General features: G+C 35.7%; 8 protein-coding genes and 3 pseudogenes across 13 annotated transcripts; 5 read left to right on the top strand and 6 right to left on the bottom strand.

The window, feature by feature from the left end:
- The window catches only part of LOC120211977, a 13847-nt pseudogene extending 11781 nt beyond the window's left edge, over positions 1–2066 (bottom strand).
- A 14711-nt stretch (positions 2067–16777) lies between these two features.
- LOC120211902 (protein WVD2-like 5) lies at positions 16778–20962 on the top strand. Of its 3 annotated transcripts, XM_039210379.1 has the most exons (11): positions 16778–17031; positions 17110–17193; positions 17297–17384; positions 17733–17978; positions 18072–18299; positions 18416–18456; positions 18671–18739; positions 18875–18971; positions 19067–19138; positions 19218–19328; positions 20093–20962. In XM_039210379.1, exons 4-11 carry the CDS (start codon positions 17739–17741, stop codon positions 20480–20482), a joined length of 1248 nt encoding a protein of 415 aa, XP_039066310.1. In that variant the 5' UTR covers positions 16778–17031; positions 17110–17193; positions 17297–17384; positions 17733–17738; the 3' UTR covers positions 20483–20962. The 3 variants fall into 3 exon arrangements, with proteins under 3 accessions (XP_039066310.1, XP_039066308.1, XP_039066309.1); XM_039210377.1 differs by lacking the exon at positions 17110–17193 and having other exon boundaries at positions 17300–17384; XM_039210378.1 differs by lacking the exon at positions 17110–17193 and having other exon boundaries at positions 17295–17384.
- A 1963-nt stretch (positions 20963–22925) lies between these two features.
- Positions 22926–24034, bottom strand: LOC120211976. Its single transcript, XM_039210432.1, has 2 exons — positions 23775–24034; positions 22926–22983 (listed from the first exon to the last, which is right to left on the bottom strand). The coding sequence occupies exons 1-2, from the start codon at positions 24032–24034 to the stop codon at positions 22926–22928; spliced, it is 318 nt and encodes a 105-aa protein (XP_039066363.1).
- Positions 24035–27041: 3007 nt separating this feature from the next.
- On the top strand, positions 27042–27878 carry LOC120211943. The gene has a single exon (XM_039210411.1). It carries the CDS (start codon positions 27042–27044, stop codon positions 27876–27878), a length of 837 nt encoding a protein of 278 aa, XP_039066342.1.
- Positions 27879–30011: 2133 nt separating this feature from the next.
- LOC120211974 lies at positions 30012–32087 on the top strand. The gene is made up of 2 exons (XM_039210431.1): positions 30012–30470; positions 31197–32087. The coding sequence occupies exons 1-2, from the start codon at positions 30012–30014 to the stop codon at positions 32085–32087; spliced, it is 1350 nt and encodes a 449-aa protein (XP_039066362.1).
- Positions 32088–32545: 458 nt separating this feature from the next.
- LOC120211901 lies at positions 32546–34458 on the bottom strand. Its single transcript, XM_039210376.1, has 4 exons — positions 33826–34458; positions 33505–33575; positions 32981–33395; positions 32546–32901 (listed from the first exon to the last, which is right to left on the bottom strand). Exons 1-4 carry the CDS (start codon positions 33940–33942, stop codon positions 32704–32706), a joined length of 801 nt encoding a protein of 266 aa, XP_039066307.1. The 5' UTR covers positions 33943–34458; the 3' UTR covers positions 32546–32703.
- A 2227-nt stretch (positions 34459–36685) lies between these two features.
- On the bottom strand, positions 36686–39704 carry LOC120211973 (annotated as a pseudogene).
- Positions 39705–42781: 3077 nt separating this feature from the next.
- Positions 42782–43455, bottom strand: LOC120211972 (uncharacterized mitochondrial protein AtMg00240-like). The gene is made up of 2 exons (XM_039210430.1): positions 43343–43455; positions 42782–43238 (listed from the first exon to the last, which is right to left on the bottom strand). The coding sequence occupies exons 1-2, from the start codon at positions 43453–43455 to the stop codon at positions 42782–42784; spliced, it is 570 nt and encodes a 189-aa protein (XP_039066361.1).
- Positions 43456–49983: 6528 nt separating this feature from the next.
- LOC120211897 (signal recognition particle receptor subunit alpha-like) lies at positions 49984–54001 on the top strand. 3 transcript variants are annotated; one of them, XM_039210369.1, is made up of 10 exons: positions 49984–50082; positions 50563–51542; positions 52099–52183; positions 52277–52372; positions 52484–52636; positions 52717–52824; positions 52966–53085; positions 53281–53406; positions 53604–53687; positions 53784–53909. In XM_039210369.1, the coding sequence occupies exons 2-10, from the start codon at positions 50584–50586 to the stop codon at positions 53907–53909; spliced, it is 1857 nt and encodes a 618-aa protein (XP_039066300.1). In that variant the 5' UTR covers positions 49984–50082; positions 50563–50583. The 3 variants fall into 3 exon arrangements, with proteins under 3 accessions (XP_039066300.1, XP_039066301.1, XP_039066299.1); XM_039210370.1 differs by lacking the exon at positions 49984–50082 and adding an exon at positions 50090–50120; XM_039210368.1 differs by lacking the exon at positions 49984–50082 and having other exon boundaries at positions 50584–51542; positions 53784–54001.
- Positions 54002–58093: 4092 nt separating this feature from the next.
- LOC120211899 lies at positions 58094–61000 on the top strand (annotated as a pseudogene).
- Positions 61001–62780: 1780 nt separating this feature from the next.
- LOC120211898 (probable WRKY transcription factor 32) lies at positions 62781–66409 on the bottom strand. Of its 2 annotated transcripts, XM_039210372.1 has the most exons (6): positions 66066–66409; positions 65935–65984; positions 64716–64947; positions 64133–64661; positions 63852–64010; positions 62781–63335 (listed from the first exon to the last, which is right to left on the bottom strand). In XM_039210372.1, exons 1-6 carry the CDS (start codon positions 66286–66288, stop codon positions 62978–62980), a joined length of 1551 nt encoding a protein of 516 aa, XP_039066303.1. In that variant the 5' UTR covers positions 66289–66409; the 3' UTR covers positions 62781–62977. The 2 variants fall into 2 exon arrangements, with proteins under 2 accessions (XP_039066303.1, XP_039066302.1); XM_039210371.1 differs by having other exon boundaries at positions 64133–64947.
- Positions 66410–70033: the final 3624 nt, after the last annotated feature.

Raw genomic sequence — 70033 nt, 5'->3', positions numbered from 1 at the left:
TTTTCATAAATACTTGTAACAAAATTTAAATCATCATTATAAGTGGTTGTTTGACATTGTAGGACCGAGAGCATGTTGGTGTTGCTAGTAGGCAACAACAAAAGTTTACGCACACGGCTGGATCGAAGAGCTTTGCTTGTATAGCTCATGAGGAGGTATTATAGATTATTGAAATAGTTTTTTTGTATTCCATGTACATACTAACTCATAGTAATTACATTATGGTACATTGTAGGAAAATACATCCGGTTCTAAAGTTGGTCGAATCCAACTCTTCGACATGACACATACGAAGAAGGATGGCACTCCTATGACTGCTGACGCTGCAGAAATTATGGTACGTTTATTGGGTAGATGTTTTAAATTTACCTGACTTTATTTATATTTGTACCATGACATTTTTTATTTTAATTCATTATTCACTTTATTATTAGGAAAAATTGAGGCAGAAAAGGGCAGAGTATCATGCTACTGCTTCGAGTCAAGGTATTGTTAATGATGATGACATTGAAAACCAAGCTATTAATGACGTTTTGGGTCCTGAAAGATATGGTCGGGTGCGCTGTCAAGGATCATTCGTTACTCCCAGCAAATATTTTGGATCCAGTTCATCACAGTACATGTCATCACAGTCTCGATCTTCCCAATTAGAAGTTGGTCGTTTAAAAGAAAAGTTGGCTGAGATGGATCAACAAATGGCTAACTTGAAAGCGGAAAATGAAGCAAGGGAAACAGAGAGAGCAGCAGCGGAAGCAGCTAGAGCAGCAGCGGAAGCAGAGAGAGAAGCAGCGGCAGCACAGAGAGAGGCAGCGGCAGAACAGAGAGAAGTAATGTATCAGCAGAGATGTAAAGAATTTGAAAAACGACTCAATGATATGATGCTGATGATACAAAAAACGCAACCTCAGAATCCACCATCGTAGCCTCATTTATGTTATGAGCATTATGTTAATGTTACTGAACCGTGTTTAACTTAACCTATATTACGTTAATGAAAACTTTTATTTATTATATTGGATTTGATGTTATTGCTGTTTTGTTTGTTAGATAATGGAACAGGTTGAAAAAACAGATTTGGGGTATTAAGTATAATTTTTAGAATTGTTAAATTCTGTGTTATTTAGCGGCGTTTGTAACAAAGTGCTGCAATATACCATACATTTAGCGGCGTTTTCAAAAACGCCGCAAAATCTCAATACATATTCTGCGGCGTTTTTAGGAAAACGCCGGTAAAAATAAAAATTTACTGCGGCGTTTTGGAAGAAAACGCCGCTAAACATCAACGACTATTGCGGCGTTTGTCTGCCAAATGCCGTTAAATATCAAAACCTATTGCGGCGTTTTAATGATAAACGCCGCTAAATATCAATACCTTTTGCGGCGTTTGTTGAACAATCGCCGCTATATGTTGTAACCTATTGCGGCGTTTTTTGTTGAAAAACGCCGCAAACTTTAGCGGCGCTATTTTTAGCGGCGCTTTTAGCGGCGTTTTTTTTTACGCCGTATGTGTTTTTAGCGGCGTTTAAAAACGCCACTAGAAATTAAAAAAAAAATGCCGCAATAAGCCACTTTTGCTGTAGTGATTCTACGAAGGTTAAATTATAAATTTATCCTTAAATTATTTTAGATTTACAAAAAAAGTCTATAATTAAAATTTTATATGAAGTTCAGGGGTTAAAAAAATTACCCTTTCATTAAACCTTTTTTATATTTTTAATTTTGTAAAAAAAATTATATAAATATTATGAATTTAATTTTTTAAAGAAAATATATAAATATTTTACAATTTGTAATATTATACAAATATATATAATAAATACAATTTGGTCAAATATACATTTCAATAATCTTTTATTCCTTTAACCAGACACGGTAATCTTACATTCCTGCTAAACCAACAAAACACAAAATACAACATTCCCAGTATTTCTATTCTCTGATAATCTTTTATTCTCACTGATAATCTTACATTCCCTGAACCAAACGCACCTAACTGTCTCCACCCTTGCCTCAAAGTTGAGGAGTGACACACTCATCCAATCTGCAAGCTCCTCTCGTGTTACCATCCTTGATAGGTCCAAGCACTCCGCTCTCGTGATTAATGAGAATGATGACCCTAATGTTGTAAATGACAACAGAATCCCTGCATGCCCCATGCAAATGACTACTGCGATTATCCCTCCCGATCGAATGGAGCTCTAATATGGTCCCCTTCCTTTTATTTTCCATGGATTTTAAAATCATATGTCGGAATGTACAGGGTTGCGGCCACCCCCGTTTTTGCTTGACTGTCAGACAGTATATTCGAAAATTTCAACCTGACATGGTTGTTCTTATGGAGACTCGAATCAGCGATAATAAAGCTGACTCCTTCATTGCTCACATGGGTTTTCCGCACTCGCGTCGCAGGCTTCTCTGGCGGGATTTGGTTATGCTGGTATGACACAATAACTGTGGATATTCTGGTGAACCACTTTCAATTCATCCACTGTAAAATCTCTCAGACTTCTGCAGAGATTTCAAATCTTGCGACTTTTGTTTATGCTAGCCCTATGGCTTCCAAGAGGAACAGTCTCTGGCCTTATTTGAACTCTTTGGCTGCTTCCATCGCCTCTCCTTGGATTCTCATGGGCGATTTCAACGCTACTATTTCCTCTTCTGACCGTCTTAACAGTAGTGCGCGACCGTGTAAGAGCTTTCAAGATTTTGTTTTTTCTAATGATCTCTGTGACATGGGTTTCCAGGGTCCTGATTCCTGAATTTACATGGAGTAAGGGTGCCTCCTATGCACACATTGACCGGGTGTTGTGCAACACTATATGGGATAATACCCACTCTAACACTGCTATTCATCACCTCTACCGCATGAGATCCGATCATCGATTGTTGCTTTTTATACAGGCAAACGCCCTTCTGAACGCCGCTCATCTCAGTTTCGATTTTTTTCCAGCTGGACCACGCATTAAGACTTTAGCCGCATGGTCAGAGATAATTGGAATTATTCTGCTCTCTTTCAGGTTGTATTGCCCAATTCTGTACTGCTGCAGCTTCATGGAACTCGACTTTCAGTTACATTGGCTGTAAAATATGGATTATTCAGGAGAGGCTCCGACGAATTCATAATTCCCTCAATCGTCGGCATTCTCGTTTCCTCTCCAATCTCGAAGCTGGCCTTCTTATTGATCTTGAACGTCTCCTCGACCTTGAGGAAACTCTCTAGACGCAGCGATCTCGTCTGGATTGGGTTCATCGAGGGGACAGAAACACCAAATATTTTCACCAAAAAATAATCCAACGAAAGCAACGTAACCGAATCTCCACCCTTAAAATTTCTTCTGGAGAATGGTACTATGATGAAGATGATCTTCGTGAAGAGGCTATTTGCTACTATAGATCGATCTTTGCTAATAGTGAAACAGTCTATGGTTACTTTCCTTTCAGGGGCTGTTTTTGAAAGCTCCTGGTCATTATGGCCTCCATGCGGAGTTCTATAAAAAATAGTGGTCTATTATTGCTCATTTAGTCTGTGATATGATCCGAAAAGTTATTGAGGGTGGTGTAACTGAAGACGATTTAAACAGAACTATTATGGTTCTCATCCCCAAGATCAATGCTCCATCGACCTTCTCGGACTTTCGACCGATTAGCCTCTGTACGGTTATATATGAGCTCATTACGAAAATCATTGTCAGACGCCTTAAAGATGTTATGACCCTCTTAATGAGCCCAAACCAAACCAGTTTCATTACTGGTCGTTCCATAATGGAGAATATAGTTATTAACCAAGAGGTCATCCACTCAATGAGACTGTTAAAGAGCAAGCGAGGTTGGATTGCGATCAAAGTCGGCCTCGAAAAAGCCTTTGACAGACTTCGATGGGACTTCATTCATGATACTCTTAAGGAAGTTGGTCTTCCTCGCAACATTATCCGGATCATCATGCATTGCCTCACCTCTTCTTTTGTTCGAATCCAATAGAATGACACTGCTTCCACTCCATTCCGGCCTGAACGTGGTGTCTGTCAAGGGGACACTCTCTCATTGTATTTTTTTTGTTCTAACTATGGAACGCCTGGGACATAGCATACAACATTATGTAAACTCGAAGCTTTGGAAGGGGTTCAGCTTAGCCCTTAGTGGAACTCAGATTTCTCATCTCTTTTTTACGGACGATTTAATGCTCTATGCTAAAGTAGACCTCTCCCATGCAGCTGTCATTGAAAATGTTCTCAAGAAGTTTGGGTATTACTCGGGGCATAAAGTCATATTAGCAGAATTAAGAAGCGTGTGATGCATGACTTGCCTTGCTGGCATAAGCTGTTAGCATAAGCTACTAAATGGTAGTTAGTTTGTTAAATGAGCAGTTAGCTTGTTAAGAGCAGTTATGTGCTGCTGAACTGTGTATAAATCAACCTTATTGCTTTGTAATCAAACAATGCATTCTTTCTCAATTTGTTCATAATTCTTCACCCATCTTCTAACATGGTATCAATCGCCATTGATCTTGGGGCTCTATGATTGATTTCCGCTGCAATTCTTGATGGAGTTTACAGCGAACTCGAAGGCGTTTACTCACAAGAAAGTAAACGTGGTGCTCGACGAGATGAATTTTCTTCTATGGAAGCAGCAGATTCTGCTTACCATTAGAAGTCATCGTTTGGAGAGGTTACTTACAGGTGCAGCAGTTACTCCACCAGAAACTCTGGTTGATGGTGATGGCACGGTTCGTGTCAATGATGAGTATGAAGAATTTTTGGCTCAAGATAGTGCCCTCGCATCATGGTTGTTGTCCACAATCAGTCCCCATCTTCTTCCCCAATTCGTAGGTGCTGAAACGGCAGCAGCTATTTGGAATACGGTACTCCACTTCTTTGCCAATCGATCAACGACAGCAGTCATGAGTCTCCATTATAAACTCCAGTCGCTGAAGAAAGGTGGTGACAACATGCGTACGTACCTCACACGGGTGAAGGAGGTATGTGATGCGTTGGCATCTTGTGGCAGTTCTGTCCCACAAGTTGAACAGATTGCGAGCATTCTCAAAGGGCTTCCTAGAGAATATCAACCCTTTATGGCGATCATCACATCCATGAGGGAAACCTTGTCGTTAGACAGCATCTCTACAATGCTAATTGATGCAGAAACGCAACTAGCAAGCTTTGAGGATCAGCTGGATTCCTTACCTATGAGTGCAAATGTTGCACAGGGCGATGCTCGAAATACCTCACTGATGGGCAACAATTCTGATCAGAGGTCTGGCCATTCCTTTCATAATCGAGCTGGTGGAAGAGGTTGTGGCAGATCTAGGATTCAGTGCCAACTGTGTGGCAAAGTGGGACACCTAGTCGATCGTTGCTGGCATAGGTATGATAAGGATTTCTCGTGTGTTACTTCTGGAAATCAAGGGCAGTTTCAATCAGATTATAAAATCAATTCCTCTTCTGGAAATTTTACAATTCCTTCTACCAATGATGGCTGTGAGTGTTGTGTCAAACGTAAGAGTGGATCTTCCACAGGTGACCAACCACAAGCTCATACAGCCTCCATACAATCTGAATGTTGGGTGGTCGATACGGGAGCCACACATCACGTTACCTCAGATGCCAATACCCTGTTAAATGCTTCTGAGTATCGTGGTCCAGGTAAACTTTTAATTGGAAATGGTATGCCTCTTGATGTTGTTTCGATTGGTGATGCTCGTGTAAATATCAATTCAAGAGTACTTGTTTTGCATGACTTATTGCATGTTCCACAAATAACCAAGAATTTGCTCTCGGTTTCCAAGCTTGCTAGGGACAACGGCATTTTTATTGAGTTTCATACCAATCGATGTTGTATTCATGATGAAGCCACTGGGAAGTTGTTACTTCAAGGTGAAGAAAGTGATGGCCTATACTTTTTCGATATGAATAATAAATCCTCAGCAGTCCATGTTGCTCAAGCAAATACCTGTGTTGGATTGACTGCATTGGATGAACTTTGGCATCGATGTCTTGGTCATCCAGCTGCTGAGACTTTAGCAAATCTAGCTTCTGAACTAGGATTCAAATTCAAGTCTAATGTAAATAAAGAATGTGTTGCTTGTCATTTGGGAAAAAGTCATAAACTGCCTTTCAATGAATCAAATTCAGTGGTTTCTTCTGCATTTGAACTTGTGTACTCGGATTTATGGGGGCCACCACATGTATCTTCCAATGGCTTTAGATTTTACATTTCATTTGTCGATGCTTTTACTCGCCATACTTGGGTTTACTTGTTGAAACACAAGGATGAAGCATATACAACGTTTCAATTATTTCAGAAGCTAGTAACTAATCAATTTGGCAACTCGATCAAAGCATTACAAACAGATTGGGGTGGTGAATTCAGAAGCATTTCATTACTGCTAGCCCGTGATGGGATTGTCCACAGACTAACATGCCCACACACCTCTGAACAGAACGGTGTGGTGGAGAGAAAACACCGTCACATTGTTGAACTTGCCTTAGTTTTATTAGCCCAAGCTTCATTACCTATTAAGTATTGGTCGTATGCAGTGGTTTCTGCAGTGTATTTAATTAATCGCCTACCTACCAAGGTGCTACAAGGTGTGTCACCATTCGAGAAACTGTTTGAAAGAAAACCTGAATATTCCATGATGAAGGTTTTTGGTTGCCAATGCTTCCCTCATCTGCGTATGTTTCAAAGACATAAACTGGCCTTTAGGTCTCAAGAATGCACGTACTTGGGAGTTAGCCCTCAACACAAAGGGTTCCAATGCTTGGCACCCGATGGACGAGTTTATATTTCTCGTCATGTTACATTTAATGAGTTTATTTTTCCTTTTGTAGGGAAAGAAAACTGCACCTCGGCGAAATCTGCAGTCAGCACCAGCTCGAACTCGCAGCCACTTCAAATTGTTGCAACAACTAAAGCCTTCTGCCAGCAATTACCAAGTCAGTTACCAAATACCACCACCGTGCATGAAGAAGATGGTAATGCAGAAGTACATAATGAAGCCGAGTCACCAAATATCATCACCGTGCATGAAGAAGTGAGTAATGCAGCAATTCATAATGAAGACGAGATGATTAATAATGTAATTCAGCATACTCCGGATAGTTCTTCACAACATTCCTCTGAGAGTGTTACTGGTGATATTGTTGATATGGGTACTAAAGTTAGTAACATCCCAGATGATGGAATGCAAGACAGTGCTCTTGAGCCCGATATTGACGTCCCACCCAGTCCTGAGGCTGTTAACAATTTACCTCAAACTCGTGTTCATGACATGATGACACGTAGCCGATGTGGGATCTTCAAACCTAAAGTATTTTCATCTACACTGGATGATGATACCCCTACAACAATCAATGCTGCTCTTCAGTCTCCACAATGGTCTGCAGCAGTCCACGATGAGTACAATGCATTGATTAATAATGATACTTGGACACTAGTCAGTCTCCCCAAAGATAGAGTGGCTGTTGGGTGCAAATGGCTTTTCCGGATTAAGCACAACTCTGATGGATCGGTTAACAGATACAAAGCACGACTAGTTGCCAAAGGGTTCTCACAAATTCCAGGCTATGACTTCAAGGACACTTTTAGTCCTGTGGTACGTTTTACAACATTCTACATCATATTGTCTATAGCGGTGTCGAATGGGTGGGAGCTTCGACATGTAGACATCAACAATGCTTTTCTCAATGGAGATTTAAGCGAGGAGGTGTACATGCAACAACCTCCTGGATTTGAGAAAATTGATGATCTTGGTAAACCTTTGGTATGCAAGCTAAAAAAGGCTCTCTATGGGCTTCGACAAGCTCCTCGCAACTGGCATGTCAAGCTAAAAGAAAATCTGGTTCAGATGGGATTTGCAGTGTCTCGAGCAGACTCATCTCTGTTTACAAAGCATAGTGATGAAGGCTACATCTATGTTCTTGTATACGTCGATTATATAGTGGTTACTGGCCCAGCTCCTACTGCTATACAAAATTTTGTTTCTGTTCTTCAGACTCGGTTTTCATTGAAGGATCTCGGGGATTTGAGTTTTTTTCTTGGCATTGAAGTTAAATATATGAATAATGCTGTCATGCTGAGCCAAAGGAAATACATCATAGAATTATTAGAGAAAACGGGGATGGTGAAAGCAGCAAACTGTGCTACACCAATGGTGGTGTCTCCCAAACTCTCTCATGAAGAAGGACAGCTGATCCAGAATGCCAGTGAGTACAGAAGTATAGTTGGTTCACTCTTGTATGTTTGTCATACAAGACCGGATATCTCGTTTAGTGTTGGCCAAGTTGCTCAACACATGCAAGCACCACGTGAATCTCATTTTGTTGCAGTAAAAAGAATACTGCGTTATCTAGCTTCTACTCTTAACCATGGACTTCTGTTTACTCTAGCTGCACGTGCATCAGACATAGTTGCGTTTGCTGATGCTGATTGGGGGGCCAACATCGATGATAGACGGTCCATCACAGGTTATGGAATCTTCCTTGGCAAGTGCCTTGTCTCTTGGTGCTCAAAAAAGCAACGAAAAGTCTCTCGATCCACAATGGAGGCCGAATACAAGAGCGTGGCAGATACGACAGCAGACATCACATGGATTCAAGCTCTCTTGACAGATTTAGGTATTCCACAGAGCCTTAAACCTGTTGTCTGGTGTGACAACACCAGTGCGGTGGCCATGAGTGCGAATCCAGTATATCACGCCCAGTCCAAACACGTTGATTTAGATGTCCACTTTGTGCGTGAGAAAGTTGCTGCAGGACAGTTGAATGTCAGTTATGTTCCAGCTATGTATCAAATTGCGGATGGATTCACCAAGCCATTGGCCAGGACTGCATTTGAAGAATTTCGTTCAAGAATATGCGTTTGTCTACTCTAAAGGAAGGAAGAAGCAGGGAGAATATTAGCAGAATTAAGAAGCGTGTGTTGCATGACTTGCCTTGCTGGCATAAGCTGTTAGCATAAGCTACTAAATGGTAGTTAGTTTGTTAAATGAGCAGTTAGCTTGTTAAGAGCAGTTATGTGCTGCTGAACTGTGTATAAATCAACCTTATTGCTTTGTAATCAAACAATGCATTCTTTCTCAATTTGTTCATAATTCTTCACCCATCTTCTAACAAGTCAACAAAAGGAAATCCCATGTATACTTTCCTCCGAATACCCCTACAGATGTGAAGAACTCCATTTGCTCTACTCTTGGTATCCAAGAAGTAGAGCGATTTGATAAATATCTTGGTGCCCCAGTGTTCATGGGTCAAGTAGGTGCTGCTCACTTCAATTTTATCATTGACAAATTCCATGCCAAGCTCAATGGATGGGCTGACGCACTCTTTCGTTGGCAAGAAGAATCACCTTGGGGAAGTCGGTTTTATGCGCCTTGCCGATCTATTTTATGTAGGTAGCAGCCTTCCCTCTAAAAGTTTGTGCCGAGATTGAACTCCACATAAGGCGTTTCATATGGGGCTCCTCGACAAATAACAAACTGGTTTATCTGGTTCATTCAGACGTAATTTGTCAATAAACTGATCGTGGGGGTCTCGGCATTCTTTGTCATTATGTTCAAAACACAGCTCTTCTTATGAAGTTGGGGTTCATCCTCCTCACCACGAATGGCATTTACTGGATCTCTTTGTTCAAGCAAAAATACTGTTTTATTAATGCCTATCCCAGCACGATTGCTCGACCTCATTACTCACATCTCTGGCGTAGCATTTCCAAAATCTGGCCTACTCTTACCTCCCTACTAGCGTGGTCTATTGGCAATGGATTTGTGGTATGGTTTCGAGAAGATAATTGGGTTCCTACTCTGGGTCCCCTAAGCAATCACGTTATCGCTGCTTCTTACATGCATGATATCTTGAACTTTCATAGATTTTTAACTGATTCTGGGCAATGGAGTGAAGAGGTGCTTGTGTAATGTTTCCATCCGCATGCTCTTCGGCACATTATCAACGTTCGGCCGCCTAATAGCTTAGACATTGATGATCGTCCCATTTGGCCTTGGTCTAATAACCTAAACTTCACCGTCCGATCTACCTATACCAAGCCATTTGAAGATAAATGGGACCCCTGAAAAGCTATTGGTCTCTTGTTTGGTCACTCCATGTCCCACAAAGAATCCGAACCTTCCTATGGTTAGCCTTCAAAGAAAAGCTCATGACCAATAGCGAACGAGCGAAGTGCCATCTGACTGATGATTCTACTTGCTCTCTTTGTAATGCTGCCCTAGAGATCGTCACCCACGCCCTCAGGGACTGCTCTTATGCCCGGTGCATTTGGAATTGGATTATTCCCCTTCTATGCGGAGAGAGTTCTTTACCAGCGACCTTCGTGCTTGGCTCATGTCTAATCTCACGACTCGTCAACCTTTGATCAACGGAGACCCTCCTTGGGCTGCTTATTTTTCCTGTCTCTTGGCAAATATGGAAGTCCCGAAATAGCTCTATCTTCCACAATGTTAACCTTCCAACTGGAAGTGTCATGCTGCAAAGCCTTAGCTAGGCAAGGTATTTTGATTCTTCTCCTCATAATGCAAGTAGAATTTCATATCACATGGATCAACAACTGACTTGGATCGCCCCGCCCCGAGGATGGATGTGCCTCAATACGGATGGAGCAGTTTTGACAACCAACCAAACTGGCTCAATTGGTGGTGTAATTCGTGACTGAACTAGTGTTTGGGCTACGGGTTTCTATAAAAACATTGGAGTGGCTACTGTCCTCCAAGCTGAACTCTGGGGTGTCCACGATGGCCTCCTCGTTGCTTAGGACTCCGGTATCTCCAAGCTGATAGTCTAATCTGATAGCAAGCAAGTCATTCAGCTGTTGTCTACTTATGATCAGGATCACAGCCCTCTCTCCCTGATTCAGACCATTTCTGCTATATGTAAACGTGCATGGGACGTCTCCTTCAAATGGATCCCTCTTGACTGCAATAAGGTTGTTGATTGCCTTACCAAATTGGCTCCGCCTCACTGCTTCGATCTGACTGTCTTGGACTCTCCTCCCCTGGAAGCCTCAGCGTTGTGCTTATCGGATGCTTGCTCGATGCATTCTGCCACTGTGTTTCAGTGATAACCTAACTCTCTAGGTTTCTTACAATTCAAAAAAATGTAGACATTATGTCATATCTTTTGGTTTATTCGATAAATAAAAAGATCTATTGTGATAACAATTTTTTTATTCTAATTTCTCTCATTCACAATGTCAAGATACAAAAGTCTTATGTTATTTTTAAGAGTAAAATACAAAAATGATCACTTTTGTTTGAGTTTTATAATCTTTTCCTCACTGAACTCAAAATCTATTTGGTTCATTTCGTTTTAGTTAAAATGTGATCATTGAAGATTAACGGTCGTTAAAGTACCTTTAACGGTTTGCTGACGTGGCACAATAAATATATAAAATTTAAATTACATAATTTCCATGTAGATAATACTTGGATTAAGTTTTAGTCATTTTCCTATCATATTTGTACACTTTTGCACACTAATTTTTATTTAAAAAAACACAAGTTTTGGTCACTTACGCTATCGATTTATTAAGTTCTGGTCCCTTATATTATCATTTTATTAAGTTTTGGTCACTTGGACGTTGAATGTCGTAGTTTGATGATGTGACCCGTTAGTAAAATAGTTTAATTTTTATTTTAACCCCCTACACTTTAGACAAAATATTGATTGAGTCTTTTTGTAAATTCAAATTAGTTTAGAGGCAACATTTCAATTTATTCATTTTTAATAGGTTTTCTTTCTAAGCCCATTGTTGTCCATTTTCTCGCTGCTTCTTCTTCAGACATCTCTACCCCATTGCTCTATTTTCTTTCAATGACTCAAATTGTATTTTAAGAATAATGCAAGATTTCCAACTTCCAATGATAAATAATAACACCACAAGTTCAGATAAAAATGAGAGGGTACTAGGCATCTAGAGATAAAATGAAGTTGGGTAATCTCAGTTATACAAAATAAAATTCAATTTCCAAAGATTGAGACCGCAGAATGCCAAATATAACAAGGAACAATAAGACAAATAAATGGATCCAAAAAACCCAATAATCGGATATCACTTTTTGTGCTTATTTTCCCTCGAGAAAGCGTCTCCGATGAAACATAATCAATGGATCCAAACAATCTGATAATTGGATTCGTGAATTCATCCGCTGAACTCAATCCAAAATCTATGATATTCAACGTTGATTCTTTGTTTTTGCTCAAGAACAAGTAATTTTCCAATTCTAGATTCATATGAATAATGTTCACCTTATGAATCACCGTTAATCCCTACGGCCTGCGCGACCTGTTGCGCCACCGTGTCAATCTCTGAGTACCTTATTTCCGTAACGACCCGATCGAACAACTCACCGCTGAAGTAGATCTCCAGTACTAAGTGAATGTCTGTTTGATCTTCGTAAAACGTTGTGGAAGTCGATCACGTTCAGATGCGGTAAAACATTCTCGACGGTCTTTCGCATCACATGGGTTTCTTTGATCAACAAACTGTAGGAGATGGAAGTCCAGTACTGTGTCGTCAATAGCGTCACCATCAAAGAAGCTCTGGTTTTCTCGGGTCAAGGTGATGGTGAATCTTTTCACTATTTAAATGGCGAATTCTCTCTATTTTTCACAATCTTCGTTACTTCTTTGTATACATTTTCTTAAAACTGATAACCCACCTAATTTGGCTTCAAATAATTACAACTCATAATTAGAAACAAAAAGGCTAAGAAGAGGCGCGCAATTTTGGGGTTTGGAGAAAAAATATTAAAAATGGATAAATTGAAATGATATCCCTAAACTAATTTGAATTTACAAAAAGACCCATAATCAATATTTTGTCTAAAGTTTAAGGGGTTAAAATAAAAATTAAACCATTTTACTAACGAGTCACGCCATCAAACTAACGACATTGAACGTCCAGATGATAAAAACTTAATAAAATGATAACATAAGCGACCCAACATATTATCTATGTAGAAATGATGTAATTTTAATTTTATATATTTATCGTGTCACGTCAGCAAACCGTTAAAAGTTTAACGGTTGTTACCTTCAATGACCATATCTTAATTAAAATTAAACGATGGGCTGCTTTTGTTGATAAGAAGTAACACTTCATTTAGTTAGTGTTTTGGTAGTAAGTTAGCTATTGCTCTCCGGTCACAAGATTTTCTTTGAGTTTAGAGTAATTGTGGGGTTTTGCGTGAAGTCTAAGGTTGTGTTCTACGAGATTTATCGTTGATTTCAGGATCAATGGTTCTTATGGGATCGTTCATGCTGTGTAGTGCGGGATTGTTTGTTGTTCGATGATGACATGGTGTAATGCAATGATCAGCAGCACTGGTGATCCTGGTTCCTAATGCTGTTTTCGAATTGTCACTTTCTCCTGTGGTTGCATGTTTTTAATTTTTTGTGTGTAGTTTTTTTTGTTGTGTTTAGGGGTTTGTTATGTTTGTTGCAGTGTGACTGTACTATTCTTGTATTAGTTCTCCTCCACTTCTTGGTACACTCTTTTTACTCCATTTAGAATTAGGGAGGTTTTTTTAATGAGGTCTTTGAGGTGGTGTACTCTGCATTTACTTATAATACAAAGTACCCTCTTTCAAAAAAAAAATAAAACTAAACGAAACGAAAGGGACAAAAAATTTATTTTTTGAATTTAGCGATAAAAAAATATAAAATTCAAACGAAAGTGATAATTTTTGTAGTTTACCCTATTTTTAATTTCACTGTCGATCATCAACCTTATGTAGGGCTGAGCAACGAAATCGAAAAAATCGAAAAACCGACACGAACCGAGTAAAACGGTTCGGTTCGGTTTGGCATTATACGATTCAATTTTCGGTTTTGTTTAAAGTCCTAATTCTTTTGATTCGGTTCGGTTCGGGTTTTTCATATGGAACTCATTTATTCCATATTGAACCGAATAGACAATTTTTTTTAAAAAATTATAGTTTCAAGTGATTTTTTCATTGAAAAACCAATAAACCGAACCGAATTGAAAAACCCGAACCGTTAAAAAAATCAAACCAAACCGAAAAAACCGGTTTCGGTTTTTTAACCATTCGGTTTTTTCGATTTTTTATCAATTCGGTTTCGGTTTAAATTTTGAAAAATCGTTTATTTCGGTTCGATTCAATTTTTGGTAAAAAATCGAACCAAACCGAATACACCCCTAACCTTATGTTTAATTAATTTTACAATTTGAGTTTGAATAATTTGGTGGGGGGGGGGGGGGGGGGAAGTCCCGCAGTTTCAAAGGATTAATTGTGGGCATTGGCATCGTTCTTTGTCACGCTTCAATCACCATGACACCAAGTCGGATGAAATAAAACATAATTATTTTATTTTTAAAATAAAGAAATTAATTTATAATGATTAAAAAAAACTATTGATTGTTTTTATTTATTTAAAATTATTTTTAGAAATATTTATATAAAGAGACTTTAAATTTGGATAAACTACTTCATTAGTCACCAATTCATTATTTCTATGTCATTTTAGTCACTAAACTAATCTTTTTACAAAAACATCACTAATGTTATTTTTCCCCTTACTTTGATCACTAATAAAAATTTAACTGCAATATTGATGTGATATTATTATTATTATTATTATTATTATTATTATTATTAATTTCTATGTTATTTTCTCTCTTTTTATCAATATTTCACATTTATTTTCCTTATATTTTCATCCAATCAATATGTTGGTGACATATAGGGTCTGTTTGTTTTCCTGTAATTGGTTTTTCGAAAAATGTTTTCCTCATTTTCCAGTGTTTGGTTAGCGGAAAACAGATGGTCAATGAAATTCACTTTCCTTGTCAACTGAATTTTCTTTTATATTTTCTGAAAAATGACTTACCATCTATTTTCCATAAGTTATTTTAGGAACTTTCCACTTCAAAACATAAACACTCAAAACATTATTATTTTATACATTTAATATTAATATATTATTTAGTATCATATTAAAATATTTAATATTTAAATTATATTTAATAATAGTTTTAATAATATAATATAATATTTTATTGTTATAATTATATTATTATAATATATAATATTATACTTTTGTTTTAATAATATATAATAAATTATTAGCAAAATTAATTTTATTGATTAATTTTATAAAAAATAATATTATAGAATTATTGAATATGTAAAATATACTCCGTAAAATAGAATATAATATTGTTACTTTAATATTATAATTTTAATAAGTAATTAATATAATTAGTAATATTAGTCTCATTTTAATAAATAATTAATATAATTTATAAAAATTTATTTTAATAAAATAACAATGTTAATATTTTATTTATAAAATTATAGATATACTATTTTAATAATAATATTGAAATAAATAATATTAAATAAATTATTCTGATATTTTAAAAATATTATTATTATTTTTAGTAAATAATATTATTTATTGTATTTGATGTTTATAATAAAAAATTTATCAACAAGTGGAAAATAAATTACACAACATCATTCAAACAAACGATATCCAGAAAATGTAATTCATTTTACGGAATTCATTTTCTATAATCTATAATCGGACCAATAATATTATCTATTTTCTTTATTTTACTTGATCAATACGATTAGGTCAAGTTTTTATATGTTTTTAGGCATCGTCTATTAATGTTTCATTGATTTTCAATTTTGTTTTTATTTTTCTACACTTTCAAATTTAATTTACAAGAATTCAAATAAGTCCTTTTATTCTTTATACTCTCTTAGCATAATAGCAAAATTAATCCTTAATATTTCATTAACTTTTTCAATTTCACCCTTAAACCTTTTATATAGTTTCATTCTCAAACTTTAAAAATTGAAACAAACCCTTTTTATTATTTATATCCTTCAAGCATAGTAGTAAAATTAGCCATGAAAATTTTGTCTCTTGAAATTAGATCTAATCTAACTCAATTTCAAACTTAAAATTTTATAAAATGATTATTAAATTTTATCGAATGGTTATAAAATAATTGTTAAGTTTATTGAACTTTTAAAATATTATAATATTGTAATGAATGTTTTGTATCAGTTCAATAAATTTAATGGTTATTTTATAATTTTTTAAAGTTTAATGACCAAAATGATTATTTGGATATAGTCCAAATATACTTTACAGTTTACACTTATATTATATAGGATAAATTACACATTTAGTACATAAATCATCAGTTTTGATTCGTTTTAGTACCTAAACTTAATTTTTTTCAGAATCGTACTTAACGTTTAGTTTTTGTTTTATTTTAGTACACATCACTAAAAACTTAACAGACGGGCTAGTTGGTTGTCGTGTCTGTAGTCACTGGTCGTCGCATTCGTCGGCCAATAAAGTCCAAACTTTTCAACCTGCGCCTTTTCGACCATTTGAACGTGATTTCAAAATTTGTTTCACCAAAAAATGCCCTAGTCTCCCCCAAATCGATAATGGACTCTTTGACTTCTTCATCATCCGATCTCCGTTGTCAACCGTCCGATGAACCTGAAACTAGACTATATTGGTAGACTTGTCTTTCTCTTGTGGTCAACCATTTGGATTGGTCGTCCGTCCACCAGAGCTATGTCCCGTCAGCGTGTCCGTTAAGCTTTTAACGACGGGATACTAAAATGAAACAAAAACTAAATGTTATGCATGATTATGAAAAAATTAAAAGTTTAAGTACTAAAAGAAACAATTGATAGTTTAGTTACTAAAAGTGTGTTTTACCCTATTATATATAATTAAATAATCCGTCGTTTTCGTTTGAATGAGAGTTGTTGATGTGAAAGCCTCTGGTGCAGAAGACCTTTCAAACCCAAAACAAGGAGAAGAAGGTTTCAAATTCCAAATAATTTCATTCTATTTAGATTCTCTTTGAAGATTCTTCCTGTATTGGGCCCTAAATCCTCTAATCTTCGCTGTTTATCTTTACTTTCTTCTTTTCCCTCCTCAGATCCTTTCGATTTTCTTCACAAATTTCTTTCATTGAGCTTCGTCTTGGATTTATGGAGTTTTGATTTCACGCACGCTTTACGAGGTAAGAAAGAATGAGAAATAAGCCATAAATTTTCTAATCTTCGCTGTTTATCTTCACTTTCTTCTTTTCCCTCCTCAGATTCTTTCGATTTTCTTCACTAATTTCTTTCATTGAGCTTCGTCTTGGATTTATGGAGTTTTGATGTCACGCACGCTTTACGAGGTAAGAAAGAATGAGAAATAAGCCATAAATGTTTTCTGATTTTTTGTTTGTTTGGTTCCTGAGAAGAGCTATGGGTTTTCATATTTGATCTTTTGGTAAAAAGTTGATCAGTGTGAAGTGAAATGAGTTAGTCGTTTGGTGGCGTTGAAGATCTCTCTACTATTTGGAGTAAAAGCTTTACTCTACTTGAGGTATCTACTTTTACACTGATTTAATTCAATTTTTTTAAAATTAAAGCATCTCGTTATATATTGAATTCGATATTTGTTTGCTGTTCTAAATATAAGCTCTAATTTAGTGTTTCTTTTGTTCATTATCCCGCAAATTTATGTATAGATGCTAAAAGTATTATAAAGGCGATTAATATGTCTGGAAGAAAACTTAAATATGATATTATTTGTCGTTTTGAAGTTGTAAGAGATGGGATATAAATAAACCAATGAAATTTCAAATTGGTTTGAAATGTTGTACATTGATTCCATTTTCCATTGTTTGTATAATTAGCCTCACACTGTTGTTTGTTTTTGTTCCTATTGCAGTGTGTGATGGATTCAGATAATCTCTTGTCCGTGGGTGGGCTTGAGGTTGCCTGCCAAAACGATGTTTATCAGCAACTTCGGGTGGCCATTGGAGACGATAGTGGTGTTCCGAATGATGTTAGTGAAAATGTTGAGGAAACTGTTGAGAGTTGTTTGCAGAATGGAAGGGATGACAATGGAGCAACTGGAGAAGCTAGAGAAGTGTCGGATGACTTAATTGGAAACAATGGATTGCTTGATTCTAAGGTAGAAGGTCTTAACATTTTATCTGAGTGCTTTAATGAACTACCATTTACCATTAGTCGGATTTCATATTTATCCATGTGCTTGGTTTCATAGGAAGGGGAAGGAAAAGATAATGTGGATGTGAAGCAATGCAAGACCAAGAATGAGAAGCCTTCTGGCCCCAAAATTACTTCTTCAACTTCAATGAAGAAAAGTAAACATGGAAATAGTGTAGAGGCGAGGTCGACAGCTTCAAATGGCAGATTTGTTGCTACAAATTCACATCCGAAACAGCCTCTGAAAAATCGATCTTGTAATGAAAGACAAGCCAATGCAGCCAAGGTTAGAGTTGGGGGTGTTACTTGTTTCTTTCTATTTGCAGTTTCCATTGGTATTTTTTTAAAACACAGTTCAGGCCTGTCTGACAACTGCTTGTCCTCTCTATCTTCTTTTGACAGCGTTCTGAAAGAACTGATGCAGCATTCTCCAAAGGCCCTGTGTACGTACTACTTGTGCTTATGTTTGAGTTTCTTTTCCTTTTCTTTTTTAATACATCCTTCACCCTTTGGTTTTCCTTTGTTATCCAACCAAGGGGAAGTGCTCTGTGGCCGCCATTCATCTATTTATTTTCTCCTGAAATTAAACTTTGTGTGATTGATGATGGCAGATATTTTCTCCTGCCTAATCTCAAACTGTTTTGCTTTGTATTATAGTGAGAAACCCAAACTAAAGCCTCTGAAGAAAGGGCCACTTGGTATAGTTGAAGGAGACACAGAGTCCTGGTATCCTTTTCAGTTTGAACTTTTTGTTATTACTTTCTGTCTGGGACTATGGGTTGAAAAGGGGTGCAATTTGAGCACTCTTGTTCTTTCTATTTTTTAACGACATTTATGTTTATCCTTATTTCTTCACTGAAGCCCTCCGGAAGCTGATGCCAAACCCCGTAAGGTTGCTACTCTTCCAAGATATGGTTTCAGTTTCAAGTGCGATGAACGGGCTGAGAAAAGGAAAGGGGTTGGTGCTTTATATTATATTTATGAGGCTTTATGTTGTTGGTCATTGCAGCACTATTATTTTGATTCTCAAATCCTCACCATTATGTTGTACAGTTTTACACCAAACTTGAGGAAAAGATTCAGGCAAGGGAAGAAGAAAAGAGCAACCTGCAGGCCAAGTCCAAGGTGTTATTTTGTAAATGCAATTGCTTACCGTCCCGAACTGCTTCTTTCTTATCATAATGATATTCCAATTTTCTTCCAGGAAACTGAAGAAGCTGAAATTAAGATGTTTAGGAAGAGTTTGAACTTTAAAGCAACTCCAATGCCAAGCTTCTATCAGGAGCCTCCACCTCCTAAAGTGGAACTAAAGAAGGTTGGTTTACTGTTCTGATGTATAGAAAACTACATGACCCGTTGAATATAAAAATTTCAAAGGCAATATTCACTTCAATTTTAATTACAATGACACACTTATTCATTTTGTTTTATTTCTTTTTTTAAGGTTTTCTTATAATTTGGTTTGCTGCCTTTTTCGAATTTTACGCATTTTTATTATTTACATGTATCTGCTCATCTTCCTTTCCTACAAGAGCCATTTTCTTTTCCACAAAATGCTTTAGATTGTTCAGTGGGAGGCCCTAGCTCTGTCAACTTTCTTTGTTAGTTGGAGCTGATACATTTAACTTGTAACCACTTGAACTGGTTTACGTTACAATTAAATCTATGTTGTGATAGTTAAGAAAAACTTTTCGGAACAAACCCAAGAGCATAAAATTGAAATTGCAAATGAATGGTTAGGTTTGTGGTGATAAATTTTCTAGTCTTTTGGACTCATTTATTTTGTCCTAAGATACAGATTACTTGTCGTAGTTTTAGCATGATGTGCCATGTTCATGCATTTATATGCTCTGATTCTACATCTTGATAACTTCAAATCGGACTATCATAATCCTTTCTTGAATGTGTTCACAAATGTAGCATTATATGTTCTGTGCACGTAGAATTCCATTTTCGAATATACGTTTTGTCAACCGTAGCCATACTTCGTTGCTTTCTTTTTCTCTATATTTTCTTTGTATGGTAGCATTTGATATCTCAAATTTCGGAAAAGTTGATATTTTAAATTCCCGGATTCAGATACCACCAACAAGAGCTAAATCTCCTAAGCTTGGTCGAAGAAAAGTCTCAACTCCTTCGGATTCCGATGGTAACAGCAATAGTGGCCACCAATCAGTCCAGCTAAGTCTGGATGAGAAAGCATTTCGGACCATCTCTTCCAAAGAAACTTCGCCCGTCAATGTGAAGAAGCCACAGCGGAGGTCACTTCCTAAATTGCCTTCTCAAAAGACTGGTTTGCCCGGTGCAACGAATGAGGAAAAGATATCAAAGATCTCCAGTCGGGAAAAGGTTACGCACGAGGAGAATAGCACCATACCAAATGTAACAAATGAAGAGTTGTCTCCAACCCAACAGCAGCAGGCAGTGTCTGCAGCTGATTCAGGTGAACATCAGCCCGACATCAAGTGAGCTTAGTTCAAGAACCGATTGCATTGGAGCATTAAGCATGGCAACGATTCGAAGTGGATGTTCATATACAAAGCTCTTTACCTTGTTTTGCCTGAATAAGGACGTCCAAGACCGGATTATTTGATGATCAAGGCTTAAAAATATTCTACGTTACTGGTTATGATGTTGTCTTCTCCAATATTCAGCAGCTTTCGTTATTCCATGTGTTGCCCGCAAAGGTTGCCGGACTTCTTGTTACGATTCGGTGTTCCTGTTTGCAGCACCGTATGTCAATTGTCTACCAAGTTGACCTAATTGATATTGTTTTTTTGGAGTCATGTTGATGTTAAATAATCCATGAACGAATTAGGTTTGTCCGAACCGGCCGAACAACCTAATATTGTGAAATAAGTCCATTTCGAAGTTCCGGTTCTGCTGAACTTTGTAAATGTTTCCCTTTTATTGTATGAAGTTAACGCCTACATTGTTTTGCAGAGATTAGATCTGCAGGTGAGTCGGTTTATGGTATGAAGCTTTGATGGATGATGGCATAGATGAGAAGATTGGACTGGATCGGCCGGTTCAACCCAAAACTGGTTGATCTGGTTTATATAAGTTGAACTGAAAATTAGAGAACTGGTCGGGATCAAATCGGAAATACCCGGAAAAAAGTAAGGGTGTAAATGAACCGAGTTTGAAAGAATAAAGTTATGTTTGTGTTCGTTTATTTATTTTAAAGGTGTTCATGTTCAGTTTGTGTTTGTTCAAATTTTTTATATCTTGGTCATATTCGCTTATATATTTTTGAAGGTGTTTGTTTTTGTTTATTTATTGTTCGTGAATATATTCGTTTAATGTTCGTAAATATATTTATTTAGGGTTTATTTAGTGTCCGTTTAATGTTTATTTAGTGTTCGTTTAGTGTTCGTTTATATATTCAATTTTTAGTTTTATCCTTTCATTTGTAAGTTAAAAAAATGATAAAATTATATTACTAGTGCTTAAAGTTCTTAACATTCACATTTTAGTTTTTAATTTTACCATGTGTTCAATTTAGTTTTTATATTCACTAATATTTAAAATTTTAAAAATAAAATAAAAATGAGAATTGAGTGAATGAGTTTGTTCATAAATGAACGAGCTCATAAACGAGTTCAAAAATGAACTTATAAACTAGCTCATAAACAAACAGAATACACCTCTATCCGTGTTCGTTTATTAAATGAACATAAAATTCTTTGTTCTTACTCGTTTATTTAACATAACAAATGAACATAAACGAACGTTATACGAATAATTCATAAACAGTTCTAGAACGCTGTTTATTTACACCCCTATTAAAAAGCGAATATAACCCTATTTTGTTATATTGATTTTGATTTTTTTGTTTCTTGGTTTTCCTTAAATATGATAGCAACTGCAAGTAAGGAATAACACACGAACCACAAGGAAGAAAGGGCCAATTATAAGCAAAAAGTTCGAGAATGTGTGCAATGTGTCGTCAACCGTGGAGCACACGGCAGAGATTAGGGTTATAAATGAGACGAGACAGATCGTGAGCTATTCGAGATCGACTCGATAAATACTCGGATCGAATGGACTCGACTCGAGCTCGACTCGAATTCTTAACGAGCCGAAACAAGCTACTTGATACTCGACTCAAAAAGCTCATGAGCAGCTCGAAAATATAATATATAAGATTATATTTTTAAAAAATATATATATTAAAAATATTAATAATTATGTATTGATTTTTTTAAATAGAATACATTAAGATTTTCATGCATTTAAGGTTCAGGTTCGAGTTCGAGTTTGAGACTTTAATCGAGTTAAGTTTAAGAATTTTTTTTCTTCATTTCGAGCTGCTCACGAGCTTCAGTTCAGGATTTCGAGTTCGAGTCGAGCTTGAAAATTTTAAGCTCGCGAGTTTTCGAGTTGAGATCAATTTCAGAGTTTTCGAGTCGAGTCGAGCTCAACAATACTCGAGCTCGACTCGGCTCGTTTACACACCCCTAGCAGAGATTAAGGAGACTTGAGTAGCAATTTTTCATTGCTTTTTCTGAAGATCAAATAAAAGTATGAACAAATATTTTTTTATAAAAATATTAGTTATTCTTTAAATTAAAATATTTTAATATTTATTAATTAAATTAATATCGGATGGATGTGTAAACAAATTCAGTCAGACACTTTGTACTAAATATATGGCAGTAGAGATTATGAAAATATAAAATTAAACTATGCCAAACTAAAAAAAAGAGATTAAGATTAATTTTCATTAAGTAGAGGGTCTAAAATCATAATTAGACCTTGATAAAAAAAAGGCGGCTGCTACCTACTAAGGGGACGTCGGCTCGTCGCTGGGGAAATCATGCATGTCGCTGCTAAATAAGTAGAGGGACTGAAACCATAATTAGAGCTTTATTTTCGGGTCTTCAGCAAACATATCCATTTCCTTTTGCTGTTAATCGTCATCTTTCTCAGCAGTCCATAGGTATCGAGCATACGATGCAAGGACATGGCTGCCATTAACAATCCCAAGGTTACGTTAAAAACAAAATTTAAACATTAACAAAATTACTATAAAGCTCTTTTTTTGTGTATATATATGGGACAAGATTCAATTATACTGTGTATATCCTTTTAGTTTTACACTTTTTTAGGACAATTGGACGAGAAAAATTAAAGGTTGAGATTAACAGTAGAGAATGAAAAGATATTTACTGAAAAAATAATGAGTTAATCTCAGCCTTTGATTTCTCTCAATCCAGTGGTCCTAAAAAGATATAAAACTAAAAATAATTTTACACAGTATATATATATATGGTTGAAAATAAATGGTTGAGATTAACTCATTGTTTTTTTTTTCCAGTATATACATTCACATTTCTTACTTTTAATCTTAGCTATCTGTTTTCACTCATCTAACGATCCTAAATCTTTGTAAAACTAAAATAATTTTACATTGTATAAGAGAATCATATCCCGTATATATAATCTCTTTATCTTGTCGAATAAAATTGAAAAAATTGTGTAATATCAAATCCGGATAAGGCTATATATTAAAATTTATAGTAGGTTTAGAATAATTGAAAAAATCTAACTTATCTCACTCCATGCACAACCCTGAATTTTAATATGCTTCATGTGAGATTGTCTAGACTGATTATAGAACCTGATTGATATGATAGAAAAACTTTGAGGACTCAATTAAAACACTGTTTGGGTCAAGACTAGACTTTATGATGTAGTTTGGGGACTTAGGATGGAATTAACCCAATAAAAGAACAGGGATGAAAACAGTGAATAATACCAGTTATTTGGAGAAGCCTTAACAGCACGATCAAAATAAGTTTGAGCAAGAGCTTCGTCGCCGTGGTTAACCCAGATTAAATCTCCATACGTCGACAGAACTTCCCCGTCGTCCGGCCGTACGAACGCCGCTTTCCGGCAATACTCTTCCGCTTTTTTCAAAAGATCGCCTCGCACCTCTTTCAAGAATTTAGCGTAGTTGGGGAGAAGAAGAGCTTCTCCGGGGTAAGTTCTGATCATATTCTGGTGATACTCATCCATTCTCCGTTTCCCTTGACCCCAATATCCTCCCCCGCTGCCGGAATCACCGCCGTCGGAATGAAGGGATGAGGATACCGGTTAAAAGGGGATATCTTCCTCTTCCTTGACGGTGTTCGGAGACCCCATGTGGCTCGGCTTATGCCTGTTGGGAATAGCGAAATGCCATTGTATTTTTTGCTCCTCATTTTTGGGCCATTTGTCTTCCTTATTTCCTTAAATTATAAAGAACTATAATGTAAAAATTAGTCCCAACTTTTACCAAAATGTTCATTTTGCCCTATATTCTATTTTTTTAAACATTTTGACTCCCGACGTTTTATTTTAGAGCGAAAAAGACTTATAACATATGACAGAATAATCATTTTTCCTTTTCCCCCCCTCCTTTTGGGGCATTTTAGGCATCAATGTTTCATGTTAAGTTAAAAAGGCTCGTATTTTAGAGCGTTAATCGTGTGTTAACTAATAGTTTTCATCTATAGAGAGATTTTTCTGCCCCAAAATAAAACGTTCGAGTCAAAATGCTCCCAAAAAAAAAAGAATTGAGGCCAAAATAGCCATTTTATTTAACTTGGGGGCTATTTTAATATTATGCCAATTATAATTAAAACATTAACATTTTGAACTCATTTTAGTCACTTACGCCAAAATGTTTATATTTCTCTCATTTTTCTTCTTTTCAATTTAGTTATGCTCGAATCCTGTTTAAAATTGACAAAAATTAAGTTAAAGCTTCGATCTTCTTTCAGTATGATACATGCCTACAATCGCTAGATACGATTGATTTCGAGATATGTTGTTCGTATTCATATCCATGTGTTGGATTCCCTTAATTCTTTCATGTCGGAACATTATCTTTTAAATCTCAACGATAGGGAGACAGAGAGAGTATAGAAGATTCTTTCAAGAATCTATATAATCAAAGACAATTAATCAATTAACATGAATGTTAACTAAGATAGAAAATATTAGATTATCTATAATATAACTTTCAAATAAAAATCTAAAATATAAGGGTGAACTACTCGAATAGAAAACACTTTCACTTTCGGCAATACGACCACATAACTATTTAAATGATTTCAATGTAGTAACTTCTCGTTACAAAACAAATAATGTAGCTGATGTGGACTTCTGACTTGTCGTTAGGCAATAATAGCCACATCAACTACGTCGTTTGTTTTGTATTAGCAAATAGTTACATTAAAACCACTTAAATAATTATGTGGTCATATCGTCAGAATTATAAGTATTGTGTCATATCGATACTAACCCCATAATTAAATGATCATTTGATTAATTTACCCTTTATATTATTATACAAATATGTTCGTTAGCATTAATACGATATGTGTTAAAACGAAAATTTGTTTGAATTTATTGATGAGATTAAGTTTGGTTCGTCAGTCGCGGATAATTCATTTCTTCTCATTTGGACAAAAAATCACAGTTGATAAGAGGACGATTGTTGGTCGGTATCTTCCTTATAAAAGATTGCAATCTTTTTTTTAAAAAAAAATTGTGAAAGAAATGTAAAACAAGAGGAAGAAGAGGAAAAGATGACGGGGATAAATACCCTATCTATGGGACGATTAATGTCAAGTTTACGATGATGATAACTGTCGAGTTTGTCTCTAACGAATTATGTGGAGTTGTCAGAAATCCAATCATGGAGTTGTCGTTATCTAGGAAGCGTTATAGTGCAAAACTTTTGGAGTCTTATAATGTGTAAGTTTTTTAGATGACAGAGAATAGAGGTGTAATTTTCAAAGAACGTTTTCTAATAAGATACCTAAAGGTATAACGGAACTAAATAAAATTTACACAAATCAAAGTTAATCTAATATGATGAGAAATATAATTTTAGTAATTTTTTAAAAAAATTCTAAATATAATCTTAAACATACTTAAAAGGAAGGAAAATTCTACAAGAAGAAAGATGAGTACTCCTAATAAATTTAAAACTCATAACCGAATATGACATAAGAAAGATGAAGTCCAAACTTTTAAGTTCGTAACTTTTCGATCCCCTGAACACGATTCTAGTATCCGTTTCACTGGAAAGTGCCTCAGTCTCCTCAAATCAACGATGGACTTTTTGATTCTTCATCCTCCGATCTCTATGGTCCACTATCCGATGGGCCTGGAGCTGAACTATGTTGGTCGACTCGTCATTTTCTCGTGGTTCACCGTTCGGATTGATCATCCATCCACAAAAGCTATGTCACGTCAGCCTGTCCGTTAAGTTTTCAACGGCGAGGTACTAAAATGAAATAAAAACTACACATTATATATGATTTCAATTTTTTTTAAAAAAAATTAGATAGTAAAACGGACCAAAACTTATAGTTTAAATACTACACACATGTAGTTTACATTTTAGTATTTAGAGTTTACTAGGGTTTGGCATCATTCTCTTGGCCCACACCAAAAGAGTGCTCTAAAGTTCTATGTGAACCCTTAGGGAAATGATAAATAATGTACTTCTATATATTATCATCAGTTTTTTTAAAATGTTTGTTCACTTGTTTGATTAATTGGAACTACATTCATAAAATCACATAAATGTTAATGTTTTTTCCTCATTCGGACAAGTGAAAATCATAAACTCGAAAGAGATGAACATGAACATTTACGAACTATGTTATTGTTCATCACTATAATTAGTAATTATCCAATGTCCAGCTCTGCACATTTATGGCGTTCAAAGGTGATGATGAAGGAAGAAGAAGAATACAAGGGAAGTTCATAACAGCCTCCAGCAATGCCTAATCATACAATTGGACCAATGAACTGGTCCGAATTACACGCAAAACAGGTTTCCCGACCGAAGTGTTCATGTTTTTCTTGAGTTCTTTTCACTTACAATTGGACCAATGGCTGATGAAACAGGTCTGTAACTTACCATATTACAAGAATCCTTGTCGATATATAATGGTGTGTGTATTTGGCGAGATCTTACCAACTTTCATCTGTCATTCCTGCACACCGAACATAGTCGTATTTAGTTATGGCCTCGATCACCCTCGACGAGCTCCACGCGTATCACGCCATCGATCGATCGATATTCTCTAGGCTGGTGATAAATCTCGGGAGGGATCCGGCTGAGTCTATGCTAGTTATGGCCCTGTGGCTTTGGTTCGAGGAGACCGGTTACCCCAACATTATCGCGAGAAGCGTTAACGTGTCGGATCCCGTCTTGGTAGCGCTAGCCGGTGAAGCCGTTTCGTGTTTGGACTGTCTCGAATTGACGGAACCCCCCGTGCCACCTAGTGGCAACTTGCCTCTGACTTCAAGGATCATGGAGAAGGATGTTTCTCTGCATATGTTGTACCAGAACAAATTCAGTACCATCAGCGGGATAAAGAGTTTCATGAACACCGTCTGCGCTCGGATTTTCACCGATATCTTGCAACACGTGATGGGGATCGCGCCACAAGCGATCCTCAATCAGCCTCTCGTCATCCCCGGTTTCCCTCACCCGTTATTCGGCAACGTCACCATAGTGCCTAGAGCCATGGACCATGACTTCCCTATAGGAGGCCTGTGGGGATGGCACCCTTGCAACAACGTCACCGAGGACGAAAGGACCCTGTTCCTGACTTTCTCGCGGGGCTTTCCAGTTTCGGAAGACGAAATGAGGGAAGTCTTCACCAGGATACGCGGCGTTTGTGTCGACAGCGTGCACATGCAGGACAATGTCCAAAGGGGTGAGCAGGCATTGTTTGCTAGGATGGTTCTACGTTCCGTCACGAATGTCGATCAGGTATTGAACGGGAGGCGCGTAGCGAAGTACCGGGTCAACGGGAAACACATATGGGCACGGAAGTATGAGCGCAGGGAGTAGATCGGGTAGAATTTTATAGCAGTGTCATGTAGGGTAAGCTTTTGGTTAGGAAGGTTACAGCCTTGAGCGTTTAAAAAGCTTCCTTGTTTGCTATGTTTCATTAATATTTGCCAACTATGTTTTGATGTTGTTTTATGTTAATAAAAAACGAATACTTTCTCAATTTTATTAAAATATTGCGTTTGCCGAGAGTCAAACCCGAATCTATTGCTTGGAAGACAATTATCCTAAACAGGGCCGTGGTTATGTTGTTGGAAGTCTTGTGCAAATTCTTGTAAAGGGACCTTTAAATCTCGAACCTATTTTGATCAAAAAGAGGAAAAAATTACAGTTGTATTACACTAAGAAGACCCACTTGCATTGTTTTTTTTAAATAATTTTGCTTCTTAACGAGATTCAAATTTAGGATCAACAAAGTCATGGGCCCAATGATCTAATTACTGCTCTATACGTAATTTTCTTTAATGACAACAACTGATAAATAAATTCTAATTTGAGGTCCCTATTTTTTGAGGCCATGCGTCATCGCGTACTGTGCGCAGGCTCAGCCACGCCTCTGATCCTAACCATTGAACTACAAACACTATCGATGTCATCATATAAAATCAAAATATAATTATTTGTTTCCCTCATCCCATTAGGAGTGTATACATTATTTTCTCTTTTGTTTTCTACTTTTTGGGGGAGAGGATTTGAATTTTTTTATAGGTTTCTATTATATATTTTTATAGGGTTACGATCCACATACATCCAATGTAAAACTAAAAGTTTTACACTTTTTTAGGATCGTTGGATTGAGAGAAATCAAAGGTTGTGATTAACTCATTATTTTTCCGTGAATATCTTCTTATTTACTACTGTTAGTCTCAGCCTTTGATTTTCTTTTATCCAATGATCCTAGAAAGGTGTAAAAGTTTACAGTTTTACACTATGTAATTGGATCCTAAAAATATGTAAAGCTAAAAGAGTTTTACATTATGTAAGTGAATCTTCTTATTTTTATTTTAGTATATTTGAAGACTGATGTCGGATCAAAAAAGTTCAAAGTGAATTTTTATTTGAGATTTCAAATAAGATTCGAGATCGATGAGACTTTTCTGAGGTTGTATTGAATTGAGTGTTGAGTAAAGATATGGAATTATTGAATATAAAATATTGATGTGATATCTTTAACTCGTACTTCGAGATGTATATATATTATGGGTGCTACAATCTAAACTATCGGTTTTAGTCTGATTTAGTACCTAAACTTTCAATATTTTCAAAACTTAACATTAAATTTTGAATAGAGTACTAAAATAAAAAAAAATTAAAGTTTTTAATGGTGAGATACTAAAATGAAACTAAACTAAACTTTAAGTATGATTTTGAAAAAAATGAAAGTTTAGGTACTAAAACGGATTTAAAATGATAGTTTATGTACTAAACTCATAATTTATCCTTATTATTTGGAAAATTATGTGTTTAATACCTAAACTATCAGTTTTAGTCCGTTTTAGTACCTATACTTTCAATTTTTCAAAATCATACCTAAAATTTAATTTTTGTTTCATTTTAGTAGCTAGTCGTTAAAAACATTAGTTTTGTTTCATTTTGGTCCCCCAATTCAAAATCCAATGTTAAGCTTTGAAAAAAAAATTTGTAGGTATTAAAACGGACTAAAACTGATAGTTTAGGTACTAAACGCGTTAAGTTTTTAACGGTTGGTACTAAAATAAAATAAAAAGTAAACGTTAGGTATGATTTTGAAAAAATTATAAGTTTAAGTATTAAAACATACCAAAAATGATAGTTTAGATACTAAATACTTAATTTGCCCTAAAATCAAGGAAACCCAATTATTTCTCAAAATGTTCAACCCAGTCCTATTTTTAGTACCTGCAAAAGAATTTTTTTTCCTCTTTAATACCTACCTACTCATAAAAGTGTAAAAGATGGCAAGTAAAATAGATAATATTTAATGAGTAAATACGTGTCAAATTTTGATTGGGAGTTTTACTCTCACGTCCTTATACTTGCCCAACAAGAAACCTCACTCTGTGCGTTTCTGCCTCTTTGATTCTCAAATATCTTTTCCATCAGTAAAAGACCACTCCTTTGCTAGTCGAAAACTTTAAAGCTCAAATATTTTTAATGGATTTCAAGTTCAGGGCGATTGACGATCCGCCGCCTTCAACTCCGTCGTCGTCGTCGGGTCAAGCATTGCGACCCGAGTCGAACGTCATTCTAAGCCGGACCGAGGACGTGGAACTGGAGAAGTTGCAGATCAGGGAAGAGATAATCGCGTTGGAAGTCGGTCGTCGGAGAGCCATAGAAGCGGAGGTGAGGACGGAGTTGATGATGGTCGAATGGGAGATGGCGGCCTTGCATCGAGTTAGGGAAACGGGTTTATCTTACGACCCTAGGCTTCCTCTCGTGCCTCATTTTCATGGCCTCCACCGCTGGCGGCCTGATGTCCGTTTCAACTCGTTTCCAACTCCTCCGCAACCGACAGTGCTGCAGCATCCGGTTGTGTTTCCCCCACCGCTGACAGAGGTTTTGGACGCTGAGGTTAAGGATTCTTCGGAAGAGAAGAATAAGTTGATTAAGCTGGTGAGCCCTTTAATTAGTACATAATAAATTATTTCATCGTCAGAAAGTAACGGTTTTTCTATTAACCCCAAGCTTAAAGGCAGGCATAAGCTTGAACAAACTTTAGCTTCATAGCCAGTTTTAGATATTTTTTATTGATAATTTGATTTCATTATTATAACTCTCTAAGTTTGTATGTCGAACATAAAATCTTACATCCGTTCTTGATTATACTCACACTAGTTTATCCCCTTTAGAATTCATGGATACAATAGATTGATGATGAAGTTACTGTTCCATTAGCAACAGTTTTTTCATGGCATATTACAATTATGTTGGGGCTCTCATTGCTTAGCATTGGTATCATGTAGTTAAGTGTGAGTATTCAATTGAGTCAATTAACAAAAGTTCGAGTTGATTTTATAAAATTACAAGTCTAGTTGAGTTGAAAAATTCAGTTTTTTCAAGTCGAGTTTTGCACTTTTGCTCACCCTACTTGTAGTAATGAATGGCAACTCCATACCTCACCGGGTTTGTCCATGCATTGTATGTATGCATCATCTTCTTTGGGATCTCAATGCATGTTCATCTGGTCTTGGTATTCAGTTGACTGCATGAAAAGTTTCTCACGACAGTGGAGAAACCATGCCAATATGTTAGATTAGGGCTTCATGTTAGAACTGCTAGATATGATTAGCATCACAGTTTTCTGGGTAAATATTCTTTTCTTTTGTGTACCGTACGCAGGCCAAGCCTGATCCTAATCGTGTTGTCGGAGAAAAGCGGAAAACGCCACCTCTGGCGGAAACCGCTGAACCGCCTCAGCCGTTGATTAGCTCGAAGGTGAAACAAAATGAGTTGAGTTGTCCTATTTGCCTGACCACCGCCACAAGTGAGAAAGCTTTGGCTGAACACCTTGGTGGTAAGAAGCACAAGGCTAAAGAAGCTATGCAAAAAGCTCAGAAAACGGAGAAGAGTTTCGATGACAGTACCGATACCGAAACATCACGAAAGAAACTCAAATGCTCGGATGAGAAGTTGGAGGATAATGAAAAGATAAAGAACGAAAAGAATGAGCATCTGATTAAGAAAGAAGAGGAGATGGAAAGTTTTACGGAAAAGAAAATCGCAGATTCCCTTGAGAAGAAACATGCACCAACTGTGGTGGACGAGGTGGAAAAAACACCAGAAGTTAGCAAAATGAAGAAATTTAAATTTTGGTGTGAAATCTGTTCAATTGGTGTGCATTCTGAGGTGGTAATGGAAACTCACAAAAAAGGGAGGAAGCACACGGATCGGCTCCTGGAAATTGGCAAAAGCAAGGCAGCTACCCTCTCTACTGCCTCCACTGATACCGTCACCGAGCAGGCAAACTCTACCGATGATGAGATGCCGAAAGTGGCTGATGTGGTTTCAGTGGAGAAGACACCAGAACTTATCAAAAAGAAGTTTAAGTTTTGGTGTGAAATCTGTTCAATTGGTGCACATTCTGAGGTGGTAATGGTAACCCATGAAAAAGGGAGGAAACACATGGCTCGACTCCAGGAAATTGGCAAAAGTAAGGTAACAGACCTCGTTACTGCCACCACCGAGCAGGCAACATCTACCGATGCCAAAAGCCGCTCGTGTGGTTTTTGATGAAGCGAAGCTAATGGATGTTTCAAAGGCTGAAAAGATATAAACTATAAGCTACTGTAAGAGATTACATACTTTCCGGACATGTTGGAAGCTCCCAAAGTTGCAGTCTTTATCTGAAACTTCTAAATAGATTTTGATATTTTAGCTGAAACCCAGAATGTACCCAAGATTAGTAAAACTGCCATTAGTTTGATATTGCTGCATCATTATCTGATCCAGGAGGGTGCATGAATTGATACATAACCTAACAGACAAGATCTTTTTGTGACATTTGAACTAACCTCACCGTGGCACCATTTGGTGTTCGCATCTGTTTCAGGACCTTGGTTTCAGACCCACCGAAACCATCGAGAATATCGAGTGTTTGTGGTCGCATTCTAGTCGAAAGTGACAACTTCCTGCCTACTGCAAATACCCATTTCAAGTACTACCATGATGGAACGGGTTCGCACCATTTATAATTGCAAGCAAGCAATTTTATACATGCCAACTATATATTTTTCTTTACAAAAGGTGGAAAGGAGAACATATAACAGTTAAAAGAAGGGGAGGTTGGCAAGCTAAACTCACTTAGTCCACAACCCCTCCAACTACGAACTTCTATTACAAGAATTTTTTAAACCCTCAATGCTACCTGATCTTGCCATGAGATCTTTCTTTTCCTGACTCTGTTGTTTGGTCCGTTTCCGGTGTTCCTGCAGGCTGATATTTTAATATCATTGTGCTGCTCTTCACCTGCAATTCGGATTGAACTTTTCTTGAATTCCCCTATTTTCATTGAATTGTCCATTGCCTGGAGTTCTTCCTCCTCTCTCTGCAATGGAAGGTAATTGAGACCATGTTAGAATGGAAATTGTAACGAAATTAACTTCTTGTAGTTAGAAGTAGATTACCGAAATCTGGTTTAAATCGAAAACTGGTGTCATGGTTCGAGAAGTAGCCTCCTTCCTACTGTAAAGCCTTTCTCTCTGGTTTAAGTCGAGAATCGGTGAAGAACTCTGTAAAACAGCTTCCTCCTTCCCATAGATGTTTCTATGCTGCTTCTGGTTTAGATCAAACATCATACAAGGATGAATGAAAGCAGTTTCCTTTTCATTACCTGTCTTTCCCTTCTGGTTCAGATCAAATCCCGTAGCCAGACATTGCGTATCCAGACGTCGCATACGATGTTCCTTCCCCGTTAATTTATTGTCCATCACATTCGATTTACTTCTAGCCACCGTACTCCGTGGCTGCACAAAGTTTCGGCCTGGAACGGCGTTTGAAGATCGGTTCTGCATCAAGAACTTGTGCCTCCGTCTCAAAAACCTAAGATCGAAACATGGTCAAAACTCGGAAACCAAAACATCATCTTTATGTCGATAATTGTGATTCTAAAGCTATATGAACCCTAAATTGTAATGGAGGGGTAACATACCGAACTTCGGCCAACAGGGTTAATTTTCGCTCTTTCATCATCATCAATTTCTTTCTCATGGCTTCTGTTTCCTGGAAAAAATACAAAGGACATAATCAATCATCAATTTTATCATCAAACATGGCAATGAAATGAAGACAAGTACATATCAATGGATCAAAAGGGAACAAGAGAAGATCCAAAAAATCAACATGTCATCTTAAATCAACCAATCTTGAAGATTGAAGAAACAAGAACACACACCAAGAAAACCCCCTATGGATCTGATAAATCTGACATAATCCAACACCAAATCTAAAAGCCTGGGGGAAAAAAGGTTACCCTGTGCAAGTCTTCAAAGTCTTGCATAAGGCTCTGGTGCTTGAACCTCCTTTGGTCCTCATACGCACCATATGGAGAGTTCTCCATAGCAACACCAACCCCTTTCATCTTCTTCATGTTTTCGGATCAAAATGGTGAGATTGAGAAAAAGAACCCCGAAAGGCCAAAATAAGGAAATGTGAAGAAGAAAGAGAGAAAATAGGAATAAAAAGGAAGAGTCTTTGATCTAAAAGGAAGAAAGAGAGAGATATGGGGAAAGAACTAACAGAAAAGAATATGAATAAGGCAAAGGGGGAGAGAGATAGGAAGGTTCTCGTTTTGCTGTTTAGCCTCTGAAAAACTCTGACCAAGACAAAGAGAAAAACCCAACGAAGCCCACATAACTCGGTGAAAAAACATGTTATTTTCCATTCAAAGAGCCGAGAGACAGTGATGAAGATTGACTTTTTTTGTTGTCGTTGTTGCAGAAAGGGTATTTCAGGGATAAACGTTTTTAAATTAGTTTTTCTTCCTAAAGGTGGGTTTTTTGGTTGGATGGCATTTGAAGGCATTCCCCCCATCTTCTCCTCTTTGGTTCCTTTCTTGTTTTTCTTCATTACATCAACTTTTTTGGGTCATTCAAGAAAGAGAGTTAGGTGCTACTCTTCTTTGATTTTCTTGGTCTTTTGTTTTGTTTCATGAAAGAGAGAGAAAAGGAAAAGGTAAAGCCCTTGAACAGAGAGAGAGAGAGCAGCAAAAATTTAAGGCTTCAATGAAGAAAGTTATTATTTTTCATTTCACAGTATTCATGGTCCCATTGCTTGTTCATTTCCCAACTTGCCATTGCCTTTGTTTTTGAAAGAATGCTTCAATTTCAACCCTTCTATCTACAAGCTATCATGATTTGGACTCATTCATGGCAAATTAATGGTGGTGTACCACAATGAACACCGATGATGGTGAAAATCAGCAGAAATCTTCTGTTTAGAGAGAGCCCTTTGAATAGCTTAAAAAGAAGGGTTAACTATGAATTTAATACCTAAGTTATCAGTTTTGTTCTGTTTTAGTATTTAAACTTTTAATTTTTTCAAAATTATAACTAAAGTTTAGTTTTCATTTCATTTTAGTATCCACAGTTTAAAACTAACGTTTTTAATGCATAAACTATTAATTTTAGTCTGTTTTAGTACTTAAACTTTTAATATTTTCAAAACTTAATGTTAAATTTTGAATGGTGTACTAAAATGAAACAAACACTAAAGTTTTTAACTGCGAATACTAAAATGAAACAAAAACTAAATTTTAAGTATAATTTTGAAAAATATTAAAAATTTAAATACTAAACGAATCAAAACTGATAGTTTAGTACTATCAGATACTAAACGCGTGATTTACCCTAAAATAAATTAGAACCGATTAAAAAAAAGAGATACAAAGCACATGAATTATGCATATTACTGTATTATTATTAGTATTATTCTGCAGTTCCAAAACCCAGGCTTACATGTGAAAGCGGAAGCAATGGCTTTCGAATTATGTCAAAAGGTTTGTAGTGGAGGACCAAAAAGGGTTGAAAAAGAGTGTACTTTATGTTGCTCTAATTGTTTGCTTTCTTCTGTTGAACTGTTTAAAGCAATGGGTAAAAGCAAGTTGGCCATTTCCACCATTGATGACACTTTGGGAGTGCTTATTATCACTGTTTAGTATTGGTTTTTTTGATTTGGTGGGAAATGAGAAGAGAGATTCTGAGATAGGGTTGTATAAAAAGTTTGACCATAAAAATTTGGTGAATACACCAGTAAACTTCATAGGTTATATGGAGGGACATCATTAGGAATGAGTATTTGATCGAGATAAATTAAGTCGAATCGAGTTTATTAACCTTTAACCATAACTATGACAGTTTGAAGTTTGAAATTGATAAAGTTAAGTAGTCGAGTTTGAATTTTATTAGGAATGAGTCTTTGAACCGTCTGGTTTTTGGTTGAATGTTGAATGCTTGTTTTGACGCGTGTGGTCTTATGGGAAGGTTTGAACATGGAAACTATGGTGGATTGATTGACCAAAACACTTGTAAAGTATATGAGGAGGGTGATGACGCACCTTCCAAGGTAACATTACATTCGTTTTCGATGTGTACCGGATGTTAGTTCCAATGTCTATACCATATGTGGTCTGTTCGGACGAAAATGGCGAAACATATTGCTAGCATTTGATCTTGGTAATTGGGTAGATCAATGTGGATACCATATGTGGTCTTTGTTTTGTCATGCCTTAGATAAGCTATATCCGCACTCCATGCACATCGGATGCTTGCTTTCTCCATGGTAAAGATAAAATCAGAAATAGGCCACTTTTGTATCCGTGTGTGAAACGTATACGGTGAGGCTGTCTGCAAAATTATGGTAGTCTTAACTCAATATGCTACGGTTCGTTGTGTTCTTTATATGCATTAGAGAGAGACTATGGCTCTAGTTCTATGTCTTATCATATATTTACAATGTTTCATAATCACTATCTGTTTCGAAGTGGCGATATTGATCGACTGTTGCACGAGCTTCATCATCACTCACGGTCGCACACGATAGTTGAAGAATGTTCCATGGTTGGCTCTCTTCCTCCTTTGAAACTAATGCTTCTCTCCTAGTAATTTGGTTTTAGGCAGGAATCCTTGGAAACATGCAAAACCTCTACGAGACGGTGAAGAAAGCACAAATGGTTGTCCAGGTTGAGTCTGTGCGAGTGCCACACTGGTGGAGCTCGGTTAGGGGATTGAAGCAATGATGATCTCTTGACTGGCGCCTGGTTTAGCCTTGATGGTTGCGTACAAACTAATGGTAGAAATACAAAATGCAACCTAACACATTTCCAGAAATGTAATTCAGTCTTTATGTAAAACCACAACCAATCCTAACTCAAAAGAATCATAAACTTCAGTCCATCCTCCAACCTAACACATTTCCAGAAATGCAAAATGGGAATATTTTTTAGGGAAAAAAGGGTTTTGTGAATTACATTTGTGTGAGATTTCATTACCTGCTTGCCAGAATACCATGGAGTTTTGATATGGTTATTGTGATGGCTAAGGGCAAAACTGATGGCTGTCACTGGTACAACTGAATCTGGGTCTCCGCCGCATCAACAACAACAGTAATTAGTCCCTCGTGGATGAAAATCGTTGGTCAACAAACAGTCTATACGACAAAATATGAGACTTTTTGCCCTAAAACGAAACGTTGGAGCCAAAATAATTCCAAAAAAAGGTTGAAATGACTATTTAGTAAAATGTTAGGAGTCTTTTGTCCTAAAATAAAATGTTGAGGGTCAAAATGACTATTTAATCAAACATTAGAGGCTTATTTTTTAGTATTATTCCTTTTAAAAACTCACCTGAAAACCCATATTCTTAGTCAGCTCTTTGTATATTGGTAGCATTGAACTTGCAGAGTCTTTCCAGTTCTTTATAACGTCACATTCCAATGACGAAAGAAAAAACCCAACCCATTTCACAATTAAAATAGAGTTCAAGTGACGAGTGTTTATTTTATGCAACATTTTATGTTTAAATACTCCTCGTTTACTTATTATTATTGTTGATATGAGTTTTTTCCATGATTTTTATGCAGAGAAATGACTTCTGGAAAATATGCTTAAAATGACTAAAAACTGTATTTTTTGTTCAGGAATCAATGTTGGAATAGTGTATTTTTTGTTCAAGAATCAATGTTGGAAGAGTGGTCATGAATTCGGGCATAAAATGTTGATGTGGCAGCGAGTCAACAGTTTCTAGAAGATTCAGTCAACAACTTCCAGAAGGTTCAGTCAGTTGCTTCCAGAAGGTGGACGAATGACTATAGTATTTCAAACATTTTAAATTCAAATTTTTAGGATTTATCTTTTTATTTTTTAGATTTTAAATTCAAACAATTATTTTTGCATTTTTAGCTTATTTTAGGGTTTTTAGAAGACTATAAATACCCCTTCGATTAAGTCTAAATCAATCATTTCATTCATCAAATTCTTCTTTTGTCTTTTAGATCATTGCGATCTTTTCTCTCTTTGTTTTTATAAAGTTCTCTTTTTAATTTTTACTTTGTTACTTTTAAAGCTTTTATTTTAAAAATACTAAGTATGACTTTCGCCATGCTTACCTAATTTTCTTTCAAGGTGATGGCTAAACCGATGACTCATTTCCAACGTGATAATTGAAAAGCACTTAAACAACTTCATATACATTTCTTAGTTTTTTGCGCTTATTTCAAAATCAAAGCAATTTTCAAAACTAAATATTGACGTTGGTCAGGATGTTGTTATGGTTAATTATGTGGGAGGAAGAATCGGCTTATTGAAAGCACATTTGACTTCCTGGAACACATTTAACAAAATTGTTTGCTAAGCGAAAATTGATATCGGAATCAGTTATTATTGAAACAACATAATCAGAGTCGATCTTTTACAAACTTAATCGATTTTGATCTACAACATTGAAGTTGATTAAATCCATTTCCAAAACCGAAATCAAAAGTTGCACTTGAGTTTTCGGTATACAAAAACATAGTCACAATGATTGGTCTTGTAAACAAGTAACTGACATGAATCTCGAAGTAAATACCTCTTTCGATGATCTGAGTAAACTTAGTCAAATCAAAAGCCAAAGGCTAATTTATATCAATTGAATTTCCAATCTTACTTCCTTTAAATTTACTTCTTTTTATTCTTTATGATCTGCATCACTTTCTTACTTTTATGTCATTCCCTTCATCTATAAACCCCTCGTTTACTTAAACATTACTTCATTCACTTCTTGGCTCAGAAGTTAAATCAAGCATAAATTAGGAAGTTTCCTTAGTGTATGTGAAATCGATCTTTACTTCTCTTTTACTACATTTAATTTCTTTTATTTATTATTTGAGAAAAAAAATATTTTAACGTGAAAACAACGTGCGTCATCAAGTTAATCAATAAAGTACCTAGAAAAAAATACCTGCAAGCAGTCTCATAGCCTTCTGCACATCTGGTCTATTATAGTATTTCTCTGCATAGTTTTCGGTACACGGATCGTAACCCGAGATCCGTCGATGCAAGAGATTACTTTTGAGCCTTATGTGTCGTTTCGAATCGTTTGTTAACGCCGGACATGATGGAGTATAAATGTTGTAGTGATCGACGTTGCCGAACTCGTGGTTAATGGCATAATTTGCAGCAGCAACACATTTTGCAGACCTTGTCTGTGCTGTGAAATTGCAGTACTTCATGATGGATTTGTATGTTTTATCTGATATCATGGAATGGTTCCACCAATATGTAACAGTTCCAATGCTGTCATAGTAATTGTCTGTCACAACATTTCTTACATGCATATGGTCAAACAATGTTCGAGCTTTTCGGTCGATTGTTTCGGATAAATTATGTATGTGTTTGATTTGCTTACCATGAATCCTTTAAGATCGATGATTGGATTCGAGTGAGCTTCATTATAATCATGGATTCTCTTGGTCAACTGAGGAACATAATGCCCTGTACAAACATCGACGATAACTTGCACAACAAGTTAAGTAAAATGATCGAAAACACGTCGGCGACCGTCATTTACTTGCATAACTTTCTCCGGTGATGTAGAATTCTCGGTGCCTGTAGGCCGCAAATCTAGACATCCATCTGATGAGAAACAGATAAGTGCATCCCGAGCAGTGTCATAAATAAACTAATATCATTGGGATTGACTGGTATATATACACACGTCGATGATGAGACATTGAAATACCTGTCCCGTTGTCGCCGGAGTCTCTAAGATCGGAGCTTGTATTCGTGTAGGAGAATCCAACTCCAGCAGGTGATTCCTGGAACAGAATGTTTGCTTCTGCAAACCATGAAGAAATTGGATTTCGTTTCATTGACATTGTTATAAACTTGACGCCACTTTCATACGATATCGAATTCGATACATTCGGACGTAGATATAAACTTTTAATATTGTGTTTGTGTTCGTTTGTTTAATTTTTAAGGTTTTATAATCATCTTTTTAGTATTCACAAACATATTCGTTTAACGTTCACAAACATATTCGTACATCTGTTCTCCATGCACTCTCTTTTTACTCTTTTATTTGCAAGCCAAAGAAAAACGATGAAATATATCACTCGTTTTTAAACTCCTTAAACTTCACAATTTGAACTTCAAAGTTCACCATGTGTTCAATTTAATCTATACCTCACTAATATCCAAAATGTAAAAATATATAAAGAAAATGAGTACAGAGTAAGCGAGTTTATAAACGAACTCGTTTATTAACCTTTGTTCGTGATCGTTCATCATTTATTAAAGGAACATATAAATTTTGTTTATGCTCGTTTATTTAGCTTAATAATCGAACATTATAGAAACGATTCACAAATATTTCATCGAACGATCTATTTATTTACACCCTTAAATATCACCAGACACCCCCAAATTCCAAATTAGTTCTTAAGTTTTAAGAAGTTCTAATTAAATATATAAAGTACCAGTGTTAATATTGTATTGTTGGGAAAATTCGATAATTTTGAGTTTTGAATGAGAAATTGATCCAAACGTTGTTGAGAAAATGTGGAACCATTTGTTGGTTCGTAAATGTGCACGATGTGAGTAGCGTGAATGTCCGAACTGGTCAAGCTCTTTGTGGGCTTACAAATATTTTAACCCAAAGGTGAAATATTTTTTTCCTCAAATAGAATATTTTTTTTGCAAAATCTGTTTTGGAATTAAAAGATAAATATTAAAAAGGTTCATTTATTCAAAACAATAATTTTGGAAATTGTTTAATTACTTGATTCTCCTTAATGCTTCATTAGGTAAAAATTTTCCAATGAAAATACTAGTTTGAACTCTTCCTCCATTTCTAGGTGAGCAAAACAGCTTGTGCAACTAGGACCGTAAATGAAACGAGACAAATCGTAAGCTACTCGAGATCAATTTGATCAAAACTATCATAAATACTCGACTCGAATGGACTAGATTTTAGCTTGAGCTCGACTCGAGTTCTTAACGAGTCGAAACAAACTACTTGATACTCGACTCGAAAAGCTCTTGAGCAGCTCAAAAATATAATTTATTAAGATTTTATTTAAAAAATATTAATAATATTAACATTTATGTTTTCACTTTTCTAAAAAAATGCAATATAAGGTTTTTCATGTATTTAAGGTTTAAGTTTGAGTTTGAGGTTTTAATCGAGTTAAGTTTAAGATTGTTTTTTATTTCGAATTTTTTCGAGCTTTTACGAGCTTTAGTTTATGATTTCGAATTCGAGTCGAGCTTAAAATTTTCAAACTCGTGAATTTTCGAATCAAGTTAAAACTCAGCAATACTCGAATTCCACTCAACTCGTTTTAAGCCCTACATGCAACCCCACATCATCATCATCATCATATTGTTTACAAAAAGAGAATGTAGGGAGAATAGGGTTTTCTTCTTTTTTTACTCTTCGATATAACATCAAAATATATATCGTTGATGAGACTAAATATATTGCTAGGTATATTAGTGATTTATCCTTTTAATTTAAACGAAGAATTACGACGGATGGAAATCGACTATTGACAGATGTTAAAATATTTTGTCTTCATGAAGAAGTATGGTAAAGAAGAATTAAGCTAGAGTGATTTCATTAAAGTCGCATCTCGTCTCTCGGTCATACTCAAGTAATTATATAGAAACTCTAAGTTGTGCGTGTCAGTCGTAAGGTTATAATGGTTGTATGTTGACTGATAAATTTGATAGATATGATCAAATGACGATAAATTTAATTATGTCAGATCACATAGAATTATCAGAGGTCATATTAATTAGTGTGTGTCAGTCGTAAGGTTATAATAGTTACTTGTTGATTGATAGACTAAGTAGATATAGTCAGACGACGATGAATTTGATTTTGATATATCACACAGGATTGTTAGAGGTCATATTGATTATGGGAGGCTTTTTGAGAAATGTTAGATTATTGACAGTTCTTCTATCGAGATCAACGTAGCCCGAAAACTGCAAAAAGGCCACTGGTGGCTATCCCGAAAGTGATGAAATTTGACGATGAGTGAAGCTAAAAAGAAGATGAGAAAGCCTTTGGTTTGAAAGTACTTTGTTGCTGCCATTTTTCAAAAAATAAAGCCTATAGGTAAAGGTCACTGGAAATATATTAATCTCACAAGAGAATATATAGGTAAATGGGAGTGTAGGGCTAAAGCAATAACTTTATATATGGTCAATTATATGTGCTATTACTCACAACAATATACAGGTTAGGGCAGGCTATTGAGGGCTCCTAGTCCTACAAGAGGGCCATACTGTATACATATATATGTAATATGTTCATGGATATAGTTACAGAAATTAATACCTTCAAACTACGGGTTCCCGGGGGGATGAAGATCAGTGGTAGATTACGGTTTTGAAAACTCTCATGGCATGAATTAGGGATGAGTATATGTTAGGTCGGGTTTTTGGTTGACTCGAATTCGATTCTAATATGTTAAAAAGGCATATTTATAGAAAACATGCTCCAACTATTTTATTCATCATAAAACAAAGTTTACAAAATTAAATCCTTATATACAGCCCACCAGCAGTTACTAGCCTAACTAACAATCTAACTAATTAATAACATCAACCTAACTGATTATTAATAGCCTAACTAACTAAATAACCGAAAACTAACACTCCCCCTCAAGTTGGTGGTTAAAGATGTTGATTAACCCCAACTTGGAACTCAAATATTCATGTTGTTGAACTCCCAAGGCTTTTGTTAGAATGTCTATCTGCTGGTCTGTTGTCTTCATATACTCTGTTTCAATTATTCCTTCTTGAATTTTTTTCTCGAACAAAATGGCAATTAATTTCAATGTGCTTTGTTCTTTCATGGAAAACTGGATTTGTTGCTATTTGAAAAGTTGCATTGTTATCACACATCAATTTTGATGGTCCTGTGTTTTTAAACCCAAGTTCATTAAACAAACCTGTTAACCACACTATTTCTGTAACAGTCAACGATACTCTGCCTCTGCAGATGACCTTGCAATTGTATTTGTTTCTTGGACTTCCAAGATAGCAAAGAGTACCCCAGTTTCACACAAAAACTTGTTACTGACCTTCTAGTCATTGCGCAAGTTGCCCAATCTAAATCACAAAAGGCTTGAAGTTGGCATTGACTTTCTGTACTCAACAACACTCCTTGACCTGGACTGCTTTTGATATACCTGACCACCCTCAAAGCTGTATCCAAGTGTAATTTCCTTGGTTTCTGCATGAATTGACTCAGCAATTGTACTGAATAAGCAATATTAGGCCTTGTGTTGGTGAGGTAAATTAACTTCCCAATAAACCTTTGATAACTTGTCTTGTCCTTTAATAGCTCATGTTCTAAAGCCAACCTCTTATTTTGTTCCAAGGGAGTTGCAGCAGGCCTTGCACCCCCAGTCTAGTTTCTTCAGTTAACTCCAATGCATACTTCCTTTGACTTATAACTATTCCCTTTTATGATCTTAATATTTCTAAGCCAAGAAAATACCTTAGTTCACCAAGATCTTTCATTTTGAAGCTTCTATTCAGAATTCCTTTGAGTTCTTCAATCAATTCATTGTCATTTCCAGTTATCAAAAGATCATCCACATATATGAGCATTATGACTATTTTGCTTCCTTGTGACTTAATGAGTAGTCAAACTTGTTTTGAGAATATCTTTCCATCAGAAGAGCCTCTGTTAGTTTCATGTTCCACTGCCTTGAAGACTGCTTCAATCCATACAAGGATTTTTGCAGTCTGCATACCCTGGTCTCCCCCTGACTACAAAAACCCTCAGGTAGGGACATGTATACCTCCTCAACTAAATCACCTTGGAGGAAAGCATTATAGACATCCATCTGAAAAAGAGGCCATTTATGAATAGAAGCAAGAGCCAGAACTGTTCTAACAGTGACAATCTTTGCCACAGGTGATAAGGTCTCAACATAATCAACCCCTTCTCTTTGAGTGTATCCTTTAGCAACAAGACAAGCTTTAAACCTCTCCACTTCTCCATTCAAATTATATTTGATGTGATACACCCACTTACTTCCAATGGAAGTCTTATTAGAAGGCATGGGAACCAATGACAAAGTATTATTAGTTTCCAAAGCTAAAATCTTCTCATTCATGGCTTTAATCCATTCAGGATTTTGAATGGATTCAGTATAGGTCTTAGGCTCAACTAAATGAGATATAGAAGAAAGTTAAAGTTGAGTTTTAGCAGGAAGATGAGAATAAGAAAGAAAGTTAGAAATTGGATAAGTACCTGGAAGAGAGGAAGATTGGTATGACTGCACATAATCATGTAACCAAACAGGCTATTTTTTTACCCTAGCAGACTGTCTAAGAGGGATAGAAATGCTACTTGATGAAGAGCCATCAGAAATAATAGGCTGAGGTGAAGTTTGAGGTAAAAGGGAATCATCTGTTGAAGCTTAAGGTGATGCAGATTGAGTTGAAGACCCAGAATGTATAGAGGATTGGGTGTGAGAGGGCATGACTAGAAAATCAGAGTCAGAAATTTCTTGAATAGGAAAAAATAGAGAAGAAGAAGAAATGGGAAATTGGAAGGAGAAAATGTCCTCATGGAATTTAATATCTCTATTAACAAAGAATGTTTGTTTGTCAATATTGAACAGGAGGTAACATTTTTTAGTGGCAGAATAACCCATAAAGATGGAAGGTATTGCTTTTGGGGAAAACTTATCCTTGTAGTTTGGTTGGGTGGCATAACATAAACAACCAAAAACTCTCATATGAGACAAATTGGGAGGTTTACCATGAAGAAGTTCAAAGGGGCTTTTACCAGCTAAAGAAGAAGAAGGCAACCTGTTAATGATATAACAAGTTGTATTGACACATTCCCCCCAAAACTTAACAGGAACTTGGGAATGAAATTTGAGGGCTCTAGCTACCTCTAACAAATGCTTGTGTTTTCTTTCAGCAATGCCATTTTCCTGATGAGTATGAACACAGGAACTTTGATGAACAATACCCAATGAAGAAAAAAAGAAGAACACTCATTAGCAAAAAACTCAGAACCATTGTCACTTCTAATGAACTTAATTGTGACTGAAAAATGATTTTTTACATAGACAAAAACTTTTTTAAAAAGAGGATTGCATCACTCTTAAGCCTCAACAAAAAAAAGCCAAGACATCCTTGTGTGGTCATCAATATGGTGAGAAAAGATCTATAACCACTATGAGTGGAAATCCTATAGGGTCCCCATAGGTCAATATGTACCGAATCAAAAGGTGCAGAAGATCTAGAAACACTGTGGGGAAAAGGTAACCTAGATTGTTTACAAGAGGACAAATGGAGCATTTATGGACACTGTCAGCATGAAACTTATAAGATTGTAAATATGGAATTTTATGTAAACTAGAGAAAGAACAGTTTCATAAACGAGCATGTCAAGTTTTGTATTATTGACAGTTGAAAGATTCATACAATTTGAAGAGCCCAAAGAAGGACTACAAGAAAAGGAATTACAATGACAAACAAAAAAAATACCAGAATCAAAAGTTAAAGAATCAAAAAAATGCAGCCCACGAGATTCCATACCAATCCCCTTCATCTTTCTAGTGGAGAGATCCTGTAAAATGCAGAAGTCAGGGTAAAATGAAACAGTACAATTAAACTCTTTGGTCAGTTTAGAAACAGACAGAAGGTTATGTGTAAAATTTGGAATTAGCAGGACATTTTTAAGGGAATTATTCTGGTCAAAACAAAAAGAACATGTATGTGTTATGGGGGTTGTTTGGTCATTAGGTAAGTGTACAAATCTAGAAACTGATGTGCAAGGAACATGAGAGACTAGTCTTTGAAAATTTGATAACATATGATCAGTGGCCCCTGAGTCTAATATCCAATTGAAAGAAAGACTAGTGGTGACAGAGTTAATACCTGTAGTATTTGCTACAGCAGCTGGCATTGTATCCACAGAAGGTGCCTTGTTCAAGAGGTGAAGTATTTGATCATATTGAGCCTTTGTAAACATAGGAACATTGGAGACAGTATCTGGTTGTGACTCAGAACTTGACTGGTTGTGGGAACCAAGAGGAGACCGAGTAGAGGCCAAAGCAGCCTGACCACCTTTCTTCTTTGAAAACTTAAAATCAGCAGGAAATCCAATCAACCGGTAGCAATTCTCACTCTTATGCCCTCGAACTTTACAGTAGTCACACACACCAAAAAAAATTTTATCAGCAGTCCCAACAGAGGTAAAGTACAAAGCCGAGACCTCAGAAATTGGAGAAAGAGCAGAAGAGTGAATCCTTTGCGCTTCCTCCTAAACCAGCATCAAATACGCCATATTCACAAACGATAATGGATGCATGAGTAGAATTTGAATCCGCACAGTAGTATATGTCTCATTGAGACCCATGAGAAATTGAAATAGTTTCTGTTGTTCATGGTGAACAGTCGTGCGTTGTGAAAGAGCACAATCGCATGGGAAATGGGAGCCAAGGCTTCATACTCATCCCAGAGTGATTTCAGTCGAGTGAAATAAGTTGAGATGGAAGAATCACCTTGATTCAGGAGCGCGATTTCTCGGTGAAGGAAGAAGGATATGGAACCATCAACCTTGGCAAATATTTCCCTCAAATCCTGCCAAACCGCGACGGCACTAGATGTGAAAACAATCCCAGCGGATAGCTCTTTGCTGACTCGTGATACCTTGTTAAAAAGGCATATTTACAGAAAACGTGCTCCAACTACTTTATTCATCATAAAACAAAGTTTACAAAACTAAATCTTTTATATACAGCCCACCAGCAGTTACTAGCCTAACTAACAATCTAACTAATTAATAACAACAACCTAACTGATTATTAACAGCCTAACTAACTAAATAACTGAAAACTAACATAATATTTACTCGATCTGATTCAATATATATATATATATATATATATATATAAGTAAAATAGGGACTTAATTAAAAAATATAGAGATAGACGTTATTATTTGCAATTACCCCTAAATATAAGGGATACTTATACTATTATTTTAGGTTAAAGATTTTTCATCATAAATATGAACTAGACATTTCAAAAAAAAAAATTAACTCAATCTGACCCGAACCTATTTTATTTAAAAGAACTTTAACAAAATAAAATTAGGTCGAATTAAAATTTATCAAGTCTAAATCATGTGAATTCCCACTTAAAACAATTAAAGTGATATATATCAAAAAAAATTTTAAATAAAATTATTTTTAACAGAGCCGACTATAAGGAGCGCCCTGAGTAATTTTTCATCTTTGTAATTAAGGCTCCCATTTTTTATATTTTTAATTAGGGTCTCTAATTTTTTTAAATCTTTTATTTTTTATCTTTATAATTGAGGTCGTTTTTCTTAATTTCACTTTTTATCTTTATAATTGAAGTCTCTAATTTTTTCAATTCCATTTTTTGCCTTTATAATCGAGGCCTCTAATTTTTTTAATTACATTTTAAAATTTTATAATTGAGACTCCTAAATTATTTTAATCTTACTTTCTACCTTCATAATTGATGTCCCTAGTTTTTTAATCTCACTTTTTACCTTTACAACTGAGGCCCATAATCATTTTCAATCTTACTTTCTACTTTTATAATTAAGTCCCATAAGTTTTTTCAATCTCACTTTCTACCTTTATAATTGAGACCCCTAATTTTTTCTGTTTCATAAAATTCTCAATTTCTCATCCATTTCTTCGTCTCTCTCGTTAATTAATTTAATTTTGAATTAAATCCAATCATATTTGTCTCTTTTTTTACAAATCTCATTTTTTTAATTTACCGAATATTCTTTAATTATCAGACTTCTTCAATCTCAACCTAACGATAAAATAATTCTTTATTCTTTATTTTTTTAATTTATTACTCAAAATAAGTTTATATCATAATTCATACCCAAGTTCGATTTTTTTTCTCTTAGTTGTATTTAAGATGTTTTCTTAACAAAACAATGAAAATAATATTTGATAAAATTTAATCATTCTAAGCTTTATTAATATAATATTAAATTAACTATTCAAAGTAATATAATATACTTTCATTCTATAAATGTCTATTTTTGAGTTTTCGCTCAAGGCCTTGAAAATGTTCGAGACGGCTCTGACTTTTAATAAAATTTGAAATATTTTTAAATTTTTAAAATGTGTGTCCATAAACAAACACAATCAAAACAAAATTTAGTTAAACAAGCAATTTAACAATATAATTCAACTTCTTTATTTTAAAGTCACCTAGAAACAATCGAATCGGTAGGATTCGAAAAGGGCCACTAATCAACAAAAATTCTTTAATTTTAATAATTAAATTGTAATAAATTATAAATATTCATTTGTTAATTTTTATTTTTCAATTGTATGAATAAAATTTTAATTTCGTTCAATTTTATAAATTATTAAAACTGGTATTCACATGATATATTTTATGTTAAAATAATATATATATATATATATATATATATATATATATATATATATATATATATATATATATATATATCAAATATAAAACAAATTTATTTATTTAAATATGTATAATTAAATTAAATTAAATCATTATATATATATATATAATTAATCCAAATTAAAATATATAAACATAATTACATCAAAATAAATTTTTTATTATTTTAGTATTTATAAAAAAAATTGGGTAAACTACACATTTAGTACTTAAACTATTAGTTTTTTTCTATTTTACTACATAAATTTTTCAATTTTTTAAAACCATACATAAATTTAGTTTTTGTTTCATTTTAGTATCCGTTCAAATTTTAACGTTAAATTTTCAAAAAAAAATGAAAGTTTAGATACTAAAACATACCAAAATTGATAGCTTAGGTACTAAACTCATTAAGTTTTTAATAATAAGCTAAAATGAAATAAAAACTAATCGTTAGGTATGATTTAGAATTTTTTTTGCAAGTTTAGGTATTAAAATATATCAAAATTAATACATTAGGTACTAAATGTATAATTTACCTAAACATTTGATGTTCCCAAAGCTCGTTGACAAACCATCATTTAATCTTGAAAGTGAAGATAAGGCATGGAGATGGAATCCTCGTCAACCCGCAATTTACTATATTAAAATTCATAATCGTGAGCGTATTTATATAATATATAATATTATTATAAAATATAACAGAAAACTAAGTTATTAATTATTTTTATATATCATAAATATTAAAATATCATAAAATTAAAATATAAATATTATAAGTTGTATTTATAATTTAACGAGAAATATAATTATAAATACTTAAAATTTAATATAACATTCAATCTGTATATATATATACACTATATATAGAGATTATTTATATATTTATTATAATAATTATATTTATTATTTTTTTAAATTAAATTAGTATTTCTTGACATTAATTAAGGCAAAATAATAAAAATACTCCAACGTTTGCACACAAATTTTAATTACTCCGTCGTTTTATTTTGGAGTAAAATATATTTGAACATATCAAAATTGTTAGTTAACGCTTCTTATTGATATGGCAAGTTCAAGTGTGATTAATTATAATTTACTCTAAAAATATTTTTTTGAAGTAACGTCACATATGAACTTGTCACGTCCGTATGAAATATTATTAGTTAGTCTACTAATAATTTTTATTTAATCAGAGGATATTTTGCTTAAAAATAAAATGTTGAGACTAAAATGCTTCGAATAAAGGAAAGGGAGCAAATATGGATGAGCATGGGACCTAAACTAGATAGGTTTCGACCCAATCGGGTCAGGGTTTTTTTTAATTTTGGTTCGGGTTTAGGGTTAAAAATATCCGATCCGAAAAAATATATAATTTTACCTTATATATTCAAGAATAATTACAATAATACCCCTCTATATATAATTTTTTTCAATTAAGTCACTATTTTTATTGAATAAAAATAATATTTTTTATTATTTTAAGCCTAATCAGGTCTGGTCAGGTTTCTATATTTTATATCAGGTCGGAGTTGATCAGGTTGAGTCTCGAATGAAAGATCCATTAATCTCGAGTCAAATCAGATAAATCAAAAACCCGACCTATACTCATCCATACTAGCAAAGCAACCATTTGTGCAAACGGAAAATAATGACTATTTTGGATCAAATCCGATTCTATGTTTATTTCACTTCCAAAAATTATTACTATATATACTGCCAAACATAAACGTTTCCCCAATTTTGTTTTCCCCCCTTTATTTTGGTGGGTTTTGGTAGATTTCGAGGGGAAAATCAGGTATTTTTCCTCCCTATTAACTTTTCGATGTTTACGAGATTGCTCCTTGTTTCGATTTATATGTTTTTCATCTTTAATTTATTAGCGTAGAGGTATTGATTTGATTGTGATTCCCGATCTATTAAACAGCTCTCAAGTTAGAACCTCTGTTTCGTTTTGTTTGGCATCTGAGAAAATTGTAGATTTAAGGTTGGATTTTCAATTGGGGATATTGGTTTCACTCCTTTTTCTTTTATATTTGTTACTTTCAGATGATAGAGATATCAAAACGATCAAAATCGGTGCTTTCTTGATTCTATTATTGGAACGTTTTCAGCGGTGTTCTATCTAATATGTGAAATTTTCTGGAGGATAGGGAAAAGGACAGATAAATTTGATTATTTTTTGTTGTTGTTGTTTATTGATTGCTTTGTTGCACGGTTATGTGGTTTCTATTGCATGGGTGTGTGAATTTTGAGTTTTGATTTGATTGTATCGCAGGAGATTCATTGAAACCAAAAGATGTTAGAGCAATTGCTGATATTTACGAGGGGAGGATTGATCCTCTGGACGTGTAAAGAGCTTGGGAATGCTCTTAAAGGGTCACCGATTGACACCTTGATCCGGTCTTGTCTTTTGGAGGAACGCTCTGGTGCAGCGTCATATAACTATGATGCTCCAGGTGCTTCTTATACCCTCAAGTGGACCTTTCATAATGAGCTTGGCCTTGTATTTGTCGCTGTGTATCAGCGCATTCTCCATCTTTTGTATGTGGATGATCTTCTTGCACTGGTTAGGCGTGAGTTTTCTGAGATCTATGATCCAAAAAGGACGGCCTATAATGACTTTGATGAAATTTTTAGGCAACTTAGGATGGAAGCTGAAGCTAGGGCTGAGGAGCTTAAGAAATCAAAACAGATGGTTAAGCCTGTCAATAACGGTAAGAAGCAAGGGCAGCAGGCCCAGAAAGTTGGCTTTGATAAAGGAAATAAGAAGCAGGGTAACTTGGCTGCTGATGGTGGAGATGATGATAAAGGGAAGGGTCGTAAATTGGGGAATGGGCACTCCAATGGTAATAATTTTGAGAGTGAAGAACCTAGGATGACAGCTGTTGTAAATGGTAAAGAAAACACTAGTTCCAATGTTAGTGCTTTTGATGTAACTAAGCTTCAGAAAAGAACTAAAAGTGGAAAGAAGACTGACACTGTAGTTAACAAGGGTTCCAAGGTGGACCCTAAGAAAAAGGTTACCAAGAAGAATAGAGTTTGGGATGATGCTCCTACAGAGACAAAATTGGACTTTACTGACCCAGTGGATGGAAATGAGAATCAAGAGGTTGTTGCAGCAAGTCAAGGTGAAAGTATGATGGACATGGAAGAGATTATTGGCAGTGATAGTGAAAGTGAAGAAGATGACGATCTGCAGAAGGATAGCAAGCCTGAAGCTAAGAAAAAGGGCTGGTTTTCCTCTATGTTCCAGAGGTAATTTATTTATGTAGTTACGTCATATGGTTTGTAACTTTGTTCTTGGGTATACTTGTTACATCTTCATGACGAGTCAAATTCATTTTCCCTGATTCGTTTTGGAACATTGATTCATAGCTTGTGTTTATTATGTTCAGATGTTCCTCATTAGCCATGTCCTCATTTATTTGATTTATTTTTTTATACAGCCTTACAACTAGAGTTGCAAATGTTTGCTTCATTGAGTCGGCCCTTTTAACATTGCCTTGTGTGGCTTTATATTAAACAGGGAAACATGGCTTTAGTGGTATAAAATTTCTGCTAGACATTAACATTTAAACAGTGGAGTATTTAAATTTCATTTGCTTGTACCATTACCTATTCTCCAGTCTCAGAGTTTTGAAGCTTTCTGTTTTCCCTTCTTAGGGTACTTTAAGTGGCAGACAGAACTAGATGCTCCTGGACATGTTTCATTTGGTCTTTATTCAACTGTTAGTGGAAGCTTTTATCATGCCACTGTAGTAATTATTGTCCAGTTATATCATTTATTAATTTTCTACTTTATTGGGCTCAGTATTGCTGGAAAGGCAAATTTGGAGAAGGAGGACCTGGAACCAGCTTTGAAGGCTCTGAAGGATAGGCTTATGACCAAGAATGTGGTATGTTTTCTGCTAATCTAACGTATTTGTTTTCTGATGTATTAGTACCTGTTGATGTCCATAGAGCTGCTTAGTTATATGTGGCATTTACAGGCTGAGGAGATAGCAGAGAAGCTTTGTGAATCAGTAGCTGCAAGTCTTGAAGGGAAAAAACTGGCCTCATTCACAAGGGTCTCATCAACTGTGCAGGTCTGCAAACTTTCATCTTTACTATGTGAACTCTCGATTTATCCTTTTCTTTTGTTTTCCTGCCTGTTTATTTTGTATAAATTTATTTGTCTATGGTAATTGTGACTGCAGGCTGCGATGGAAGAAGCCCTTGTTCGTATTTTAACTCCTCGGCGCTCCATTGACATACTGAGGGACGTGCATGCTGCCAAGGAACAGAGGAAGCCCTATGTTGTTGTCTTTGTTGGTGTTAATGGAGTTGGGAAATCAACAAATCTGGCCAAGGTTGAGCTGATTTAAAATATCTAGATTTTTGCTTAGGGATATGCCTTCTAGTTTGGGTGGCTAAACAAGTCACTTTGCAGGTTGCATACTGGCTTCTACAGCACAATGTTAGTGTTATGATGGCCGCTTGTGATACATTCCGTTCTGGAGCCGTTGAGCAATTGAGAACACATGCACGTAGACTCCAGGTATTACATCAATCGTAAAGGTTTTATTTTTGACATACTTGGCCCCATTATGCTTGAAGGTGGTTTGCTTCAAATCTAACGTGTATAGGTGTATTATTGTATGGCTACTCTTATATCTGATTGTTATGTGTTCTGTGCCAGATTCCTATATTTGAGAAAGGTTATGAGAAAGACCCTGCAATTGTAGCAAAGGAAGCAATTCAGGAGGCCACTCGTAATGGTTCAGATGTTGTTCTCGTTGATACTGCTGGTCGTATGCAGGTATCTTCTGATCAGTTAATTTATTTGTTTGTAGACTTCATACTTTGGCTACAGCTTGTTGGGTTCTTTGTCGATTCTTATTGTTTTCAGAAGCCATAATCTGTGAGAGATTTACTTTGAAAAGTACTGAATTGCGAGCAATGCTATATTGGTTTTCTTGTTGCCATTGTAATGATACAATTCTATGCTGATCAGGATAATGAACCGTTAATGAGAGCCCTTTCGAAGCTTATATACCTCAATAATCCGGATCTTGTCTTATTCGTCGGAGAGGCACTAGTTGGGAATGATGCTGTTGATCAATTATCAAAATTCAATCAGGTTAGCTTTCATATTTAAGTATTTTTGTCTATTTTATCTAAAGCATTTACCGTACCCCTGCTTATGTTACTCGACTTGAGAGTCGGTTTTGGCTGCGGATCACCAAGAGGGGTATGTTATGTGTTGGATACGGATGCTGGACCCTAGGACTTCCGAATAAATCTATGTTATGAAGCTGTTGCCTATTCTTCTTGTAGAAATTGGCCGACCTCTCCACCTCTTCTAATCCGAGATTGATAGATGGGATTTTGCTTACGAAGTTCGATACCATTGATGATAAGGTAAAATGAGTTTAAAAAATGCCAAGGTTTTGATATTTTGATTAGGTTTGAGAAATCACATTGCCACATTTTTTTTCCCAACCAAATTCGGTGTAGGTCGGGGCAGCGTTGTCGATGGTCTACATATCGGGAGCACCGGTCATGTTCGTCGGGTGTGGCCAGTCGTATACGGACCTGAAGAAGCTTAACGTCAAATCGATCGTCAAGACACTGCTGAAATGAGTGGAATGGTTGTTGTAAAAACTCAGATTTCATTTGCAATGCTCAACATTATGACTTTTAATGGATGTGCATCAGCCCCCTGCGACTCTACATTTGTTTTGTGTTGGATCTTAAAATTATTACCGGTTTGGTATCTTACTTCTCATGTCTGCTTTCTAATGAGATTAATAAATCCTAGGATAAATTACGTATTTAGTACTTAAACTATCACTTTTGATTCGCTCTAGTATCTAAACTTTAATTTCTTTTCAAAATCATATTTAATATTTAGTTTCTATTTCACTTTAATATCCCACCGTTATAACTTTAAAGCGTTGAATATCTAAACTATCGATTTTGGTATGTTTTATTAGGGGTGTGCAAAATTACCCGACCCGCCGACTCGGATAAAAAAAGCCCGTGTAATTTTCTAAAAAAAATTACTCGGCCGGGTCAGGTACCCAACCCGATACTTTCCGGGTCGGGCCCGGGTCACAAAAATTGATTTTTCCGGTACCCGGTTATCCGAGTACCCGATTAAGTTTTTTTTTTTTTTTATAGATTATGTTTTCTAGATTCTATTCATTCAATTATCGTTTCTAGTTCTTATCTTCAACAATTTTGCAGTCTTTGAAGGAAAATGATGATAGGTTGCGTCCGTTAACTATAGTCCCAAGAATTTAAGATTTGCTTAACATCTTTGTGTCTTGCTTTTTCATTCTGTTTTGGATGAAGCAAGAAATCATTTGGCCCCTTGGAGCCATGATATTTTTTCTATGGACTATTATTTGCAGTGACAAAGCGAATACCTTAAAGATATTATGTTTATCATCCTTTTAGAAATTTTGAGTTGTTTCCTTTCTGTTAGTTTAGTGAGCTTGCATATTAATGAGAAAGGTGTTATCGTTTTATCCATGCGATTTGTGTTATTGTATTATAGCATTGTTTGCATGCAAAAGAACCTCTTTCATGGCTATCTGTTTTATGCTTTTGTCTTGAATTGCTGCTTTTTTTTTTTAAAGGCTTCTGCAAAACTACAATTTAAGCTGATAAATAAGAATACCTATTGATTTTTCAAGTGATTCTAGTATTCAAATTTGTGTGTGTTTTTATTTAATAATTTGATAAATAAATCGGGTACCGATTACCAGGTACCCGGAACATCCGATCGGGACACGGGTTGAGAAATCATCGAGCTGGATGTTCAGGGTACCCGGTAATCGGGTACCCAAAAATTCGGGTACCTGGATTTGCACACCCCTACAAACAACCACCGCAACACATATGCAAGACGCTGGCATTGATAGATTCGTACATTTAAATTTTTTTTGTATTTAATTTTTTTACTTATTTACCATTTATTACTTAATTTATTTTGTTTATGTTGTTTATTACTTAATTCAAGAGAATAGTTTTATTATTATTATTATTTTGTTTATTACTTAATTCAAGCGAATGGGTTTATTATTTAGTGAATTTTAATCCATTTTCTTGTATCGTTTTCTTGTTTAATTAATCAGTGATGATAAAATGACATTAACTTAAAGTAAATGTAAATTACATTACAAAAACTATTCTTTCATAAACAACAACTACATCAAGCACAACATTAACGGTTACTTGATGACAAAAGAGATGTACATTTTTTCTACTGTGTCTTGGGTTTCTATAATGCCCACATCTTTTGTTTTCTCTAGATGATTCTTGAATATCATATCACAATGAATTCGAGTGGATTTTGGATGACCACGGTCCCTCAATAAGAACTGATTTGGTATAATCGAAAGTCAATTATGAACCTTATTAGGGTTTTTTTCATTACCTATAGGGGAACTCAAATTCATATACCTTAAACACTTCTGATAGTAGGTATACGAGATCCACAAAACGGTTATAATCTTGATGGATATGCGAGCGAGTTGCTATGATATGAGAGCATGGATACTTCAGAGCTTGAAAAAACCCACAGTCGCACCATCTGTCTCGTAGGTTAACTCTGAACGAGTTAGCTTGAATCCCTTGAAGAGGTTGTGGGATCTTTGTGACACGAAACAATTCATAGGTTCTAGAGAAGCTTGTTATAAACATTCCATTTAATGCAACAATTATTTTTTGTAGATCTGTAACTAATCTAGGGTGATAGACATGACCACTTTGCATCCATGTTTGAGCTTGTCCCCCAAGCTTCGCAAAAAGCTCTCTCAAACAAAAATATGTCATTTTTACCAAAGTCGTTACTGGTAAATAATGTGCCCCTTTAAGGTCGAATTGATTACCTCGGCCAAATTGTTCGTCATGTGTCCATATCGATATCCACCATCATATGCATTTGTCCACATTTCTTTATTGATGAGGCTGATGTAATTGTATCATTCCTCGTTCTTTGATCCCAGTCCCGCGATCTGAAATGACACAAATTTTTTTCCCTCGTGATAACAAGTGAGCGTAAGTTTCGGAGGAAAAAAGGCCAAGAATCTGTATCTTCTTCTTAAACAGAGGCAAAAGCAACTGAAAGAATGTTGCAATTATCATCTTGGACAACTTTCAATAGTAAAACTTGCTTGTATTTTCCATACAAGAATGTCCCGTTGATTTCCACGACCTTGCAGTATTTCACAACATTAATACATTGTGAGTAAGTCCAAAAAAGCCGGTAGAATTGATATCGATCGCAAAGCACTCGATCATTATGGTATGCATGGTAAGTTTCGAGGTCCATAACTGTCCCAAGATTCAACCTGCACACCACCCTAAACCAACTTGGTAGTTCATTGTAAAATGCATCTCATTCACCGTGAAGTTTTTTAATGGCATTATGCTTTGCCTTCCATGCTTTCCTGTATAAGACGATATACTCATATTGCGATTGTATAGCTGAAATCAACACAACAATAACTATATGGAGCTTGTTTTTACCATAAGGCATGATGGCTTGACATATCATGTCGGAATCCAAGCTGGGATAATCCTGGTTGATCCCTCCAACACAACATGTGTGAGGATCGTTGTATATCATTAGTTCCCATAATTGTTTTTCCTCTTCCTCTTCGATACGTGAACCATCCAATTGCATCTGTTATCACGTTGGACACAGTGGCAGACATATTTTTCGGTGGTAGAGCGGTCGACTTTGGACTAAACAGAATTACGAATATTGTAATTCTTAATTGCCATCATCGCTTCTTCTTTGCATGAAAATTCTATTCCTAAATATAACTCACCATCAATGACTGATGAGTTAAATCCATAGTTACCGGCATTAGGCATATCCACAAATTCTATCCCGTACATTGCACCATAGTCAACTTCATACATGTGTGCTGGAGGTTCAATACCACATTTGTGGGAACGTCATCTACATCATCATCATCATCATCATCGGAGTCTATGTTGAACTGCGGTGATTTTGGGTGAACGAATAGTCGAGACTCAGCACCATCCACACCTGGCTCACGAAGCGGTTCTTCTAGTGGAGATGAGAGTTCCTCCACGCTGTCGACATTTAGGTCGAACAACCTGGTAGTTGCATGCATTCCCCTTAAACTTGAAGGCATCTCGACATTGAGGTCAAAAAAAGCTCACAGTTGAATGCCTCCCCTGGAACTTGAAAACATCGTGTCAAATGGAAACTGCACAGATTGTTGCGTCGAGAGCATCTCCATATTCAGGTCAAAGAAATTGGCAGATGAATGCCTTCCCCTTGAACTAGATGAGATGTTGCCATACGGATTGTTTGTGAACCCACATCGATACATATCGTAAGGAGATATTGATGAATATCTCCTCATTGAACTTGATGGAATGGCACCATAATGCGGATTTCTCATTATGACGTTAAAATCATTACACATTACTGTAGTTGACTAATTAAACCTGTAATGTGAGGAACAATTTAGGGAATTAAACAATTGGTTTTACATGTAAGGTCAGTTGATTAAAGTACCACATCAAAATTCTGTCACTCCTAATAGGAGTCGCTAATGACAAATGATTGATTTATTATAAATTGATATCGTTAGTGATGAAATAGTTAATTTTGAAACATCAGTACATAAAAGATAAATTGATTAAAAGATAAGTGACTATTTACGTGGTTTTCCCTTTCGTAAATAAATAAACAAAAGCTTAATCTTAACTTCCCTCTCTTCCTGTTATTGGTTCTTTGCTTCTCTTTCTAAATGATAGATACAGTGATTTAGGAAAGTGAAATTCAATTCACCCCTTTTGTTTGCTTTGTCTTCAAGTCTCGTCGAGTTTTCTCCCTCACTTTCTCGCATTTTCTCGGGAAAAAAAGGAGAGAAAAGAAAGCATGGAATTGCCTGTGTTAGCTTTTACGTTAAGAGAGTGAGTGGGAAAAAACACAGTTCCAACAACAAGTGCTGCAAAAGCTTTTTCTTTTGAGGTAATAATAACCCTCTTTTCCATCTCTCTTGTTTCCCACAATGCAGAATGGAAACTCTGTTTCCGAGGCCAAATTTGAATTGATTTAAATGAATACACAACTTGATCCCATTCCTTTTCCTTTTTTCCCCCTGAACTGTAAAGCTTGAACCTTTAGCTTCTTCTTCTTAAAGGGTGATCTCATCTTTGTTTAACTTCGGTTTGGGTATTAGTTTTTAGGGTTTTCGAGCTCATTTCGAAGACTTTGTGGACAAGGGAGAATGGGGTTTAAGGGGTTTTTTCCAAGGAGATTTTTGGATGGAAAATGAGGGTTTTTTAGTATGTTGGTGAAAGCCTAGAGTGGCAAAGTTGTAAATTTAAGTAAGTTTTGTGGGGTGAAGCTGAGATCTGTTTTTGGAGCTTTGGAGATACTGTTTGAATGTGATGCAATTCTTGGTGTTAAAAGGGTTTTTGTAATTGGTTTAGGGTTTTTGTTTACGAGGAATATGATGATTATACTGAATTTTGATGATTTTGTGGATTGGATAGGCAAAAGTTGAGGGACTGGGCTAAACAAGGTGCTGGTAAAGTGGGACTGCTTTCAGGCAGATAAATATATGAGATCTTGATGGTGTTTATTTGAGGGATATCTTCGTCTATGCCCGGAGGCCCGAGATTGAGGCCGATGAATGTGGCGGATACCGAGTCGAGGGCCGTACTGGGACCTGCAGGGAACAAGGCAGGTTCACTGAGTGCAAGAAAACCAGTTTCAAAGCCTTTGAGAAAGGTTGAAAAGACTCCGGTTGAGGTCGAGAAAAAGGCCCTTCCATCATCTACTGTTAGTTCACTTTCTCCAAAGACGCATTCCGCTGGCATTTCTTCCATGCTTCGTCGGCATGAATGGTTATTACATTCTGATTTGTCACCAAATGCTTCGTGTTCATCGGATGCTTCCACTGATTCATTTCATAGTAGAGCATCCACTGGCAGGTGAATCCGGTCATATAGTGTAGGAAGTAGGAGGAAGCCGTTTGCATCGAAGCCGAGAAGTGTCGTTTCCGACGGTGGTTTGGATTCACCGCCCGGTTATTCACATCAAAAGAAGAGAGCTGCTTGGGTGATACCAAATACATGTGTGTGACTTAACCTGATTCAATTGTGAATCCATGTGAACATTTCCTTCCTATGCTGCTTTCAACTGAATTATCAGCCTCATAAGTTTGCTCTAAGTGTTAATTTTATCGGTTTTTACGATTTGAATCGACCAATAAGTTAAATGCATGCTTGATATTTATAAGTTCTGCACTTTTATGAGGAAGTACATGTATGACATGAATGCAAATTAGTTACACATTCAGAGGTTCAGGCATTATATTCGAATTAAAAGACTGTATATCATCTTATCTCAATTTGTTTGAGTTACACCTTCGAGTCATCGATATTGTTTGGAGGGTTGTTCTAGGACATTTACCGGAGGAAGGCATTCCGTCATGCTTTCTACTTACTTGGTTTTGGTTTTGGATCAGATCCGAGTTATGCCGCCTTCCACGATGAAGAGTGGGGAGTTCCTGTACACGACAACAAGTATGTCATCTCGATATTGGCTGTATCTGGTTACTGATTAAACTAACTAGCTCTCCGGTAAAAATATATTTTACTCGACGACTAGTTTGGCTGATAACGTTTTCCACATGCAGGAAATTGTTTGAGCTGCTCGTACTGTCGGGTGCATTGTCCGAACTTACTTGGCCTGCTATCCTAAGCAAAAGACAGATATTTAGGTATTGTGCCCGCAGAATCTCCATCTTACTTCCGTTGAATATGTGGACTTCTGAGATGTATCTTTTATGCAGGGAAGCTTTTGTGGAGTTCGATCCTGTTGCCGTGTCAAAGCTAAATGAGAAGAAGCTAGTAGCACCTGGTAGCTTGGCGAGTTCGTTGTTATCAGAACTAAAGCCGCGGGCTATCGTCGAGAATGCATGCCAAATGTCTAAGGTAAGATTCCCATTCTACTTTTCACCATTTTTTCGACCTTGCTTTCGAACCGCATAACGAATAACATGGAATATGACAAAAGTTTGCTCTACTGAAGTTGTTGTACATAGTGGAAGATATGAATTTGTAGTTTACCTTGCAAGATAATAGCACACCTCCGGTCGTCTACTCGACTTCGGGGCTCGTTTTAAACCGATAGTCCCGATGTAGGATTAATTGAATTGATGGCTAAACCCAATCAGGGACCAGTTATATTGTTCTCCATTGTTTTAGCAAGTGATTAGACAAATATAGAAGGTTCTTAGTGATCATTTTGTTTTAGTAGGTTTGTAGAGATGTAGCTGAAGTGGTCCTAAACCCTCCAGGCACATTATTTGGACTATCCATGGTGACTTTGATTATGATTGAAACTAACTTTTTGCTGGTTTTGATGATGCCAGGTTATAAATGAGTTCGGGTCGTTCGACGAGTATATTTGGAGTTTCGTGAACCACAAACCTATCGTTAGCAGATTCAGGTATCCTCGCCAGGTTCCGGTTAAACTCCAAAAGCAGGTGTCATAAGCAAAGATCTAGTAAGAAGGGGTTTCCGAAGCGTGGGGCCGACGGTAATCTACTCGTTCATGCAAGTGGCCGGAATAACAAACGACCATCTCACGAGTTGTTTCAGATTCCAGGAGTGTATGACTGCAGCAGAAGGGAAAGAAGAGAATGGGATCAAAGATGTGCCATAAGAGAGAAAACTCGATAATGATATCATATCGGAATTGTCGACAGCTTTCGACGGATTGAGCTTCTCCTCGGAACGATGTTCGGTCCGGGTTCTATCATCAGTTTTACCACGTTGACTGATACTCTTTGGCTCGTAATGAAAGATGGTTTTGTTGTGTATAAAAATTTCTATGAATACTCGTGCATTTATGAATCTCTCTAGATTGTAGATTCCTAGAGAGAAAAATTAAAATATAAATGGTGAAATCATGAACGTGTGCTGTCATTGATACCTGTGAGTAATGGTTTAGGGGCAATTAGTGTCCCAAGTAGAGTTGGGCATTTGACCCGAATTCAATGGATTCATATAGTCAATTTTGTGTTTTCGAAATTTAGGTTCGGGTCGGTCGGATTCAAATTTATGATGAAATACCAACCTGAGATAATTAAAGTAATATCATTCTCTCTATATATAATGTATGGTGTAAATTTTTACCCTCATATATTAGATGGGATAGATTCTCCTTAGGCATGTAAACGAACCGAACGAACACAAGCAAGGGTATGTTCATATTCGTTTGTTTAACTTTAATCGAACAAATGAACGAACACGAACAAAAAAATTCTTGTTTGTGTTCGTTCATTAAGGAATGTAGCTTGTTCGTGTTCGTCCATGTTCGTTCATTTAAATGATGAACGGACACAAATGAACGAACTTAAACGAACGGATGTAAATGAACGTAAATGAACACAATAAACGAACGAACTTAAACAAAAGTTATAAATGAACGTAAATGAACAAAACAAATGAACATAAACCATAACAACAATAATCACATAAAATTCATTAATATAAATTGCAACTTCATAGTAAAATTTATATTTAATTGTTATGGGTTTTTTTTATTTGTACTTATAATTAATTGATTTTTAAAATATTAATGGTTATCATATTAAAATTTATTGGCCATTAATATTTTAAATGTCTAGAGAGATTAGGGTAAACATAAACGAACGAAAGTAAACGAATATATTATCGAACGTTCATGATCGTAAATGAACGAATGAGCCCCCTGTTCATGTTCGTTTATTTAATTAAATGATCACAAAATCTTGTTCATGTTCTCTCGTTTAATAAATAAATGAACATAAACGAACTTCTCACCGAACGATTCGCTTCCTTTACATGCCTAATTCTCCTTAAATTTGAGTTGAATAGAGTAACATATGGAATGGTATGATATTTGAATTGAGTTCAGATGGATCGAAAATCTGACCCATACGTAATCCTATCCTAAAGGGACAAGAGGGGGACTCTCTTTTACAAGACATGTTTGTCTTGAGGTAACCCCAATATTACCAATGATGTAGGGTAACTATGTTTCCTTCTTTTGTGGGACAATAATGTCTTGATGGATGCTTTGTTTGAAAAAAGACTAAAATTTCCAATCCGTAATGCTTTGTCCCAATAGATGCTTTTCTACCCTAATTGAAGTCCCTCTTAACAATTAAAACAAAAGGCCAATGAATTATAGCAATAGATCATTATTTCAATGGTAATTTGAAATTGACAAATATTGGATGGGAGTAAAATTCACACCATTTTGCATTAAAAAAAAGTTATTGTTGGTAATATTCTTTCTTCTGCTAGAAATGAGAGCAAAACTAAATATGAGAACAAGATTTCGAAAAAGATTATTACCTCTGATAATGATCTTTTATACGAACCGAACTTGCCCTAACGGTCCGGTGCATGCCACATGATACAAAGATAGAAGATCGGAACATGGTTCCAAGTAACAACGGGTTGGCAACCAAATCTATATTGTTTCCACTATTATAACCTTGTTCCAAACAGATTGAGATAGAATACAACAGAAAATATACAACCTCACAGAGACTAGAGCAATAAAGTAGGACAAATCAAACCTGACCAATGGCCGTTTCGAATAATTTTATATAAAGACACGCCTGATGTTGACGACGGAAAAGTTACCTATAAGTTCAGCATGGTTTGATTTCGAATCCGATACTCAGAAGCGTTCTAGCCGATTCCATTGCCTTTTCACCTCCAAGTTCTACAGCCTCACCGGTCAGTTCACCTCCTCTGCCCACTGACCACTTGGTTGATGTAATTTGCTTTTGCACTTCATCGGCTACTGTAAGTTGCAAGCTGTTCATAGAAGCAGGAGCAGCAGCAGCAACAAGAGGAGCACTTGAAGGGCCATGTCGCTTCTTCGGTACAGGCATGTCATGGTCGTGAATGCCTTTATATGTTATAACGATGGCATTTGTATTATCTACAGCTGTCTCAATATGCTTACGGACAGGACACCCGGCTGAAGTGCATCTATAGTAGTTCCTAGAAAACAATATCAATTGGAAGATCAGAAAAAAATCAAAAGAATGTATACGAATTCAAGGAACTAACAACTTGGGTCAAGAATGAGCTTGTAAGCTTCCAAATTGGCCATCCTTGAAAGAAAACAGTCTCATATAATGGTCAGGGAGAGATGTTCAGACAAATATAGCACAACAAAGCAAAAATAAAATGAACCGACATGGTTTTGCAAAGCACACTACAAGTACCAAGTACTACAGAGACGAAAAGCAAGGACAGACCACTCGAACTTTTTAGCATCAATTGTCGTCAAGATCCATGGTGCAAATGAATGGTAAAGATAATATAGTAAACCTTGTGGGTCCCATACAACAGACATGTAAAAAAGGTAACCACCATTACATAGTATAGCAATGATAAGTACGAGTCGACAGAGTAGCCACATATGCCTGAGCAGCCACGCACATTTAACGATGGTTTAAAGGGAAAAAAACAGTTAAACCTTCATTAAAATGATACTAAGAAGGGAACAAACACCTGGGATTAGAATTTCCTTTCACCATTTTCTGTCCATATTTTCGCCATCTGTATCCATCGCCAGAGATTCCTACATCACCAGCTGCATGCACGACAAATTTAGGTTTTTTCCCAGTTTTCACAGCAGAACCAGAACAAACTGCATCACCTTTCTTCCTCCTGGATATCAAGAAAATGAGAAATTATCACAACCGGGTTAGCATAGAGGCTTTTCCATTAATAATGTACACCCGACATGTCATGGAGGAAAAAGGCAAAGAGAAATTCAAGGAAAAGCTTGCCTTTTATTTGGCTCAGCTTCACTCAAAAGCTCTTCCTTCATTTGCGAGTTGCCATTCCCGTCAGAGCCACTAGAACACTGTTGTTTTCTTTCAGGATTTACAGTTGTTTCTGGTAAAGATTCTTTAGAAGATGTAGAAGGATCAGAATCATTAGGCACTCTGACAGACTGTTCTGTTACAAGATTCATTGAAACAGGAACAACAGATGACAAAACCTTACTTTCCCTTGTAAAGTTAATTTTCCGTGGTGGTTCATGACTATGTATGCCTTTATTAACAATCTCTATTACATAGCCTGTGTGATCAGAGCACTCTATCTTTTTAACCTGACAATTGGAGAATGTGCATTTGTAATAGCTTCGAGAACCTTTAGGACTCTTTACTTGCTTCTGACCATATTTCCGCCAATTGTAACCATCAGACACTGGTGTCTTCACATTGGGAACAAAGGGTACCACTTTAAGATTAGAAGGGCTTTGCTGGTTTGCTTCTGCAAGGGATGAGATATTAACCTTCTGATCTGAATGACTTTGTTTCAGAGAGGTTGGTGACGGTTCAGGCAAAACAGATAATTGGAGATGATTTTGTTTTGGAGAAGTTGGTGACGGTTCTGGCATAACAGATAATTGGATCAGATTTTGTTTCAGAGAACTTGGTGATGGTTCTGGCAAAACAGATTCATGGACCGGATTTTGTTTCAGAAAACTTGGTGATGGTTCTGGCAAAACAGATTTGTGGACCAGATTTTGTTTTGGAGATTCTGTATCCTGGAAAGCCAAATTAGGCATTTCCTGGTGGGCTATCTTAACTTGATCCTAAAGAAAAAAAAAAAGAACTCAATGAAAGAATAATTCAATCACAGAAAGAGTTAATTGTACATAAGATGTAAAGGTCCTAGAAGAATTGATGACGACATGGATCTTCCACATCATTCTGATGGTTTAGAAGAACTCACTCAATGCTCTAACTCAAAGGACAACATATATCATCTCCAAAAAGATTAAATTAGAAGATATAACTGGAAAAGCTTTCACAAGGCTAATTGAATGTTTAGGTAAACCATTTTCGCATCCTTCAGCCATCTATTTAACATAGAAGTATAAGGCTTCATCCTTTAACATTCACTTATATATCAAAATTAGATTTGATAATTGATTTCATGGGCAATAACACAAATTTGCAACCAAGAAGGAAATAAAAACATAAAAAACCTTAGTAGATTAGGTCTTAAATGGCTTTTAAACACGAAAAAATTCGATAAAAAAAAGGAGCACACTTGCCATGAGAAACAACCACATTCATATATCTATAATTCAACTTTAATGAACCCAAAGGTGCTGGTTAGTTCATGTGAATGCATATATCCATATAGAGAGGTGAGATGTTAAATTTTGCAAATTCCAAGGACCTTATTTCACTTCCCACAAGACCTTGTTGGCTATTCAGTGCAACACTACAATCAACAACATATGAAAATAAATTTAATATTTACTGAAGCAGAGAAACACTGCTGCGAAGTACTTTATCTAATAATATTTTTAATATTTCAAGGCAAAGATAGAATATAAGGAAAATCCTTTATGGCAACAAAGTCATCGATCTCTACACCATCCATAGACAAACTCTAATTTTAGCTTCTAGTCATGGAAAAACATAAGCAAAAAGTGCAGAGTTCAAGCAAACAGATCGAAAAAGAGAACGATAAAATCATCACAATCGCAAATTTTCAAAATTAAAAATAAATAAGAAATAGAAACGAAAGTCTAGAAATGAATACAGTAGTTAAAGAGTGAACTCCTGACCTTAGATTCAGCAACTTCCTTCGATTCCGAAGTAGAATTCTCCTGCAACCCTGAGAGATCACCGCACAGCGAATTTTTCATTAAATAAATAAGGGAAATGAACGGAATTCTTCACTTAAAAAAATACTTACCCTCACGACGATCATCATTCGTTAGGTATTCCAGCCGCGAGTCTTTTAACTCGGCGTCACTCGACGGCGCCGCTCCTTCCTTGTCCGACTCATCAACTCGACTCACTCCTTCCTTGTCCTCTCCCTCTTCAGCATCCAACTCGTCCGCTTCTCCTATTGAGTCGTCGTTTTTCTTTTCCTCGTGTCGTTCCATCGGCTGCGCTTCGCTTTCAGTCTCGGCCATGCCAGAGCAGGAGAAGAGAAACCGCGGGTGTCGTTTTAATAATAATTATGATATGAAACGGCACCGGAATTAGATATGGAGAGAGAGAGAGGGGGGGGCAAAAGGGGGTTGCTTTAAAGAGAGAGAAAGGGGTATTTATCTGACTTCAATTGACTCGTCCTTTTCTCTCACCTTCCTCAGGTGGTTTCTCTGTGTAACAGAATCCACCGTTGATATCTCCGTTACATCAGCTGCCCTTGATCTTCTTGACCTCTGACTCTTCCTGTTCGTCCACATCCCTTATTTTTGCGTAAACTATGCATTAAATTCAATTTTGATTCCATTCGATACCTAAACTTTTAAAACTTTTAAAATCATACTTAATGTTTATTTTTATTTTCATTTAATATCCGTCATTAAAAACTTAACGTATTTTAATTTTAATTTAATACCCGTCACTAAAAACTCGACGCATTTAGTACTTAAACTATCAGTTTTGATTCTTTTTAGTACCTAAACTTTCAATTTTTCAAAACTATACATAACATTTAATTTTAATTTCATTTTAGTAACCCACCATTAAAAGCTCAAACTTAGTACCTAAACTATCAGTTTTGGCCAGTTGTAGTACCTAAATTTTAATTTTTTTTTTCAAAAGTTAACAATAAAATTTGAACAGAGGTACTAAAATATATCAAAACTCATAATTTGGATACCAAACACGTAAATTACCCCTTTTTATCCACTTTCAATCATTTGACAATAAACGTTTGTATATCTGACATTTACGGTACTCGAACTTGAGCCTCAAGGGATAACGAGTCTCCCGACTATAGGGTAAAGTACACAAATGGTCATCGAATATAGGGTATTGCTTTATTGAGACTATCTATTGTTATAAGTTACTAAATGATCATTCGATTATAAAATATTATTTTGTTGAGTCTCATAACTATTAAAAGTTACAAAATGATCACTCAACTTTCCAAACTCATCTATTTTCGTTATAAAATTAACTGGATTTTGAATTGAACATTAACCTGTTAACTAAGATATTATAATATATAATATCTGATATTATAATATATAATTTCATAATCTCAAATGACTATCATATCTCAGTTATCGTTCTAACGTCTAGCTTAGCAACCTTCATTTTTAACGAGAAAAGACTAGTTTAAAATATAATGAATAATTAAATTATCATTTTGTAACTTTTAATAGTCGATGAACTCAACAAAACGATATTATACAATCGGATAATTACTTTATAAATTTTAATAGTCAATAGGTTTAATAAAATAATATTTTATAGTCGAAAACCATTTGTGTACTTTACCTTATTCCAAATATGTTTAATTAAAAGTCTAATGTTTCAAAAAGATCGAATAAGGGAGCTCAAATGAAAATTTAATATTTCTTTTAATATGCTCAAACGAGAGCCTTTGTTTTAAAATATTTTTAAAAAAATACTTATTTGATTAAATACAAAAACACGAGGGCCTTTTTTGACTATTTCAAAAGTTCAAACCCTTAATCAAATATAAAATCATTAAATTCTTATTCAATCATTTATTTTCGTACTGTTAATCTCAATCACATTAACAATCATCCGTTTATTGAACAAAGCCTGCAGTAGTCTAACTGAAAACAGATGCATTATTGGGTACAAGTAATAGTTTCATACAATGCTACCATATTGACCAAGTAATGTATGCTCTTCATTCTTTCTCAAATATATCCATGCCAAATACATATAAATACGAGTACCGACTAAAATCCTTCGAATATATGAATACGAAAAAAAATTGCGAGTATACTCGTATCCGACTCTTACACCAACCATTGGTTAAATAGTCTACGAATAGTACTCGAATACTCGCATCCAACTCTTACACCGACTCTCGATGAAGTAGTCTATAGGCTCGAATACTCGTATCCAACTCTTACACCGACCCTAGGCATAGCACTCAACTTATGGACACAGTTGTCCTATTTTGCATGTCATTGTAAATTTGCACAACAAACTTCAGCAACAAAAGCCCTTAACAAAACCATAACCAAGGTAGGACTTTTAACATCATATAACCTTATCTATAGCGCATATGATTCCGAATCATATTATCGGCTTTCCGGCAACGTTTATCTGCAGTTTTCACACTCAAAGGGTACACTAAAACTTGCAGTACTCTCACTTCTGTCAAACATAGTGATATTGCATTCATTTCTTGTTTTGAAAAGCTTGAAAGCATACTATTTCCACAGAAACAAAAGAACCTTTTGTCCGATAATCGAAATAGCACCGATAACATATAAATTCTATTTCAAAAACATGCACATGATAGTCCCCTAAAGTTTTCAAAGTTCAATAAGTTTATATAATTTATCTTCCTAGGGTCTTAATGTAGGTAACCTGCCCTACTGAATCTTCCCATTTCTTTGGCTCAGTCTCTAGGTTATCACATACACTCTGCAAGGCCTAAGGCACAAAATATTTGCTCACCTGAATAAGATAAGGCAAAATGCATATTGATATGTGTGTGTACATAAACCCGAAAAGATCCATTGCATTTTAGTGTATTTATTCTTTGGCACCGAGACACAATGCCTAAACATGCGTGGACAACATCGAGTACATTTAGATAAAGATCCTTAATCTCCATTAACTGGCTATGGCAGTCCTAAGATCTTTCTATACAAAGCCATGTTTCGATGATTTGAGATCGGTGTACCTTGTTGGCAGAGACTGGAACCATACCACCGATGACTTCTTCTAAAGTCACTAGATGGTGTTGCAGCTAATCGAACCCGTCTGTTCATTACTGTCCTCGTACCTTCAAAGAAGACTTCATTTTCTACATCGCGCGTACTACATGCCAGGTGACAAAACCGTAGTATGCCACATGACAGTAATATCTTAGAGGAAAAACATTAAGACTTAAAGATTAAAATTGGTCAAAGGACTTGTTGAATTTCTCAATTCAAGGGTTCAATTGGCACCAAAAAAGTTAAGGGCTTAATTGATTTTCCCTTTAAAGTTTGAGGGCTTCAGGCACCCTTAAACCTTAATTTAAATTTGTTTTAAATTTCTAAAAATATAATTCTATACAATAAATGATTCAAAGTGTTCACTGAAGTTAATAGATCGAAAAGGAACGTACAAGCGCCACAGGATCATTACCCTCTTCCCAAAAGATGTGTCTAATAGGATGTGCAGGGATTAATGTTCACACCTCTCTGAGGCATAACACGAGATCAAGGTATCAAATTAGGGACACCGTCATCTACCTACATAGGAAGTAGTTCCGAGAGGATACTTCACGACGATAATCTACAAAATAAGTAGTCGAGTTAATATAAGACATGAAAGGTATGCAAGCATAGGTGGCCAAAATTCAAGCAAAAAGGGAAGGTACTTGAAGAAATGAGATCCAGAAACAGTTCTTGAAGAAACAAAGAAACACCACTAATGTCAAACACCTAGTGGCATTCCATTGAAAAAAATGCCACTATATCATTGCCAATAACAAATTAACAATGCTTTTTAATGAACAAACGCCACTAAATTCATCGGATGCCGCCAAAAGCGGCCAAGGAAAACCAAATCTTGCCAGCTGCATTTTTGTGTTAAACACCACCAAATGAAATACTAAAAAGGTGTTCAAGGAAAGGCACCGACGTTACGGTGAATGCAGCCATTATAGCGGTGTTCATGAATGTCACTAAACTTTTAGTGACGTTCATAGAAACGCCATTAAAAGCAAGT

Source organism: Hibiscus syriacus, unplaced genomic scaffold (genome assembly GCF_006381635.1).
Source record: "Hibiscus syriacus cultivar Baekdansim isolate YM2019G1 unplaced genomic scaffold, ASM638163v2 tig00109987_pilon, whole genome shotgun sequence".
Taxonomy (NCBI): domain Eukaryota; kingdom Viridiplantae; phylum Streptophyta; class Magnoliopsida; order Malvales; family Malvaceae; genus Hibiscus; species Hibiscus syriacus.
Note: the sequence above shows the minus strand (reverse complement) of the source record. Positions and strands in the feature narration are given on the sequence as shown.

Bases quoted from the DNA above. Each gene is read 5' to 3' on its own strand.
- LOC120211897 (XM_039210368.1), top strand. From the start codon at position 50,584: ATGTTAGAGCAATTGCTGATATTTACGAGGGGAGGATTGATCCTCTGG. The intron at 52,184-52,276 runs GTATGTTTTCTG...TGGCATTTACAG, and splicing joins GGCTTATGACCAAGAATGTG to GCTGAGGAGATAGCAGAGAA. The intron at 52,373-52,483 runs GTCTGCAAACTT...TTGTGACTGCAG, and splicing joins GGGTCTCATCAACTGTGCAG to GCTGCGATGGAAGAAGCCCT.
- LOC120211898 (XM_039210371.1), bottom strand. From the start codon at position 66,288: ATGGCCGAGACTGAAAGCGAAGCGCAGCCGATGGAACGACACGAGGAA. The intron at 65,985-66,065 runs GTAAGTATTTTT...GTGATCTCTCAG, and splicing joins GAATGATGATCGTCGTGAGG to GGTTGCAGGAGAATTCTACT. The intron at 64,948-65,934 runs GTCAGGAGTTCA...TTTTTTCTTTAG, and splicing joins AGGAAGTTGCTGAATCTAAG to GATCAAGTTAAGATAGCCCA.
- LOC120211976 (XM_039210432.1), bottom strand. From the start codon at position 24,034: ATGGATGAGTATCACCAGAATATGATCAGAACTTACCCCGGAGAAGCT. The intron at 22,984-23,774 runs GTATTATTCACT...TGTTAATGGCAG, and splicing joins AAGGCTTCTCCAAATAACTG to CCATGTCCTTGCATCGTATG.
- LOC120211943 (XM_039210411.1), top strand. From the start codon at position 27,042: ATGGCCTCGATCACCCTCGACGAGCTCCACGCGTATCACGCCATCGAT.
- LOC120211901 (XM_039210376.1), bottom strand. From the start codon at position 33,942: ATGAAGAAGATGAAAGGGGTTGGTGTTGCTATGGAGAACTCTCCATAT. The intron at 33,576-33,825 runs GTAACCTTTTTT...TATTTTTTCCAG, and splicing joins ACTTTGAAGACTTGCACAGG to GAAACAGAAGCCATGAGAAA. The intron at 32,902-32,980 runs GTAATCTACTTC...CTTCCATTGCAG, and splicing joins TCGATTTAAACCAGATTTCG to AGAGAGGAGGAAGAACTCCA.
- LOC120211972 (XM_039210430.1), bottom strand. From the start codon at position 43,455: ATGCTCATATATGTGGATGATCTTTTGATAACTGGAAATGACAATGAA. The intron at 43,239-43,342 runs GTATTTTCTTGG...TGGGGGTGCAAG, and splicing joins AAAGATCTTGGTGAACTAAG to GCCTGCTGCAACTCCCTTGG.
- LOC120211902 (XM_039210377.1), top strand. From the start codon at position 17,739: ATGGATTCAGATAATCTCTTGTCCGTGGGTGGGCTTGAGGTTGCCTGC. The intron at 18,972-19,066 runs GTTGGTGCTTTA...TATGTTGTACAG, and splicing joins GGGCTGAGAAAAGGAAAGGG to TTTTACACCAAACTTGAGGA. The intron at 19,329-20,092 runs GTTGGTTTACTG...TCCCGGATTCAG, and splicing joins CTAAAGTGGAACTAAAGAAG to ATACCACCAACAAGAGCTAA.
- LOC120211974 (XM_039210431.1), top strand. From the start codon at position 30,012: ATGGATTTCAAGTTCAGGGCGATTGACGATCCGCCGCCTTCAACTCCG. The intron at 30,471-31,196 runs GTGAGCCCTTTA...TACCGTACGCAG, and splicing joins AGAATAAGTTGATTAAGCTG to GCCAAGCCTGATCCTAATCG.